A 72,089-nucleotide genomic window follows, 5' to 3' on the forward strand; every position below is an offset into this window, starting at 1 on the left:
AGAAAGTGACCTCTAACTTCCTCCTCTTCAGGTTCATCAATGCTTAGTGCATCTTCCATTGGTATTTTATGAGGCGGTGGATACAAATCATGCACAACAGCATTAACAGCCTGCTGGATCACGGCCTGAAGCGCTCCCCATGAGAGGGAAGCGCCTGAGACACGGGCAAGAGTTTCTGTGTGATTCTGAGGATTCAGCTGGAACCTCTGCATGATTTGTTTCTTGGAACATTTCCTATGGTCCGTCTTGGCAGGTAGAGAAAATAGTAGCCAAACCACAGTGTGGCACGGAAAAGAAACCAAAAACGAACAGGAGTTTCCTGTTGGAAAAGGTTCCCAGGTAACTGAATTTGCCTATCTCGCGAGAGCGAGCCATCACAAAAAAAGGGTTAGGCAGGGCTGTGAGCATAAGAAAAATCTGCAGCCACCGCCACCTGCCCTACAGAGAGACTCTCCGCCATAACAACAATATGTCACAATTGTGTGTGCAACAACAGAGATTATTGAAGCTGGTTCACGCTAAAGGCAATGGAAGCAGGTCCATCCCCATAGCCATGGCCAGGAGGGAAACAAGCTTTCACTATGGGAATCGCTTACCCATGCTGGGCAGTGCACAGTCCCAAGTCACCTTAGCTCCACTTACAAACACTCATTACATTTTTTACTGTGTTTAAATATTGCCTTATCCCATGGCCAGGAGGGAAACTAGCTTTCACTACGGGAATCGCTCCCCACGCTGGGCAGTGCACAGTCCCAAGTCACCTTAGCTCCACTTACAAACACTCATTACATTTTTTACTGTGTTTAAATATTGCCTTATCCCATGGCCAGGAGGGAAACTAGCTTTCACTACGGGAATCGCTCCCCACGCTGGGCAGTGCACAGCGCCAAGTCGCCTTAACTCCACTTACAAACACTCATTACATATTTTTCTTTAAATATTGCCTTATCCCATGGCCAGGAGGGAAACAAGCTTTCACTTTGGAAATCGCTCCCCACGCTGGGCAGTGCACAGCGCCAAGTCGGCTTAACTCCACTTACAAACACTCATTACATCTTTTTCTTTAAATATTGCCTTATCCCATGGCCAGGAGGGAAACAAGCTTCCACTACAGAAATTATTCCCCACGCTGGGCAGTGCACAGCGCCAAGTCTCCTTGGCTCCACTTACAAACACTCATTACATCTTTTTGTTTAAATATTGCCTTATCCATGCTGGTAGAATATGTGAAGGACTAAGAAAGAAAAAGCAGGAGGTGCTATCAGGAGCAATGCCTTTTATGTGCTTGTTAGAGGGGGGATTTTGGTTCGATTCACTTTCATTTTCTTTTAAAAGGTTTGAATGCTGGCAGACTAGTCCTGTCATGGAGTCCGAAGCTTCATTGAGCTAGGAATGAGGCGAGGAGGAAGGACGAGGTGGTAATACGTTCTTATATTCAACATTACATAAAGAAGCACATTTCCAGGCCTAATTGGAGTGAGAGGTTATACTATACCTTGGTGTCCACTGTTTTGAAGATTGGTCTTCTGAATTATTGGTATATTTCAGTGCATACAAGGGGTGGTTGTGTCAGGGGAACCTATGACCTCCAGGGGCCTCTTAGTGCTGGGCGGCCTCCATTTTGGGTGGAGAGCATTGCAAGAGATATACAGCAATCCACCAGATTCATCTGGTGGGCTAGAAAGAGCTGAACACTTGGTGTTGTACCTGAAGTGTCCATGCACCAGGCACCATAAAGGGGAGATGGTTTATTTCTGATAGGAAGCCATTGTGAGGTCTTCAAATCATGGATGGTGTGGTTGTTGCTATTGACATTCCTTTACACTCACTGTCGCCTCTTGTATCGCATGGTAATTCCATTTATATACTATCACTGACAAGGTATTGAAATGCTTGATGGCAGGTAGATCTCTACTCCGGAACCCAATGTTAGTACTTATTCCAGTGGTTCTTAGTTATTGTAGTTCTCAAGAAACGTTCCATGTTTTTCATCGAGTTCCTTCGTGGTAGAATGAGTTAACAAGAGGTGAGATCATTAGTGGGAACTGATGCAAATGGACGCTGGGCTGGGAAGATAGGCTAGAGTGTGTTAGATATTGTTAGATTGCAAAGAATGATTACACATAAAAAGAATTTGTGATTTGCGAGGAGAGGTGTGTCCAGTGTGCAGAAATACAGTAGAGAGTGAAGAAGGCAGGAATACATCAGAGTAGGCAACAATGAGCGACAAAAAGGCGTACAAGCGAAGGAAGATACGGAGAGGATAATTTGGTAGAATGGAAGGAGAGAGAACAATCAATGGACATAATTCAATACTGGTTTTCATGCAAAGGTTTAAGACTATGGTTGAGAGGAGGAGGCGTTCTGAGATAGCATGCAATCTGAGGATGTCGAAAGAGTACAAAGGTTCGGTGGTTATCGACTATGGGCAGGTGCTACATGGCATTGCCTCTTTTGTGTTCCATTTGGTGCTCAATGATATTAAATAGTTTGTCCTTGGATGGGTTACATTGATAGTGAATATTAACTTGATTCTTTTTCAGTTTTGCACAAGGCTCTTTGTAATGTGTAGTACCGTGTTTTGTCGGAATAGCGGGTTCTTTAGGTCTGTCAGGTATGTGCTGAAGAAGTGGGCCATCTTTGTGGTCTATTGTTTGTATATGATTGAGCTGATGTGGTTTCCCCCTAGATCTCAGAGGGGCCAGCAGGGAAATCTGTCTGTAGGCAAAGAGGCCAACATTTGTAATGGCACTCGTGTTTGTGAATGAGATCATGTATGTTATCTGATGTATCACATTGGGAATACCCATGTCTTAACCTTTCTTCTGAACTCTTAATGATTCTCCATAGCTTTTTCCTTTGCGGGTAAGGAATTCCATCATTTTCTTCTTATAAACAGCAATTATTAAGCACAGTCCCAGCCTGGAGCAAACGTTTCTTGGTTGGGAGTATTTGGGGATTTCTGATTGTAAAAATGTTGACACTTTGCCATTTATCGCTGTATGCATGATGAATACAACCTTGAAAGAGAGAGCCAGTGTTGAATTTCAAGTGTTTTCATTGTGTAGAAAGTTGATTGAGATAGCGTGTACATTAAGTATTCACGGAAAGTGCAGTTTCAAAGATAAATCCAAGATATCATAAGTCTTTAAATATTTTTGACAGAGGTTCCAGTTCATCTGATCCTGCCAGAAATACAAAGGATCAGATTTTCATTCACGACACATCAGCTTTTCTGTTTTTGGAGCATTAAACTTGAGATTAATCCACGTATTCATTGATCGATGGCAGGTGTTAAGTTTGGATTTCCTTTGTCCTCAACTACGGTTTTCCAATTTGAGGATTATCTGTGTGCCATCTGCGTAGCTATTGCAGGTCAGTTAAAAACTATCGAAAAGGTCTAGCAGTGGTTTTGTGTATATGTTGAGAAGTAGGCGCAAGATAGTAGATCGTTGCGTCACTCCTGTTTTTGTGCAATAATGATCCGATGACAAAGGGGTATATGAATTCTGCCTGCCAGTCTGAGAATAGTTGGTTTACTACTACGAATTCTGCGGTTTGGAGAAATGCTGCTGCCTCCATAAGCGTACCAAGGAATGGTCCACTGGATGATGGTTCTCCATCAGCCTACCAAGGAATGGTCCACTGGATGATGGTTCTCCCTAAGCGTACCAAGGAATGGTCCACTGGATGATGGTTCTCCCTAAGCGTACCAAGGAATGGTCCACTGGATAATGGTTCTCCATAAGCGTACCAAGGAATGGTCCACTGGATGATGGTTCTCCATAAGCGTACCTAGGAATGGTCCACTGGATGATGGTTCTCCAGCAGCGTACCAAGGAATGGTCCACTGGATAATGGTTCTCCCTAAGCGTACCAAGGAATGGTCCACTGGATGATGGTTCTCCATCAGCGTACCAAGGAATGGTCCACTGGATGATGGTTCTCCCTAAGCGTACCAAGGAATGGTCCACTGTATGATGGTTCTCCATAAGCGTACCAAGGAATGGTCCACTGGATGATGGTTCTCCATCAGCGTACCAAGGAAAGGTCCACTGGATGATGGTTCTGTGGATTTTAGGGTCTGTCTTGAATTACTGATATTATTTCTGACTGGGACAGCTACAGTCATTGATAGAAGATATTTCTGTAAATATGTGAAGTGCTAGAGTCTAATGGGGAGTCAGTTGGGCTGCTGACCTTCTCCAGGTTTCAAAACTCTGAGGTTGTAATTTATTGGAAGGTGGAGGTTGTTTTACTGCTATGATTGGTTTTGGTTGTATGTTAGGGAAGCAGCTGCTTTTCTCGATTGCTAAATGAGAATCTAGAGGCCACATGCATGTAGGGTTCATTCTGTGATTTTCTAATAGTGAATTTTTGCAATTCACTCTTAGGAAATTGTAAACACTTATGTACTAATGTGTCTTTGATACATTTAGTGATTCCCAATGGTGTCGCAATTGACCTAACTCATTAATATTAATGAGGTAGCTTGCAATTTGCTACCCGTTGGGAAACACTAAAAACACAGGGATGGTGGCTTGCTGGGGACAACAGGCCACCATGTCTGTGTCTGCTTTTAAATAAAGCAACATTTTTTTTTCAATGCAGCCATTTTCCTTAAAGGAATACTGGATGTGTTCCAAAAAGAAAAATGAAATGTCTCTGTTTAATTTCTTAAAAGTAGGCAGTGGTCCGTGTGTCACTGTCTGCTCTTAAAAACTTTTTTTACATGCATACACAAAGGAGAAGGCGTCCCCTGGGGACTCCTTCCAGTTTCGGAATGGGTTACCACCTATTTGAAGTAGGTGCTAAAATGTGAATGGTTCACAACTGCATTTCGTTCGCAAACATTTGTATGTAGCACTGCAAGTCACTATTAGGAAGGGACACCCTTAATGAGTCTCTTCTTAATACAGTATCAATAATCCATTTTGCGATTTGGTAATAGGTTACCGAATCACAAGATTAGATAGGCACATAGGAAAATGCATTCTGTGAATTGGGCCATTTGCAACATGTAAATGTAAATTGATACTTGTATAGCGCACTACTCACCCGCAAGGGTCTCAAGGCACTTGTACGAATACCGCTGTGGAGCCCATCCTGGCTTTCACTGTGAGGTGTCCACTCCTGGGCACCCCCAAGGTGGAGGCCAGGCATCCTTAGTGTTGTGGGGGCTGTTGTGGAGATTAAGCAAGCTATTGCCCAGAATGGGACTCCATGATTGGAATAGGCACCGAGGCGAGAATTGTCAGGTCCGTGGAATTTTGAGCCCAAAGACCCGCCGAGGCGGGAATTGAACCCTGGTCTCAGGCCAGACCTCTGCATCAGGGTCTGCCGCTCTAACCATTGAGCCACACTTCTCCATGCGGCCCCTCGTGTTGCTTTGGCTAAATAATGTATCACTTGTTAATAGCCAAAGTGTTGTGACGATAGAGTAGATGATTAACAATTTTCTGGCTTTCAAATTTCTGGTAGAATTTTATGGAGTTCCTTGGATGAGTAGTTGTCGTTGTTTATCTCCTTGACCAGTAGATGTTTTGACCTTCTTCTTGTATGATTTGTACATTTTATTATGTCTGTGTAGACACAATTTATCTTCAGGGCTCTTGGATTTGAGGCATTGCAGTTGAAGTGTTAACATTTGTCCTTTATCTTTTTCTACCCTTCATTCATCAAAGGTACCAGATTGCTTTTTTTGCCTTAAATTGTAATTTTTTTTTGGATTAGTATGTCAAAGGCCGCGATTATCGAGTCATATAGTTTTTCTACTGAATTATTGTCTCAGCTTGATTGTTCATGGTTAGGTGAGATTGCGACTGTGGCATGTTTAATGTGTTCCATTGTGTGTTTGTTGTCGTGGTGTGATGGGATTTAGTCAATGTTTTATTTGGGACCTTGATCCAGAAGGTGCGGATGGAATGATCCTTCTATATGACTGGTGAACTTTATTGAATAGAGATTGCTTCCAGGTCGGTGAAGAAGAATCTGATGTGTGGCTGAGCCCCGAGACCAACTATTATAAGTTGTTTGTTTGTATTATAAGTCTGATATGATTGCTTTTGGACAGCTTTACTGATAGAGATGATACCGTGTCCATTAAATCTCTAAAGGCTCCATTGTTGGGTGTGGGTCTGTAGAGCAAGTGGAAGATGCAGTCTTGGTAGTGAAGCCAATGTAGACGTCTAGCCGGTGTAGGCGTGTAGCCAATGTAGACGTCTAGCCAGTGTAGACGTGTAGCAAATGTAGACGTGTAACCAATGCAGGCTTGACAGCGGAGAGTAGTAGGTAGGTGTCAAATGACCTGTTGTCATGAGTGTGACGTTCCGCCACTATTGATTCCTCTGATCACAGCACTAGCATAATGAGAGTTGTAGTTTTCCTATTCATTTTACATGAAGGGTCCTACAAGTCCCAGCATGCTTTGTTCTGTTAGGTTAAAAACCAGACCTAGAGTCACCATCCTGAGAGGGCGTCTGAAGCCCAAACCCTACCTACCTCTGCGCTTCAACAACTCACCGTTTCAGCTGAACGGCCTCAGTGCTGACCAGGTTGGTGGTATTAATTTTAAATGTGCCCCATGTAGCACAGCTGCTCAACCTGAATCCCTGAGCTTAACACAGAAGGATGAAGCATGCACATTAGACCGCAGTTTTGTTTCACATGAAAGCCAGGCAAGGATGAAGGCACGTGGGGCCATATGTATCAACACATTTCCTCATAGGCACAGAATGGGCAAAACATTTTGATACATCTGGCCCTTGGTACGTAACCAGCACCTCAGATATCATGGTGCCAGTGCATCCCCAGTTTAACTCCAGAATATGCCAGGTACGGGGTGTGAAGGACGTTCCGATATGTCCTCTGCAATTCATGTCTGCCAGTGAGCTGAGGCGTCATTCCACGTTTGATGAGTTAGTTGACGTCCTTCTTCAGTTTCTACACATTTAGTGCCACACCACGTGCACGCTCAAAAATAAGTTATGGCTCGTTTGAATTGCACTGCACGTATTCTCGTTTCATTACTTTTCAGCCCAAAGCTGACGAGTCGTTAGCCCGTTGCCCGTTTGACTGTATAATCTCCGCTGCTTTACATATGTGCAGAGGTGCCGGGGGTTCACACAGGAAGCCGATAGGCAAATGTCTGTCTGCCTTGCTTTACATATTTAAGGGAACACGTTTTTCCAGGTGCACTTCCGCGTCGTCACCGCTGCATTTGCACCTTTTTCGGTATCCTTTATATGCCATTCATCTGGAGAGCCGTCTGTGGCAGGCCATTAACCCTTGATGAGCGCATTAGCGACCTTTCAATCTATTCAGTAAAAAATATTTTGTTATGACTCAGGCCCTCCTGGTCCTGCAGTGGACCCGCCTCGCAGTAGTTTTCCATGGTGTTTAGTTTTCTAAGTTTAACTAAAGCCACGGTTTGGTGTGTTTCGATGGTTTGCTTCGATGTATGGTTTTGTCACAATACACAGCTGGTTGTGGAGCACAGTCTCCTAACATGCAGGGTTAGCATGGTCTGTGGTTTGATACGAAGCACAGTTTGCAATAATGTGTCGTTTATTAAGGTGCACAATTTATTTACAAATAAAAGTATTCATTAATTTGGCTGTTTTATGGCACATTTCATCCACTGCAGAGAACCATTCCTACAATAGCATCTACTAAATGAAGCTCTATTTTGTTGTTATAAACAAAGATGCACACAAGGAGGGGCAAGGTTACTGCTTGGACCTAAACCAGTAATCAGACATGGCATTGAGTTTTTAAATGGAGTATTTTTATTGGTGGAAGACTGGGGGTTAGAGCAGCGGTTTAAGGCAAAAGGTTGATATAGGTATATTTGTTGAGACCGGCAGGCCGCAACTTCAAATCCCTGCGGGGCTGACTCCATGATCCCACAGGGGAGTAGCCAGAAAATTAAAATAGCCTCCACTCTGAAATAAAGCGCTGATGTCTGCAAGCAAGGGGAATCCGGTGAACCGAACCCTCCCTAGAACAGATTCCTTGTCTCTTCCGTCCTATTCATTCTTTGTTTCACCCTTCCATCCACCTACTGATATCCACAACTTCACCTTTACAATCTGTCATCCATTCATTCTTCTATCCGTCATTCAATCTTTTCCCATTCCATCCATTTATTCATCCATCCACCCAGTTTGCCATCCATGCACCCATCCACTCTGCCATCCATCCACCAATCAATCCACTCTGTTCTCCATACATCCATTTATCCACTCTGCCATGCATCAATCCACTGTGCCATCCAGCCATCCACACTTGCAGTCTGCTATCCATCCATCCACTCTGCCATCCATCCCCTCTGCTATCCATCATCCATTCATGAACTCTTCAATCCATCCACCCACTCTGCAATTCATTCCTCAGTCCATCCACTTTGCTCTCCAATCATCTATTCATGTTCTTAGCCATCCATCCATTCATTCTGCCATCCATCCATTCACTCTCCATCCATCCATTCATTCACTTTGCCATTGAAAGCACATTTGTTAAAGATATGCTGTCTTGTTCACAAAGCGCTACTAGGAAACCCTCCTCAGTATTTGAAGGAGAAATTATGTTCTTACCATCCTGTACCTGCTCTGAGCTCTTGTGATAAGGCTCTGCTAGTCACTGCTCGGATTCCTGCCTCTAGACATGGAGGCAACGCGTTGTCTTATTTGGATCCAGGGGCTTCCGGTCTATCTGCGCAGCTGTGTGGATTTCATCCAGCTTAAAATACTTCTAAAAACGGGGCTATTTGAATGATTGGAGGCAGTGCTTGAGCAGGCCGAGCGCCCTACACCTTCGGGTGTGATTCGTAGCGCCTTATAAATAGATGTAACATAACATAATATAACATAACATCCATTGATTTGAGGAAATATGAATTTTATGATCAGTTATGTCCCCTATCTTAGACCCCAACGACTCCATGTACATGCTACAAGTACATGTATGTTCCCTCCAGTTCCAGCTATGAAGACGCAAATACATGTGCGTCCAACGCCAACATGTCCTCTTTCAGATCCGCCATGAATGGGTCAAATAGTCCATTCCTAAGTATGATTGGCCACCGACTTTATATGGTTCACTTTTCACGTTTTACAGTTCAGGCGAGTAGGCCCTGAATTCTGTCATCAAGCCTTTTCCTGCTTCTGCCTCTGAAATGCTCCAGCCTGGACCTGCATCCGTATCCATGAACTTTGTCCTACTCCCTGCGCGGCTAACGGTGCCTGACGCGGCCTGTTGCCTGCCAAAAACTGTATTCAGCCTTCAAGTTATCTGCTCCGCTCCTCACCCAATGCATTCCTGTCTAGTAGTTTAGGTAAACATCCTTCCAGCTACCGAGCAAAGGGCTCGGCCTCGCTGTCTTTATGCAAGTAATTCATAGCCCCTGTTACCATGGAAGATTCCTGCCCCCTCGCATCTCATGTAGACACATAGACGCTTGCACATGCACTAACAGTCAGTATAGAATAGATTCCGTCCGAGAGACCTTTCCTTTTGGATAAAACAGTTCCTTAAACAAAGATATTAGATACGATTTGGGATTAGGTTGACCTGACCCCCCAGACTTCTGTCTCCATATGTAGAGCTAAATGTCAATTCCCCTTCACCCTCTAGTTGCACGTCAATCACACGTCAATCACACGTCATGCGGCTGCGCGCGCATCTCTGCCAAATATTTCTGCTGACACTGCAGGATTCTCTTATGGATCCACCCACTTGTGACATCATTTTAAATGACGTTTCTAGTATACGCCTGTATTTACGCCTATTTTCATTACGTATGTGTAGTCTTATCTGTATTATCAGCTGTTACGCCTCCTGCATCTGTCTTAATGCAATGCTTTTCATATATATATTGTTACTTGTCAATAATGTATTGCCTATCCCTTCCTGAACCTTCGTGGTGATGGAATAAGATTGCCTAGTTCGAACTATAATTCCTTTGTAAGGAATAAAGCCCTTTTCAGAACCTCTAATACCACGGATTCTGCCTCTTATTTTGACTGAGTTATTCTTACTAGACTTTACCGCATAAAAAATAGTACAGGTAATTCAAATATTTACCACATAAATTGGCGCCCGAATAGGGACACTTTCTCATCTCACGCGCCGGAGGTGCGTTGCAGGCCCGGTCTCCTGCCACAGCCGGACGGACAACAACGCGTACCCGCAGGATTTCCTGTATCTCCCTCCGGCCAAGCGGGGGTGACTGAGGCTGCGATCAACACCCAGACGAGGCGGTGAGAAGTGCGAAGTATCCCGACCAGAGCCTAGCTGAGAGAGCAAGATCCGAGGTACACAGAGGCCCACCAGGTTCCGAAGTTCCGAGTCGAGTCGAGTCCGGTCCAGTTCAGTTCAGTTCCGAGGCCTTCCGTTCCGTGCTACCCGGTGAGTACCGTTGCTGGGGAGGCAGTTAGACGTGCACATTAATTTGTGCCGGTCCTGACGGGTTTGGGTACACAGATCCGGTCTGCACTGTTTTAGCAGTGTATCTGTACTGTTTAGCAGTATATCCAGTATGTTCATGTATATAATTCAATATTATCTAGTATTAGTATTATGTCAGTAACTAGTTTTCTTCTAATTATCATTGTTCGTTAAAAGTTAAATGTTAAATGTTAAATGTTTTACTGTGTTCAAAAATTGTGGTATGAATGAGTGTTCATTATTGTGTTTATTGTATTAATTGTGTTCAAGTTCGGTTCAAGTAAGAATCAAGTAGGAAGGTTTAAAGATGCCGTTCTTTTCAAAATTAAGACAGATCAAAACTAGAAAAGGAGTACTCGAAGAAGCTGTTCCCATTCCACCTAGGGACACTCCAGGGTATTTTATGTATCATAAACATGGCCTAGATGCCGTATTATATCTTGACTTATGGGTGGACTACACCAAGGATCTAGCAGAAAGTCAGAGGTGGCCCGCAGCTGGGACATGGGATGCAGATTGCATCATGAGAGTAGAAGAAGAATTATGGAAAAAGAAAGCCAGACAGTCACAGAAAGATGCCATTGAGTTATGGCGTAAAGAATCGCATAGGCGCACAGAGAAAGCGCTCAGACTGGAAGAGAAAAGTAGGGAGAACTCAAATAGAGCCCGAGAAAACGTATTAGTTGAGGAAGGTATCCGAGTAAAAACAGAACAAGTAGACAGACAACGAAATGCTCTTATGAATGGTATGTATCCTCTTTTAGCCGAAGGTTTACCTAAAGCCACCCCGGAAATACCGAAAGATTTGCCACCCCCATTACTCCCGATTAAAGCACATCCCAAGACCGCAAAAGATATTTTCCTTTCCTCCTATTTAGACGATGTAGCTCCGGAATATGTTAATGTTCCACCACACACGCCACCTGTCGATGGTGCTCAACGCCGAGAACATCCGCCCCCAACTCCGCAACCACAAACTCCTCCGCACAATCCCACAGGTCCATCTGTTTCCGCCGCTTTTCCTGCATCCACAGTCTCTACCTTACATCCCACGAATCCTTTCGTGCCTAGCACCTCAGAAGGTGCGACAGCAATTTTTGCCACGCCACCATCACGAAGTAAATCGTCTCTTAGAGATTTAGCAAACCAACGTACACCCCAAATAGCAACGTCCGACATGTTTAAAGAACATCTTGTAGATTGTAGATATGATCCAGTGCCCGGTAAAAATGACAGAATGCTGCTATCATCACTACGTATACGACGAGCTTCAATATATTTAACGACGCTACCAGGAATGATTAAACATTTAGACAATATATATCGCTTTGTCCAAACAGGGCAAGGCCCTGAAAGTATTGACGAAGCCATGGAATACCAGAAAGCGGATATACAGAGACAACTGTTACGTTTCTTCATAAACTGCTTGATCAGAGACAGAGATAGGTCCGAGGTAGACCAGGATGAAATGCAAGTACTTACCCGATGGGGTCAGAATATATCAGAGGGAAAACATGATAAACAGACATGTATAGTAGCTATGTGCCGAAAGATCCGCAAAGAAGTAGAACGAATACATAAAGCCAGATTGGAGGCAGACAAAACTGAATCAGAGGGAGAGGAGGAGGAAGAATCAGAAATGCCCACAGGACAATTAGAAACGATAGCCTATGTAGGTAGGGGAAGACCTTGTAACAATACCAGATACTTTAATGACCCGATACGTCCGATACGTCCAGAATGTAACAGACATTTTCAAGCCCCTATGTTAAATACGAAGTCCCCTGAACACTTATTCCAGGCTGCTGATAAATTACTCCGAGACCGAAGGGGGTATCATATGCTCGATTCTATGGATGAACAAGAATTATCCAGGTCAGCAGTACAATGGGCTGACAGTTCTGAAAAATACAGTGATGATGCGTTAGCACACACGTTTTTGAATCTCACCCCAGACGAACAGCGTTTAGCTGGTATATACATGATACAACACCTCGTTATATTATATAGAAGCCAACACTCCGATCCTGGTCCCCTACCTGATATACTGATAGAATTACTCACGAATAAATGGAGAGGTTCAGGTACTGATTTAATTAAAGAAGTTCTAGAATATCGACACCAGTACATTGTCTTCGTATGCCCAGAACATGTTTCAGTTCCCCCCAAGTTGGAAAGAAAAACGTACCACATAGACAGACAGAATCCCTTACGCGAAGTACACCCAATAAGAGGTGAAGACAATAATTTTAAACGCGTGTTTGTGTACGCGCCCATAACTAAAATTGAATTATTAGAGATGAAGAAAGTAGTACCTAGCCATGACAAAGACCCAGCAGGTTTCCACCGTGAGATAAAAGACATGTTACTCATGGGAGAGTATACTTATCCCGACATTATGAAAATATTGAAAGTTTTATTGCCTGCCGGTATTTACGAGAAACTCAAAGAAAAGGAATGGGAGGTGGGAGACCAAAAGATAGATTGGACAGCATTAGAAAACGAAGAAAAGGCCCGAGCTGCAGGTTCAGGGCTTGGGGAAAGGACTACAGCATTACCAGGATTATTAGTGCAGGTACTACCACGTTTATTAACTACGAAAAAGGAAGACTGGGGTGCAATTTCAGCCTGTAAACAAAAACAAGATGAAGACACTAGTGATTTCTATTCCCGATTTGAAAAATGTTTTGGTATTAATAGTGGCATAAAAGCAAGTAGTGAGTCATATCCACATCTGTTTGTGACAAAATTAGTTGAAAATTCTCTGCCCCAAGTTAAGAGTAGAGTATTAAAATTCGAGAGTACTTGGCAAGGTAACACACCGTCACAGATGTTACAAATGTTACAATATCATCACAATAGAATTAGAGAAGAACAAGAACATGAACAAAGACGTATGAAAGACACGAAAATGAAAATGCTTGTTGCTCAGTCAGTTCCAGCTGACGGTCATAAAAAGGGTACGACACAGTCAAATGATACAGTAGGCCCTGTTAGAGGGACATGCAACTATTGTAAACAGCCAGGTCATTATATACACGATTGCGCAGTTCTGAAACATAATATCTCTACGGGTATAACGAAAGAGAGACCACGTCCGCCTAGACAGGATCAGATCCAACAACAAGTACCTCAGAATATACAGCCTATGCCAGCTGTACAACAGACCGCACCACAACCATAACAACAACTACAACAACAGCCACAGCCTATTGCTGCAACACAAAACACGACACAACAGATGTACCAGTATGCACAAAATGACTATCCAGAGTATCAGCGCTACACATGAAATAGCCTAGAGAGGGAAGTTGGCTTACCCCTTATTGAGGTTCCAGTAGATCAAGAGGGTCCTTATGTACAGAGTCAGGTATTAGGGAAAGACAGAAAGTTTCTACTCGATACAGGGGCAAGCAGAACCACTATCCGTCACAGCGAAGTCCCAGGGGTACCCCTCTCAGGCTCACAAAATATTTCCCTTGGTTTTTCAGGAAAGCCTACTGTTAACGAAGTATCGCAACCACTTGCATTTACAGTCGGTCCATTAACACGGACTACAGATCTATTACTTACGAAATCATGTCCAGAAAACTTGTTAGGTATAAAAACATTGAAGGCTCTAGGAGCTGTAATATGTTGTTCTCCGGAAGGAGTACGACTATTTTTGCGTGACTTTAAAGGTCACTACGTGTCTAGAGACATGGATCACCGGTTACAGAATCTACCTGCACATTTATGGGCGCAAGGCCCCACTGATGTAGGTTGTATGCACATTACACCATATCGAGTCACAATCAAAACAGGAGTGGTACTACCACGAATACGACAATACAAGTTACCCCCAGATGCTGTTGTGGCTTTGCTGCAAATCATTGACGAGCTCATTGCACAAGGAGTGGTCGTGGAAACGGACTCCAATGTATGTAATTCCCCGATAATTCCGATTCTTAAACGAACAGATCCAAAAGCACCACCAGTATATCGATTAGTTATTGATCTGCGAGAATTAAATAAATGCATTGTACCACAATACCCCGTGGTCCCAGATATCTCTTCATTGCTAACAGCCATAGATTCAGAAGCAACGTTCTTTACTGTAATTGATCTCAAGAACGCTTTCTTTAGCGTCCCAATCGATCCGGAAAGCCAATATTTGTTCGGATTCAGTTTAAATGGACGAAGTTTTAAATTCGCACGCGCACCTCAAGGATTCACAGAAAGTCCCAGCATCTATAGCCAAGCACTGAAAAGAGAACTTGACAGTATCCACATGCCAGCTAATACTGCCCTGCTTCAATACGTCGATGATCTGCTGATCACCGCCCGAAGCGAACCTGAATGTGAAAAAGCATCACTGACGGTTTTACATTTCTTAGCCGACAAAGGGCACAAAGTGTCCCCTTCAAAGCTGCAATTCTGTGTCCAGCAAGTTGTGTACCTTGGGCACTTGCTGTCCAAGGGGGGAAGACAGCTTACACCCGACCGTATCCAGTTAATTGTTAACATGCCGCCACCCAAGACGCAAAAGGAGGTACGGGTATTCATAGGCCTCACTTCGTATTGTAGGCAGTGGATCCCTCAATATGCATTTCTAGCAAAACCACTCATTCAGTTGACAACACCGGAGGCAGCGACATCGACTGTCCTCCCTTGGACTCAGGAACATACGCAAGCTTTTGAAAGCTTAAAGAAAGCTTTATGTCAAGCACCTGTTTTAGCAACACCTTGTTACAGCAAACGTTTTACACTTTTCGTTACGGAACGTGAAGGTACTGCTTTGTCAGTACTCACGCAGGAACAAGCAGGATCACACAAGCCATGTGCTTATTTTTCTAGTACATTAGACCCCGTAGCTCAGGCTCTTCCTGCGTGCCTGAAATCAGTCGCAGCAACAGCTTTAGCAATCAGACAAAGCGATGCCATAGTGTTAGGACATCAATTGACAGTACAAGTACCACACGCAGTAGAGGTTCTCTTGAACCGGACCCAAACACAACACTTGACTATAGCAAGACTGACGGGTTATGAATTGACATTGTTCCAGCCACACATAGAAATCAGACGTTGTAGTACATTAAATCCTGCCACACTTTTGCCATTAAGTGGAACAGACCCATTGGCACATGATTGTATTGAAGTTATTACTATTACGACGAAACCCAGACAAGACTTGACAGATATTCCATTATCAGATCCAGACCTGACATTGTATGTAGATGGTTCATGCATGAGAACAAGTACAGGAGAGTTAGTGGCCGCTTATGCAGTCACAACAGACACTGAAGTTATTGAAACAAATTGTATAGATACCTTGTTCAAGCAGCAGAGCTCATCGCTCTGACACAAGCCTGTATTCAAGCCAAAAATAAGAAAGTCAACATATACACAGATTCACGTTATGCATTCGGAGTCGTCCATGACTTCGGCGTGCTTTGGCGAGAGAGAGGTTATTTAACTTCTCACGGTGCCCACATCCAGCACGGTCCCCTTATTCAAGCTCTGTTAGATGCAATACATCTGCCGACTGCAATATCGATTATGAAGTGTAAAGCCCATACAAAAGTGACTGACATTATTTCCCAGGGTAACGACCTAGCTGACAGAACAGCTAAACAGACTGCTCAGAATCAGACTCATCCAACTGACACGACAAAGACAATAGTTCCGACACCAACACACTGCATGACAGTTAAGGATCCCGCCCTTGATGTAATTGACATACAGACACATGCTACACCAGAAGAAATAAAGAGATGGACTGAATTAGGAGGGATCCAAACGGATCAAGGATGGATGACGAAGGGAAAATCTATATGGTTTCTCCCCGACTCAATGGTTCAGGTCATCATTAACACTATACATAGTCCAGCGCACCTAGGAGAGAAAGCTATGCTAGACAGCATTCAACACATTTGGTTCAATAAACACTTGCGAGCAGCAGCTAAACAGAAAGTACGTACCTGCATGATTTGTTGTCAGTTCAATCCAGGAAAAGGCGTACCTGTAGAACAGGGTGGATTTCAACCCCCCGATCACCCTTTTGAAGTCCTCCAGATGGATTATATCCAGATGGAACGATGTCGAGGATTCAAATATGTCCTCGTAGTTGTATGCGCTCTTTCCCGGTGGACAGAGGCGTATCCCGTCTCAGATTACACTGCCCCGACTACTGCCAAACAGTTAGTTCGAGAATTCTTCCCACGATATGGTTTGCCCCGTGTCGTGTACTCAGATAATGGCCAACCGTTCTCATCCGAGCTAATGAAACATGTTTCACTTCTGTTAGGCTACCAATGGAAATTCCACTGTGTCCGACATCCCGAGGCAGCAGGTCTCGTGGAGCGACATAATCAAACTCTGAAAATTAGACTGTCCAAAGTATGTATAGAAAAAGGTGTCGACTGGATAGTAGCTTTACCGGTTGCGCTCTTTTACATGAGAATGGTAGCACACTCTCGAACAGGGCTATCCCCATATGAGGTGATCTTCGGTAGACCACCAAATATGTGGGGGACGCCTATACCTCGTAAAATAACTGATGTTGATTGTAATATGCTGACAGATTACCTGGCTTCCTTGATGTCTGCACTACAATCTTGTCGTTCACAGGTAGCTGCAGCTTTTCCCGATAACACTGAGGTGAAGCCCCATGACGTGGTTCCGGGAGATATCGTACTTGTAAGGAACTTCGACAGAAGGAACCCGCTGGAGCCTCGCTGGCAGTCGCCTAAACTCGTCTTATTGACCACAAGGACAGCTGTGAAGATTGAGGGACGTAAAGGGTGGTTGCACTCGAGCCATATCAAAAAATTTCATGGACTATCATCCGACTTGAATTATCAGCCCTGCATTCCCTCACAGACTGACTCAAAACTCCCCCTGGTTGACAAAACTGAAAAAGAAAACTATAAACTGAAACTAAGGTCTAGCAAGTCAGACAATTTGATTGTTTAAGTCCTCTCCAAGGTGAATCGGTTGAATTTGTCTCTGACATGTATCCTCTAGACCGAAATAGAGAGAGAAATAGACAGAAACAGCTCAAGAAACATGCGTACTGTAAATCACTTCGTAGTCACTGCATAGTGACATTGTTAATTATGTTTTTTCTCAGTCTTCTGATTATTACTGTTAGTATATTTTTACACATGTATTACCCTATTTCCAAGCGTGCTTCCAATGCTACTGCCGAACATTCTTTTAGCGAATTACCCCCGCATGAGTTGTCCTATAGATTTGCGCTGCGCAACAACACATTCATTAGTATGTTACATCATTCTCATCAGACCAGCAATGCTACAAATTGTTGGATATGTGGCCGACTCCCTCCCTATCAGAAATACAAGGGAGTTCTGCCTCTCTTTCCGTATCCATTCACACACAATGGCTCCTGTGGAGCATGGTTTAGTTTGATTAATTCCCTAGATTCAAATTCCGTAGTTTATCAAGACAACTGGGTTTGGGGAAACCTGAACCTAGTTTTACTTAAAGTCTGCTACCCTAACAAGGAGGGATTTCCCAAAAGAACAGGAACTGATCTAGAAAATGAAGTATATGGATTAGGTAACTTTACACTTAATCTCATGATCCTGAATGTTGAATCCGAAGCTACACCAATCTTGCCCGCTATGTCAGTATTTCCAGTTAAAGGCGAATTATGTGTAAGAAAGAATGGTTCAATACACATGGGCCATAGTAAATGTACCACTGTAATAGAATTCAGTGATAAAGGCAAATCTACATTTAGAGCTTCTCGTCACTCCTACTTCATCTGTGGTCACACCGCATACATACGCCTACCCCTAGATTGGGATGGTACCTGTTACATTGCATTCCTTCTGCCACCTGTTTTCCTAGCCCCGCCTGATTACCATAGGAATACCCATTTAGTACACAATAGACAGCAGAGAGATGTTCCGATTGTCGACTACACTGAAACAGCATGGGAGCAATATACAGATTTCAATAAAGGTTTCTTTCCCTACATAGGTACAGTCACTAATAGTAAGCTGATACGTAGATTAACTAGAACCCTTGAAGCAATAGTGAATGAAACTACTTCCGCCTTAGGCAACTTAACAGAGGAGCAGTCTGCGATGCGGATTGTTGTTCTTCAAAATCGTCTTGTCCTTGACGTCATTCTGGCCGATAGGGGCGGAGCTTGTAGGGTCATCGGATCAAGTTGCTGTGTTTTCATACCAGAAAACGCGCCGTCAGTATATAAAGCCATAACTCGACTTCATAAAATCGTAAGCCAGATACACCAGAATCCAGGCACCTGGACTTGGTCCGGTTGGTTCTGGAGCGTGTTGTCAGCCTGGGGATGGAGGATCCTATCCTTCCTAGGTATTGGCTTTCTCATACTATTCAGTTGCTGCTTGTGTCTACAATGTGGGCCAGCGATTTGTGGTCTGTGTGCCACATCGTGTATCCCGCCTTCAAATTATCATTCGAGATCCCGGAAGAAGAAAGAAGAACAAATGATGCTATATGAACAGATTGATGGATTGATGAAAATGGATATTTCATAAGGGTCCGTAGGGGACAAGGAGGGAATGAGGAAATATGAATTTTATGATCAGTTATGTCCCCTATCTTAGACCCCAACGACTCCATGTACATGCTACAAGTACATGTATGTTCCCTCCAGTTCCAGCTATGAAGACGCAAATACATGTGTGTCCAACGCCAACATGTCCTCTTTCAGATCCGCCATGAATGGGTCAAATAGTCCATTCCTAAGTATGATTGGCCACCGACTTTATATGGTTCACTTTTCACGTTTTACAGTTCAGGCGAGTAGGCCCTGAATTCTGTCATCAAGCCTTTTCCTGCTTCTGCCTCTGAAATGCTCCAGCCTGGACCTGCATCCGTATCCATGAACTTTGTCCTACTCCCTGCGCGGCTAACGGTGCCTGACGCGGCCTGTTGCCTGCCAAAAACTGTATTCAGCCTTCAAGTTATCTGCTCCGCTCCTCACCCAATGCATTCCTGTCTAGTAGTTTAGGTAAACATCCTTCCAGCTACCGAGCAAAGGGCCCGGCCTCGTGTCTTTATGCAAGTAATTCATAGCCCCTGTTACCATGGAAGATGCCTGCCCCCTCGCATCTCATGTAGACACATAGACGCTTGCACATGCACTAACAGTCAGTATAGAATAGATTCCGTCCGAGAGACCTTTCCTTTTGGATAAAACAGTTCCTTAAACAAAGATATTAGATACGATTTGGGATTAGGTTGACCTGACCCCCCAGACTTCTGTCTCCATATGTAGAGCTAAATGTCAATTCCCCTTCACCCTCTAGTTGCACGTCAATCACACGTCAATCACACGTCATGCGGCTGCGCGCGCATCTCTGCCAAATATTTCTGCTGACACTGCAGGATTCTCTTATGGATCCACCCACTTGTGACATCATTTTAAATGACGTTTCTAGTATACGCCTGTATTTACGCCTATTTTCATTACGTATGTGTATTCTTATCTGTATTATCAGCTGTTACGCCTCCTGCATCTGTCTTAATGCAATGCTTTTCATATATATATTGTTACTTGTCAATAATGTATTGCCTATCCCTTCCTGAACCTTTGTGGTGATGGAATAAGATTGCCTAGTTCGAACTATAATTCCTTTGTAAGGAATAAAGCCCTTTTCAGAACCTCTAATACCACAGATTCTGCCTCCTATTTTGACTGAGTTATTCTTACTAGACTTTACCGCATAAAAAATAGTACAGGTAATTCAAATATTTACCACAGATTCCCTATGCTATCCTTCCATTCACTCTGCCATCCACTCATCCAGCCATCCATTCCTCAACTGTGCCATCCGTCCACCCTGCCATCCATCCATCATTTATCCATTCTGCCATCCATTCACTCATCCTTTCAACCACTCAACCATCCACCCCTTTACTCTGCCATCCTTTCACCTGTCCCTCCACCTATCCATTCACTCATCCATCCATCCCTTTCTTCTCCCATCCTTTTACCTGATCATCCACCTATGCAGTCACTCACACATCCACCCACAAATCCCTCCTTACCTTTGGCATCCTTTCATCTTTCCCATCCACCTATCATTTACTCATCCTTTCACCCACTCATCCATACACATTCATTCATTTACTCATTCACCCACACTTCCTTATTTCCACCCTTCCTTCCAATATTCCTTCTTTCTTTCCCTGTTCTGTATACTCAGCTGTTGTTGTTCCTTGCTCTTCTATTGACACTGTATTCCAGCGTTGATGGTTAATGATGAGCTTGTGCCTGCAGAGGTGCAGACAGGGGAGGCCCATCAAGAACCCGCCCCCGCTGTAGCTGCTAAAGCGGGGTGGGGGAGGGGGCGGCATCCGTCATCCCGAAGTCATCAAATAGGAGAATAAATAAGGTTAATATGAACTCCTGTAACTTACAGCACTTAGAAGTGGCAGATGTGCAGTCCGAAGCACTATATGCAAATAAATAATTATTATAAGAATAACAATAGGATTATTGCTATCATTAATCTTAATATTACTGCTATCTTAATAATAATAAAATATACACCACTCAGTATACTTATATTAACACATATATATTATGTGAGCTTCTTGTCATAAATATGGCTGCTCTACAATCAAAGTCATAACAACAAACATTGAAAAGGACTTTTTAGACAAAATCAAAACATTGTGACATAAATGACAAACATGTGCATGCTACTTCCCATCTGTAGTCACTTCCCCATCTAAAATAATTGTGAAGTCACTATAGGTTGGGAGTTGACCCACATGATAATCTAAAAAGACAAAACACCATGATTTGTGTGTAACTCTTTATGTTATTTGATAATGGGATCATTTTGCACATGTTTGTCATTTATGTCACACTTTTTTAGTTTTTTTGTCTAAAAAGTCCTTTTCAATGTTTGTTGTTATGACTTTGATTGTAGAGCAGCCATATTTATGAGAAAAAGCTCACATGATATATATGTGTTAATATAAGTATACTGTGTGGTGATTCTTTTACTCTCATTTTTGTCGGATAAAATTTAATATGAATTACTGTGGTGACAAAGTAATTGTGAAACCCGACAGAACCAATTGTAGCACAAATCTGCTTTACCCAGGCTCTGAGGGACACAGGGCCGGCCCGTTATATGTCATGATCATAATAATAATAGTAGTATCAATAAAAAAGAATCATAATAATAACAATTAACAATAACATTATGATTATATATGTTGTTAATATTAATACTAATACTAATATAAAATAATAATGGTAAATATTATTTTACAAACATAATAATAACATCACTACTACTATTACTACTACTACTATATAGATAGTCGTATCAAGATTAACAGCAGAAATACTGTTATTAATAAGACATATACATACATATATATCTATACAGGCACACACACATATATATACACAAATGTCCTATTATTAGCAGTATTTCTGCTGCTAATCTTAATACGAGTCCAAGCTCAATAATAATTACAATAAAGATGATATCTAATATTAGCAGAGGTACTAGTATTACTGTTCTGTGATTGGTATTGAGATGATCAAGATTAGTAGTAGCAGTATTATTATGAATGATATAATTATTATGTTTGTAAAATAATAGTTGCCATTATTTTATTTTATTCGTTTTAGTATTAAGGGTAATAACAACATTAATAATATTAATAGTAATAACCACAATAAAAACAATAATAATGTTAATAATATAAGAATAGTAATAATAACAATAATAATAATAACAGTAATAGTAATAACAACAGCAATAATAATAATACATATTATGATTACTGTTATTATTAGTACTATTATTATTGTTGTTGTTGTGAGAAGTTGGCCTGGTATATGCTGTCCGCTAGTTATAGTGGGCACCTTGCACCAGTCCAAACGACCCCACATTGGTGGCAGCGGTTGGATTCAAGCTTGCTATTGCTTTACCAGATAATCTCATTGAGTGACTAACTGAAAACCACTAAAGGTATTAGGTACATATAATCAAGACTAGAATAAAGTAAGTTCTACTGAACTTAGAGTTGGGTAAGTCAAGGGTCTAGCACACCCTTTCTCCAACTCAAGAGAGTTTAGTAGTGCTCACTAGGTTAGGTAGGTGCCATACCACATAACACTAGTATGTCTTCTAGGCCAGAAGCCAGTGGCTCCTTGCTAACTAAGTATGATCCTCTCTCATTTCAGGAAATTAGAAATATGTGTGCATCTAGAAAACTGAAGACAGGGAAAAATCCTAGAACTCAACGCCTCATAGAGGCTTTGCTTTTAGATGACTTCAGAAAGACCCCAGGGTCTGATGAGGCAGACAAGTTGGGTGGGACAGCAGAAGATGACAGGCCAGGAAGTGAAAACATCCAGGACCTCAACTCTGATGCTGACCAGGAGGATCAAGATGATTCTAACCTGGACAATCCAATTCTTCCTGAAGGTGAGGGAGAATACCTCAGTGGTCCTCTCTTTACCCCACCTGGAAGGGTTAACAGTTTACCAAGAAGATCAAGATCTCCTTTTCAGGAATCTAATCATTCTAGTACTTCTGTAGGGACCTCTGCTTCTCATTAAAGAGAGTCCTCTTATGAGAAGAGGTTCCAACTGCTTGATTTTAAGAGAGAGATAAGCTCAGGATAAAGAGAGAGCAATTGCCCTTAGATAGGGAATCCCTGGAGCTTCAGAGAGCTTATAATAAGTTGGGGCTAGAGCCCCATGGTGGCAGCAACAGTATCCGCAGAGGTAGAGAACATGCTCATGACCATAGGAACCTGAACAAGATTGTCCCTGTCTACCAGAGTGGGGATGACATCCACAAATGGATAACTGCGCTGGAGAGGGCCTGTAAAGTACAGAGGGTCCCTCAAGAGCAGTGGGCAGCAATCTTGTGGCTCTCCTTTGCAGACAAAGGTAGAGATAAGCTCCTCACTGTTAGAGAAGAGGATGCTGATAATTACAAAGACATGAAGAGTAAGTAGACTGATTGATGGGTTTGGCTTAACAACTGAGCAATACAGGATTAAGTTCAGAGATACCCATAAGGCACAGACTCAAGACTGCGTTGACTTTGTAGAATGCGCTACTAAGGCTCTGTTAGGCTGGCTACTCGGCAGTAAAGTGTGTGATTTTAAAGGACTGTACAATTTAATTATGAGGGAGCAGATCGTTAATAATTGTCAAAATCAGTTGTTGCATCAGTACTTGGTGGACTCTGATCTGACCTCTCCCCAAGAATTGGGCCAGAAGGCAGACAAATGGGTCAGAACCAGGGTGAGGCAGAAGGTTCAGAACCAAGGTGGTGACTCAAAGAAGCAAGATTCTAAAAACTCTGATAAGGGTGGGGAGAAAGGTAAAGACCAAAAGTCTTCTCAAGGGCCCGAAAAATCTGCCTCTGGTGGGGAGTCCCAATCTAACAAGGGAAAAGGCAAGAAGAAACCATGGTGTCAAATCTGTAAACAGAAGACCCATTGGACAAGTGATTGTAACAAGTCCAAGGACTCAACTCCAGCCACCATTGCCCCTAAGGCAACTGTTCCCCCTAGTTCAGCTCCAAGTGGTGGTACACAGAATAAGGGTGTAGTTGGGTTAACCATGGGATCTGAGATGGACTTTGGCCTAGTCAGAGTTCTTACTCAGGCCAACTCCAGCCACCATTGCCCCTAAGGCAACTGTTCCCCCTAGTTCAGCTCCAAGTGGTGGTACACAGAATAAGGGTGTAGTTGGGTTAACCATGGGATCTGAGATGGACTTTGGCCTAGTCAGAGTTCTTACTCAGGCTGTACTGATCTTTGATGGAGGCATGGATATTGCCTCCCTATTTGTCAGTCCCAGTAATCTGGGCAAATACAGACAACAGCCTTTGATAAATGGAAAAGATGCCTTGGCGTTCAGGGACACAGGAGCAAGTGTCACAATGGTGACAAAAGATCTTGTGGCTCCTGAGCAAATCTTACTTGGTGAGATGTACCAAGTGACCAATGCTAGCAATGTCAGGACAGACCATTCCTTGGCAATTGTTCATTTCTCCTGGGGAGGGGTAACTGGCCCTAAGAAGGTTGTGGTAAGTGCAGACCTCCCTGTTAAATGCTTGTTGGGCAATGATTTAGAAACTTCAGCTTAGGCTGAAGTGGAACTCAGGACTCATGCAGAAATGTTGGGAATCCCTGCAGATGTGTTTGATATGACTAGGTCACAGACAGTGCCTAATTTGTAAAATATGAAGTGCAGGTGCTAAAATGTTTTTCGTTGGCCACACCTACTTTTTACTGGCTTCACCCGTTTCCTCCACAGGCTCCACCCATTTACACTATTAGCTCCGAGTCTTGCTCTGTCATCTCTCTCTCGGTATCTGACCTCGTCCTCACCCCTCTTTACCTCTGTCTCTCTCTGCTTCATTCCTACCCTTCCTCCCTACCCTCTTGAAAGTTATTCTTCACCTCACCTCCCGCTTGCTGCTATATTTCTGTACATCCAACATGTCAGTTGACTCACCCAGCCACACCGCCGGTTTCTGCACATTAATAATGAACCCAACAAAGTGTGTGCATCGGATCTACAGTCTAAATATTTGATAGAATCAATCATAGCTTGTATTTGAGAAGTATTAAAATTATCAAGCCGCAGTGCAGAGAAAAAATAAAAAAAGATTAAAAGTTTGTTTTCCTCAGGGGAATCTCCTTTCCACATAGCTTCATTGAAACACTTGCAGCTCACAAGTTAGTGACTTCTGCAAATGTAATCATTTTAGGTCATTGTCTGCCTAATATACATTCTCTCCTGGTAACTTTGACACATTTTTACATTGATTACCTGTCTTGAATGCCACTGTGTTCACATCACAGGTCGATTTGAGCTGCCACTATGCAGATCTAAGTAACTGCTGCAGTAGAAGTAGTGGTGCAACACAAAAAGTTGGGGTTTCCATCCAGATTTACCAAGTAGCCTCTAAAATTTAAATGTTGTTATCAGCCACCTCTCAGACATACCAACGCCTTGGGCTCAGAGGGGGCTCCAGGATGGATGGCACTTGCCCTGAACACCAGGTGCTGAAGTGGCCTGGATTGTCCTAGCTCTATACATAAATATCATGGTTGACAGTTAAAACTCTACACCTAATTTTTGTGCTAGGTAGCCACGGTCTATGATTTATATCAGAGCTGTCTGAAGTACAAGGATGACCAATGGACTCTACAGCGCCTGTTTATCCACACACAGCACTAGACAGGGTTGATCAGCATCACCCTCCATTTCAAAATCATATATCAGGTCTATAATGTGGCCAGCCTGTATAATAGAGATGTAGGCTGTATAATGACACAGCTATCTCACAGGACTCAAGTTGCACCTCAATGATAAGCCCCAACAAGGCTTAAAACCGTCCAGGCCAGTTTCTATTTTGGACCATTGACACACTGGTATGACATTTTTAACCATTATTATTTTCCTTAACAGGGTGATGCAGAACTCAGACACATAACTGTTGTGGCCATCCACAGCAGAGCCAGTCCTTGGGCCAGTACAAGCAGTCAATAAGAAGCCAATACGAAATAGACGATTTGCAACACATATGAAGTTAATTTTTTCGTAGCGTTCTTTGCCACTTCAGCTATTTTTTGTTCTCGTGTTTCCCTTCTTCAGTATTCACTGCAGACCTTCCTTCATGATAGTGTGCACCTCGATCTGTCCTATTGACTCTTAGGTCGTTCAGTGCCTTGGTCCAGAGCCCTAAACATAAAACTTCTTACTCCGAATGATAAAGGATCTACTGAAATATATGCATCATTAAAACCAGTCCAAATAAGATTTCATTTTATCAAGCATTATCTAAACGTGGGTGCCCTTGGCATATCAATGTCCTGTGAAAGAAGACTTTGTCACCCAATTTGAGGATTTTGAGATAAATAACACTTTCTCCCCTCTTTGCTGGGCTTACTTGAATGATGCTCCAACTCCATTTTTGAAATGGCTTCATTTATAACAAGCATTTACAATGCAATGGTCTCGGCAATATTATAGGTAGAGCTTTTGGTATTGCTCATTAATTTGGAATCATTATTGTATCCCTAAGTAAATGGCATTCTCCTTTTTCTTCCCATGATTTTTTGTATATGTGATATATATTGCATTAGCAGAGAGAGAGTGAGGTATTGAAAGTGATTGAGGTAGTGAGAGAGAGCGAGGTAGATAGAGTGAGGTAGTGATAGAGAGCGAGGTAGATAGACTGAGGGAGTGAGATAGATAGTGAGGTAGTAGAGTGAGGTAGTGAGAGAGTGAGTTAGTGAAAGAGTGAGGTAGAGGGAGAGAGACGTTGTGTGGTAGTGATATATAAGCATGCAGTGATGTTGTGATGTAGTGAGATAGTGATTGAGGTAGTGATATAAATAGGTAAAGTGACTTAGTGAGATAGAAAGAGTGATGTAGTGAGTGAGAGAGATTGAACTTGTGATATAGAGATTGAGAGAGTGATGTTTTTTTTTGGGAGAGCAAAGTACTAAGATAGTGATGTAGTTAAATCGAGGGGAGTAGTGAAGTATAGAGTTATGTAGTGTGAGAGAGTGAGGTTGTGATAGAGTGATTTAGTAATAGTGAGAGCTATTTTCTGACGTAGTGAGATAGAAACAGTGAGTGTTGTTGTGAGCTTGAGAAAGTTTGAGGTAGTGAAAGATTTAGAGGTAGTGATGAATGTTGTGACGTATTAATATAGAAACTGAGTGTGATGTAGTGAAGCAGTGAGATAGTGATGTATTAAAAGAGTCAGTGTAATGTAGTTGGTGTATTTGAGAGAGAGAGAGTGAGGTAGTGAGATAGAGAGTGAATTATTAAATTATAGAGAGAAGTATATGAGGTAGTGAGAGAGTGATGTAATGAATTTGAGAGTGTGTTATTATATAGTGAGGTAGTGAGATATAAATAGATAGTGATGTAGTGACAGAGTGAGTTAGTGAGCTACAGAGAGTGATTTGTTTAAGTAGTGTTTCCCAATTAAGCAATATACTTGTACACAAAGATGTATATACATTAACATAGCGCAATATAGTGACAAATCTATAGCTAAAATTGTACACACACACAGAGCTATCGACTCACATACTGATGTATTCATACATCCATAGCTTAGAAGTAGATACTTAGCAGTAGTGTGTGTAATATTTATTTGAGTGTTGCGAAGGGCAGTTTATTGCACGTAATACATACATATATGGTAATATGTATGTCTACATCTTCAATGTATGCCTATTTATGTATATATGCATGTATAGTTTACCCCAAATTTATTTGTTTCTTGTAATCCATGAGTAACGAAGCCTGTTTATCTGCTTTTATTATAGAAATTTTTGTATATACATTGTTAACAAATTATTCAAATTTTACATTAGTGTTATGTTTAAAAGATTCGTTAGCAAGATTATTCGACAATTTCTAGAATGCATCCATTTCTAAATATAACATTTAAAGTTGTTGGTAAATGATGCATGAGAGTTTCTGAAAAATCTTCTACATCTGTTGGAATATTGAGGTAGTCCATTAAAATAGTATTTTCGATGTCCATGGATTTGAAAAGTTCATTGTCTTGTATTTGTACCGTTATAGTACTTTTTTCTTGTGTAGTATTTTCAATTCCATATATAGTAATGGTAATTTTTTCCAAAGGTGGTTCTATTATCTGCAAAGTAAAACAGAATTATTAATAGAGGCATATAGTGTGCATTAAGTTTATATTTATTTTTTGGAGTAGTATAGATGTTAAGTGATATAGAAAGCGATAGATATAAAGAGAGAGAGTGAGGTAGTGAGTTTGAGAGTGAGTGAGTTAATTTTTTGGATGGATATATAGAATTTGTGATGAATTGAGATAGAGAGTGAGTTAGTAATAGAGTGATGTAGTGATGTTTGGAGAGAGAAATCTTGTAAGATAGTGAGGTAGTGAGTTAGAGTGCAGTATTGAGATAGCACTAGATATTGAGTGAGAGATTGAGTTATAGAGAGTGAGTAGTGTATATTTTGAGTGAGGCATTGAAAGTGAGAGTGTGAAGGAGTGAGATAGAAAGTAATGGAGCGATGTAGTGATATAGAGTGAGAGTGAAGTTATGATGTAGTGACCTGGAGGCATTGATATATACATAGATAGTTATCCATACATATAGACAGACACCTAAAAACATACACTGATGCACATACACTGAGCTACACACATAATGACCCACACAGGTATACAATGTAAAAAAGATTTTGCACTTACTTCTATATGTGTATTGTGAGTAGTATTTAACATTTTTTCATTATTAAATTCGTGGACGGTCAAGTGTGTCATTCTCACATAATTTCCAAGTGTAATTGGGAATTCCGTTGCATTTCTCCACAATGTTATTTTAACAGAGTCTGTCGTGTCAATAAGTGTAATGGATTTTAATTTTGTTTCTTGTCCTGCGATAAAAATGTTTTTAGTTTCTTCTTCCTGTGAAATAAAGCAAATTTAATTATTCCTTTTTGTATATGTAGTTTTAGTATAACAGAGTGCGGTGCAGATAGAGTGCGGTGCAGACAGAGTGCGGTGCAGATAGAGTGCGGTGCAGATAGAGTGCGGTGCAGATAGAGTGCGGTGCAGATAGAGTGCGGTGCAGATAGAGTGCGGTGCAGATAGAGTGCGGTGCAGATAGAGTGCGGTGCAGATAGAGTGCGTTGTAAAGAGAATGTGTTGAAGACAGTGTGGTGTATAGAGAGTGTGTGGAATAGAGATTTGTGCCGAAAGAGGGTGGTGCAGATAGTGTATGAAGAGAGTGTGTTTACGAGAGTTTTGTGATGCGAGTGTGGTTAATAGAGTGTGTTTGTAAGATTGTTTTGGAGAGCGGGTGTGGGGAAGAGAGCGGGTGTGGGGAAGAGAGCGGGTGTGGGGAAGAGAGCGTGTGTGGGGAAGAGAGCGTGTGTGGGGAAGAGAGCATGTGTGGGGAAGAGAGCGTGTGTGGGGAAGAGAGCGTGTGTGGGGAAGAGAGCGTGTGTGGGGAAGAGAGCGTGTGTGGGGAAGAGAGCGGGTGTGGGGAAGAGAGCGGGTGTGGGGAAGAGAGCGGGTGTGGGGAAGCGAGCGGGTGTGGGGAAGCGAGCGGGTGTGGGGAAGAGAGCGGGTGTGGGGAAGAGAGCGGGTGTGGGGAAGAGAGCGGGTGTGGGGAAGAGAGCGGGTGTGGGGAGGAGAGCAGTTGTGGGGAAGAGAGCGGGTGTGGGGAAGAGAGCGGGTGTGGGGAAGAGAGCGGGTGTGGGGAAGAGAGCGGGTGTGGGGAAGAGAGCGGGTGTGGGGAAGAGAGCGGGTGTGGGGAAGAGAGCGGGTGTGGGAAAGAGAGCAGGTCTGGGGAAGAGAGCAGGTCTGGGGAAGAGAGCAGGTCTGGGGAAGAGAGCGTGTGTGGGGAAGAGAGCGTGTGTGGGGAAGAGAGTGGGTGTGAGGGAAGAGAGCGGGTGTGAGGGAAGAGAGCGGGTGTGAGGGAAGAGAGCGGGTGTGAGGGAAGAGAGCGGGTGTGGGGAAGAGAGCGGGTATGGGGAAGCGAGCGGGTACGTGGAAGAGAGCGGGTATGGGGAAGAGAGCAGGTGTGTGGAAGAGAGCAGGACTGGGGAAGCGAGCATTTTTTGGGAAGAGTGGTTGTGGGGTATAGTTTTGGAAGAGAGTGTTGTGCATAGAGAGGTTTTTTTTTTTTGGCTCAGTGTGTGTTCTGTTGACTGTGCGAGTCTAGAATATTGTAACAACAAGTTTACTGTTTTTCTAAATTTATATTTTACTTATAAACTTACCTCTGATATAGTCCCCGATATGGTCATTAATGTCCGTAACTTTGCTTCTCGGATTGTTTTAATAGGTGATATTGGTGGAGCTGGTGGCTCTAGTATGTTTTGCGCTTCGTGTAGGATTTCACTTGGAAGCGTTAAAGGCAGCATCCTCGATATTTTGGTATGTTTCGTTAATAGAATAACATTGTTTTTGGCTAGGAAATTCCTTATAATAATTCCATTCCCTTTTTTTGTTTGATTGAAAAAATTGTCGTTATAGCATGTGGCTTTAATAGAACCACTTTCATCTGCTAGTGCTAGGTGGTACAAGATTTTGTTTTCTTGCTTTGCATTGCGGTAGTGTGTTTTCTGCGAACATGTTACAATATTTGCTCTTATAGCCTTTTGAAAAGGTTTGCTCTCTTGTTGTTTCCCCATCTTAATTTCTTGGATCGAAATCATCTGAAAGGAGAATAAATTGTGAGTATATATTTCCGAATGAACTGTTTAAATTGTTACGGTATTACAAACTAAGTAATTCAATTTTAAAGCCTGCTTACTAAATAGAGAGAGTTATTTAATAAGAAAGAGTGAAGTAGATACGAGAGTGAGGTAGTAATAGAAATCGAGATTGATGTATTGAAAGCCTGATGTCGTGAGGGTGAGTAATGTTGTGAGATTGTGAAATAGAAACAGAGAGTGATGTTGTGAGGTAGTAAGAGAGTGAGTTATTGAAAGTGCGATTGTAATTTTTTCAATGCGCTAGAAATATTGAGATAGTGAGATAGTGAGATATTGAGAGAGTGATGTAGTGTGTTAGAGAGAGTGAAGTTGTAAGGTAGCGAGATAGATAGTGTATTCGAGAGTAAGTGATGTAGTGTATGTTTGCGAGAGTGACTTTTGATATAGTGAGGTAGTGAGAGGGAAATTGTGAAATATAAATGGCTATAGTGATGTTGTGAGATAGTGACTTATTGAGTGAGAAAGTTAAGTTGTGAGATATTATGTTAGAGAGTGTCGTAGTGAGAGAGTGATGTTTTGTGATATATTGAGGTATTGAGTGATATAGTTAGTGTATGTAGAGTTATTGTGATGCTGTGCTATATAGAGAGTTGAGCAGTGAGGTAGAGAGTGGAGGTAGAGAGAGTGATTTAGCTCGTGAAAGAGAGTGAAGTAGTGTGAGAGAGAGAGTGAGGTGGTGAGGGAGTCAGGTAGTGAGAATTTTTTGGCGAGAGAGTGAAGTAGTGATAGAGAGAGAGCCAATTACACATATATATATAGACCCATAGAGACAGAGCCACACACAGACACAAAGTCTATCATTCAGACACACATACAGAGCAGGGCATAATGACACAGCTATATACACAGAGAGCTACCAATACATATACAGAGCTACAGACATACACATACAGAGCCACAGACGTACACACATACAAACTCACGTAACACACATAGTAAGCCAGCCACATAAAGATACTGAGCCGATAAAACACACATATATACACAACATGCTTTTTAAATTGCTACCCATAAGGCTTTGTGATCACTATAATATGACTCTAATATGCCATAGTTTCTTATGTGTACATTAGTATAGATATGATCTAATGTTGATTTGTAGTCAGTTGTATATTGTGTGATTATTTGCTGACATTGAAATTCGTCTAGCATATATTGTAATAGTAGTTCTGTGTTTTGTGTTTCTTGTGTTACATCTATGTTGAAGTCACCCATTATTATGTAGTTATATTCAGGGTAAAAGTTTAATATGCTACTTAAAACTTTTAAAAGTGTTTGTATATGTACATGTGGAGGCTTGTATAGCATTACAAATAAGTAGTTGCAATTGTTAAGATGTTGAGTAAAATGTAGAATATCAATTTCGTGTTGTGTTTCATATATTGGCAGTAAGTTAATATTTTTTCGGTAGTAAATTGCTATTCCATGCTTAGTTTGGTGATGGTGGAATTTATCAAATATTAAAAGATGGTACTGTTCTATCAAGAAAGTATTGCTATCCGATGTTCTAGTTGTGTTTATTTCAGTAAAGCATAGAATATCAGCATTCATTATATTGGTGTCTGATTTTAGTGCTGTGTAATTTTTTTGCAGTGATCGTATATTATGTACAATGATATTACACATTTCGTTATAGGTAAATAATTGAGGAACAGACATTTGCAATTGCATATTTGTCCTTAATCTGCCCATTTCTTCATGTACTTTAGAATGGACACCAATTTTCTCCTGCTGAAAGTTTTTAATATAGATGTTACCTAAGGATCTGGCTCTGCTTAAAGCTACATAATGCATATGATGGATTTTGCTATTGTTAAAATGTATGTAAAGTGGTTCGATTGTTTCTCCTTGTGTTCTGTGTATAGTACGTGCAGAGGATTGGAGTAGGGGAAATTGTTTGCGTATAATTGTGATAAATTTCTGTGTGAATTGAAAGTGCCGTGTTATAGCATGTATTGGTGTCCAATGAGGCGCAATGTTAGTTGTATACATGTGTTTATTTTCTAGCCTTGTACTTTTACCAACATTTTCTTTATCAAAATTAATCCATACTACAGTAGGGCTGTTATTTATTGCTTCTACAAATTCAACTATACCTGTCGCACCATTTGTCAAACCATCATTTACATTAATATTGGAAGTTATATCATATCGTAATTTTAAGGCAATGTGTACTATAAATGGCAGTCCCATGGTTTTAGTTGCATTTGTAGGTAACTGAGCTAATATTTTCTTTTTCACAATTTCACTTAAGTCTGCTGCTACTGTATCTATGGCTGTTGCCGTGTAGACAGGATAGTTTAATATGTGTTGTAATAAAACTTCACTATTAATGTTATCAACCTCTTTGTTTGTTGGCATAATATAAGGAATAGTTTTGCTAATGGTTATTGGTGGTTCTAATTCTCGTGTTTGTATCTGTATTATATCTGCATCATTGTGTTTCCCTTCTCTTAATCTGTTTAGTAGTTCTGCAAATGGCAAGTCATTTAGCTGCCGCATAATTTTTGTTAATTCAAATAACTTAAAATGTTCTTGCCATAGATTAGTACTTACTGGTCTGTATGAATGCCTGGGGTTTTCAAAAATGTACGTGTCAAAAACTGGTTTCAATTGATAAAAATCTCCAATTGCTAATATAGATATCCCACCAAAAGGGAGATTGGACATTTTTATTTCTTGTAATCTATTATGTATGAAATTAAATAAATTAGCCCCTACCATTGATATCTCATCAATTATTAGCAATTTAAGATGCATTAACTCGTTTTGTAGTGTACTCCTGCTCTCATGAGTTAGTGGTTTATGAGTTAGTGTTTGTGAAACTGGTATTTTAAACGTACTATGTAGTGTTTTTCCATGAATATTATGTGCTGCTTTGCCTGTAGGAGCTGTAAGCAGTACATATATGTTGTCTGGATTTTCCCCTGCTCTAGTATTGTAGTATCGTAGTAATGTTTGGTAAAGCGCTGTAATAAGGAAACTTTTACCTACTCCTGCACCACCGGTACAAAATGTGTAGCAGGGTTCTTCTTTTGTTTTTATCCAATTTAAGTGATGGTATATAAAGTTAAGTTGCTCATTTGTCAGATTTTGCATTATGTTGTTATACTGTTCATTTGGCATTAAATTATTGGTTATTGCTTCTTCAATACTTGTACTTCTAATGCCTAAATCGAATGATAAGTCATATAGTAATTGTTCATTAACTGGAATTTGAGGATATATGGTGTCATCTGTATTCATATCTGTTTGGGGTACAATCAATGGTTCTACTGTAATGTTTTCAGTCTCAAAGTTTTTTAGTGTTTTATTATATCTATTATGGTGAAAGTCAACAGTGCTTTTAATTTCTAAATAGCGTTCATAATATGTTTTTTTGTGGCCAATTATTAGATGTTCTACTCTCCATGGATAATAAAGCATTATCAATTCGCGATAGTAATTTTCAGAGTCATTTTTTTCGTTAAATCTACAATAGCGAATTATTTTAGGGTTTTTCCGTTTTATATATTCATTTTCTATTATTTCTTCTTGTATATTAATTGTAAGTTCTTCCTCATCTGAGCTATAAAAGTTATTTTCTGCTAGAAAATTGTCATGGTCTGTTTCTTGTTGCCCTTTTTTTTTTTTTTCTTCTCATCATACGTAGATGCAAAGTCAGCTAATGTACAGGTTTCTAAATTTTCTGGCCGTTTGCTGTACTTTACTATAATATTTTCAAATTGTATTTTATGAGAAGTATCTGGCAATAAATTAATAGTCTCCATATCTTTTAATAAGTATGTACGCTTTTCTGGTGGGCTTGTATTAATGAATACAAAAGAGCGCAAACTTTTCCGTAATGGAATTTGAAGTATAAGATAAGCTGCCTCTTGTGCACTTATTTCAGTACAGTTTAAGAATTTGTTACCTATATGCTTAAGTTGATCTTTTATGCTAGGATTGTGATATACTTCTTTTGCAGCTTGTGCAATTATTCTGCTCATCCCACGTTGAGATTTACTAATATATGAAACAATATATACAGCACATGCATATGCATCTAAGATGTATTGGATATCAATATTTGCTTGCCATGCTTGTAAAATGGTAGTATTGTAGTTATTTATAAAGCATTCAGATGGTGCTCTTTTTAGAAAAATTGTTTTTTTCCCTATTATTGACTGTATACACAATAGATACTGTTTTAAATTTAGTTGCATTGTATTTAAGAACTCATCAAAAGTATAACTTTGAAAGTCTTGTGTGTTCATAGTTAGATGTATTAGATCAATTTGTTGAAGGAGTTCTTGATTAGTTTTGTCTAGTTCTAATTGCTCTAATATATAAGTTTCAGGCATGGGATATTTTGGGTATTGGTATTTGCATGTTCTTTTATGCTTGATCCTGCAATTTTTTGTATGCCCATGCCTTTGGAGGGGTATTAAAGGCTCTATGTTTGGATCTTGTGTCTTTGCACATGTTATATACTTATTTATAAAAGTAATAACTTCATTGAGCTCAGAATTTTCATATTGTGGTGCATTTTCTATCCATATTATAGCATGTATATGTGGTGATCCCCGTTGTTGGAATTCTACTCTATAAAAGAAATCTAAAATTTTGCCAATTGGGTTACTTTCATGTAATAAAATACAATTAAATAGCTTTCTAACCTGAAAATCAAAATGCCTTGCACATGTAATGGGATTTTGTTGGATTAATGTGCATTTTGTTTCCCATGACATACTTGCAAATTCTTCTTGTGTACATTCTTTTTTTTTCTCTGTGCGTAATAAGATATTGATTAAATGATACCATTTTGTTTCTGCAGCTGACAAAGTTAAAAAAAAAGTTGGTATTCCCAATTGTCTTATCATAGCAAATAGGTCTTTTTTGCATTGCTCCCAATATGGTGGTGAACTACGTATAGTCTTTAGTATTTTGTACCCCTCATTATATTGGAGAATACAGTTTAATTTTTCTTTTATGTCTTTTGCAGTTATCACTTTACCATTATTAAAGTATTTCCTAAGTGAGATGTATATTTTGCTATGTATTTGTTTTATACGTAATTTAGCCAATTTAAAGAAAACATTTGTTATACACTTTGCTACTCTTTGATCATGACTTCTTAATTCCCATTGACATATAGTGCTATAATGTATTGGTACATGCCTTTCTTTATTAGTTGGTCTTCGCTTTCCGCAAAATATTGTAGGGAAAGCTAAATATTCTGAATCTATATCTTCATATAGACCTCTTGGTGTGTTATGTTCTGCAGGTGCTAAATTTAAAATATTTATGTTTTCTGTAGTTATTGTTTCATTAGTTAGCATAGTATCTAAATTTCCTGTGCCAATGTTGTCTTCAGAATCTGATGTATTATTTGTATCTGAAGTGTCATTACAAGGTGGTATATTTGGCGCTGTATATTCCCAATCAGGATTAAGGGTAACTCCATATTCTTTGAACATACTGCTATTAGTTGCTAGATATAGAGCTGCATGTTTTACTTTATTTGGGCGAACATTTTCAAAATGGGTAAAAGATTTATAACTTAATTTTCTTTTCAATTTAATGGGAATGGTCATGTTATCATTGATTTGCCTTGGTAAAACAGTAACAGTTCTCATAACATCTGCAGGTACATTAACTACTGCACCTGAGAGACATTTTTGGAATCCGCGTGGTAGTGTTCTAATTTGTACAAAAGGGATTCTGGGTGCTACTAATCTTTCTTCTAAATTATGCAAGTGTAAGGCTGCTGGGATATCCGGAAATGACATTTTATTATAAATAGAACAAGGCGGTATTTTTTTTTTAGTAATATAGCTATAACATGTTTTACATATCTCATCTGTTTGTAGTTTACTAATGTTACATGTTATGAATTTTTCGTTAGTTCTAATATTGTTTGTTTTTTGCAAGTTTTGCTTATGCCACAATTGATTGCAAATAGTGCAAGCATACTCTGGACCATAGGTTATTTGGGCATGAAAGTCATTAATTATGCTGTTTGTTCTTTGTAACCTTTGATTAATATCTGTGCTATGTGTATTATCTGTTTTTGGCGTACGTTTTGTTTTTCTTGTATTTAGCTGAACTTCTATTGTACTACTTTGTACAGCATCACTATGTGTAAATGTGTCTGTTCCCACATTAGTATTGCGATTTTGTACATTAGAATGTACAATTTTTTTGGGGGGGGGGTGTTAACTGTGTTCAAATTTGCATCTTCTACTTGTATGTTTGTTGTTGGCATATGGGTTAACCCCTTCAGTGCCCGCCCCTTTCCCCGCCCAGTGCCGGCCGTTGCATTAGCGGGCGGGGTCTATGACGAGCTGGACTCGTCATGGGCACAGCGCCACCGCGGCCCATGACGAGTCCAGCTCGTCATGGGCAATGAAGGGGTTAATGCATTAGAAGCTATCTTTGTTTTATGAACATATAAATTTTTTGAAACTTCATTTTACCTTTCCTGTGGTTTTTTTGCGTTGCCTTAAGTGAAGCTTGCATAATTGTGTTTATTTTCACTGGTGTTAGTTGTAAAGTAACAGTTTGTGAATGGGTTAGTATTTCTTTATCAACTACCTTTCTAATGTAATCTATCAGTCCATCAATAGTTTCAATTCGTATAGCAAAACATGTTCCATTTGGATGTGGTATAGCATTTTTATCTTGGCTATGCGAATGAAATGTAAAATATGCATCAAGAGTTTTAAATACAGAAATTGCATAGTTTCCTATACCTATTAATCCACCAGTGTCATCATTAATAGTTGAAGCTATTGTTGTTAAAAATTTGTCATTCCTAAGTAGTTCTTTTTCCGGGATTTTGCTTTGAAATTCTTTTTTAAGCTTTATAGAATATATTATGCTATTGTGGCATATGTAATTTGGTAAATTATGTTGCTCACAATCTTCTGTATTTAGCGCGTGCATTTCTGTATTTAAAGCATCTGCAAGATCCATAATGTTACGCAAATCTAAAGTATTCCAAGTAGATGCTGGTTTACATTGGTTATAGATAATAGCAAATACAGTATTTGTTAGATTTTTCGAATTTGGTGATATCTTATTAATATTGATCTCTTCTGGCTTTTTTTCTGTTATATTGAAAGTATGTGTTTGTTGTGTTGCTTGTGTTAAAATAGTAGCATTGATGTTGATATTGCCAGTGTTTTGTACTGTTTTTGGCAATATGCTATTGGGTATACTTTCTGAGACTAATAATGTATTACTTTCAGTAATACAGATATCTGTACGATGGCTATTATCTTCATATGTGTTTCTATGTAAATTTGTATCTGATGTATGTTGTTTGGGATGTATGTTTATATGTGTGAGTGTTTTCTTAACGATATCTGCATATGTGTTTGCAGTAGTACTCTTCTGTGGTATACTATTACATTGTGGTATACTTATGTTACTGCTATTAGTTGTAGACAGTGTTTTAGGTGTTTCAGTAAGAGTACTTGGATATGTTGTCGTACTAATCTTATTTAATGATGTGGATGGCTGTTCTATATTTTGCAAATGGCTATTAAGTATTTTAATGTTGTTTTTGGCTGCTTGTATACGTGTTTGAAATGCGTGTGTAAAAAAATTACTACATGCCTCAGTCGAATGCACATAAATATTTTTAACTGGGACTGTAGTCATATTTCTTTCATTAGTGAGTATGTGTTTTTGTAGCGATTCTTTTTTAATTGTACTTATATGTATAGGAGTTAATTCATATGCTACACAATTACAATTGGGGGACTTAAGACTTTGTGCAAGTTTTGTAATGTAGTCTATAAGTTCATAAAATGCCATTTGTATAGTAATACATGTGCCATTTGGGTGAGGCATCCCTGTGTTGTCACGGCTATGTGAGTCAAATACATAATATGTATTGTTATTATTTACAATGGATATAACATAAATATCCATGCAAAGTAAAACACCAGAATGCAAATCTAGCGCTGCTTTTAATACTGTTTGCATATTTGGGGAAGATGGCTCAAAATGGGTCAATATGTCTCCATAAGAAGGTTCTTTAAGTTTAAGTGCATATATTAATGTATTGTGTTGTATAAAATTAGGTAAATCGTCAGGGTGCATAAGCTGTTGTTTATTAATGGAATGCATATCTTTATATAAAGCATCACCTAAGTCCATAATGTAATGTAAATCTTCTATGGTCCATGTATTTGCATTTTTGCAATAGTTGTGTATAATTGCAATTGTGCTATTTGGCAAACATTGTTTGCCTCTTGAATTACCAGAAAATCGAACATTGCCCTGATGATAATCAGCCTGCAGTACCCTTTTCATATTTATTATTACAGTAAGTTTCCTATAATATGGTTGGACAAAAACGATAGTGTGCAGGTTAGAATTGTACACTATGTATTCCCTCAGTGTGTAGAGAAACCAAATATTAAGTAACTGGTTTTAATATGGTACCTTGAATAGGAATTAACGATCTATGCTGTTATGCTAAAATATGTGCCTGTGTTACGCTACAGTTTTTGAAAGCGAATAAATGTATATTCCATGTATGTATTTTGTCTTTGTTTATCTCTACTTCGATCTTATATATCTCTCTCTATATATATATATAGATATATCGACCTATCTGTATAAATATATATCTCTATACCTATATATATATCTATATATATTAATATACATATATAGATAGATAGATAGGGATAGATATAGATTGAGACCGACTAAGATATTGTAGATAAAGTTTTAACCAAATTCAATTCTTACGTAAATCAACTTTTTTTACAAAAAGTCTACATAATATTTACTTAACTAGTACAACACTTTTCCTATTGTGTTTGATTGTGTATGTTTTTAGCGTAATTATGAAAAAGTTTTCACTTTATAAGATTATTATATATATATATATATATTCACTGAAAAAACCATGGGTTTCACACACGTTATAGTTAGGAATTAGCATTTAAAAAACCTTAGAAATTCAGTGAAAAAACCATAGGTTTCACACACGTTATAGTTAGGAATTAGCATATAAAAAACCTTAGAAATTCAGTGAAAAAACCATAGGTTTCACACATGTTATAGTTAGCTGGACATTTTACTCGTAAAAAACCAATGAAATTCCCCCGTTATAGTTAGTTCAGCTAACTATAACTCGCGCGCCCGCAATGAACTGCTGATGACGTCACATATTACATCACTCATGACATGGTCAGTGACATCACTCATGACATCACTGATGACATCTCAAATGACATCACTGATGACCTCACTGATGACATCATCCAGTGAATGTGTGTTTTTCTGAAAATTAAATATGTTTTATATATGTATATCTCAAGGTTGATGGAAGAATAAATGGGTATATTACTGTCTAAATGGATGATTTCTTTTTGAAAAATTGATTATGTAACTGACTGATTAAGTGTATCATAGTGAATACATGGCTTAGTGAGTAATGTTTAAATATATAAATATCTGTATCATTTTTTCACTTTGTGTATAAGTGGCTGCATGGGTTGGTGAGTAGCTACATGGGTGTCTATATAGGTTATTAGTTGGTTTTTTGAGTATCAGTCTGAGTGTCTGCATGGTTCGGTGGGGGTATGACGTAGTGCATAGGTGCATGAATGAGTGACTCACTGTTTGTATGTGTTGAACAAAGCATGTGTGCAGGACTGCATGGGTGGATGAGTGTATGTATGGGTGTGTTAGTGAGTGAATGACTGTCTCAATAGTGTCTTTATGAGTAACTACATATGTTTAAAACTAGTATATGTGACTATTGGTTTATATATGTGAGTATATGTGAGAGTGAGAGATTGAAAGAGTTCCTGTATGAATAAGTATGTATTTCCATAAGTGATTGTTTAAAAGACTAAGTATGTGTAAGTTTCCGTAGAAGTAAGTGTGGTGGTGTGTGTATAACTGTATATGCAAGTAAATGTATGTTTGATTCTTTATTAGCATGAGTGACTATGTGTGTGAGTAGCTCTATGGATGAGTGGCATTGTGTTACAGGATGTATAGGTGTATGAGTACATATGAAAAGTGAGTACATGTATGAGTGACTGTATTGGACTGTTGGTGAATGAGTGGATGTGTATGTGGATCTTAGAATTACTGAAGAGGTTGTTGTAACTGTTATTGGTATGTCCATTGTTTTGTAAATTTTAGTCTCTATTTTTGAATGTGTGTATCAAAGGTTTTATTAGGGGAAGAGGAGGTCTGCCACTCTATCACAAGGATGATGTCATCAGTGAGGTCATCAGTGATGTCATTTGAGATGTCATCAGTGATGTCATGAGTGATGTCACTGACCATGTCATGAGTGATGTAATATGTGACGTCATCAGCAGTTCATTGCGGGCGCGCGAGTTATAGTTAGCTGAACTAACTATAACGGGGGAATTTCATTGGTTTTTTACGAGTAAAATGTCCAGCTAACTATAACATGTGTGAAACCTATGGTTTTTTCACTGAATTTCTAAGGTTTTTTATATGCTAATTCCTAACTATAACGTGTGTGAAACCTATGGTTTTTTCACTGAATTTCTAAGGTTTTTTAAATGCTAATTCCTAACTATAACGTGTGTGAAACCCATGGTTTTTTCAGTGAATTTGCAAGGTTTTTTAAATGCTATTTTTTTTTTTCTTCTATTTTTTCTAACATATTTTTATTTTAATTTTCTTACCTTTTATAAAGACTATGATTAAATTTTTAAAATTCTTAAATATGTTTTTTTTAATATATTTTTTAAAATAAACATGTAAAATTTATTTGCAGTACTTTTTTTCTAATTTTTTTTAAATTTTTTTAGTACGCGTACCGTAAGCTCACGGTAAGCGTACGGTTTACGCAACGTCCGTAATTTTCCTACGCTGCTTGCGTATAGTTACGCAATTTGCGTAGCCGCGCGTACTCCGCGTGGGACGCGTACGCGTGTACGCTACACGCGCACGTTACGCGGAAGTGCCGGGAGTCACTGTTATGCGCATGCGCGCAAGCGCGTGTCTTTTTTACGCGCATGCGCACTTTTGCCGTAAGCGTACCGTAAGCGTACCGTAAGCGTACGGTAGGTCATGTGATCATGAAACACAACTTTTGATTGGTTGAAACTACTTTCAGTTCTAGAACTCTCCTACACCACACCCATTCCCCTCATTTCTCCTTGTGATCCCTTGGGAGAAGGAGCTGGTTTGTCTTTGGGATACGATGGCAGAACAGCAGAGCTCTTCTGAGAGTGAGGCTAGCACTAGCAGCACTGTCTTGAGGCAGAGATCGAGGAAACAAAAGCCCTCTTATGTATGGGATTATTTTACTTTTCCTGAAGGCCAGCAAAAGGTAAATGCACCCTTAGTGACTTGTAAGCTGTGTAAGCGTGTACTTTCTAGAGGTAATCCTAACAGGAAGTATTCCTTTGGGAATCACACCATGAAGAGACACCTCCAGGATGTACACAGAAGGACACATGGTCATCTTTTTGGAGGTAACTCTTCAGAAAGACAAGCCAGTACATCCACAGCAGCTCAGCCTGAACCATCATCTGCAGGGCTGACTCCTTCTTCTGCAGGTCAGGTGAGCCCTTCATCTGTGGGGGGAGAATCTCCTTTTGCTGGCCCTCTGGAAATCAACCCTCGATTTCGGAAGGTTGATATTCGATGCACATTTTGTCAAGATCTAATTTGCTATAGGGAGACCAGTGTTTCCCTAGTGAACAACAAAATAGATCAACACATTTGTCGCTTTGAATAATTTTCCCATGCTTCCTTTCCTCTGTCCCTGCATGAACACAACGGTTCTTTTAAGAGCCAACCTTATCTTTCATCTTTTTTTTACATATGTTTTTAAAAACTTTTTTTTATTTTTTTTTTACCGTACGCGTACGGTGCGCGTACTTTTTTTTTTTTTTTTTTTAAAAACACAAAAAATCAATAAACACATTACAAGGTCCTTGAGAGACTACAATTATTATTATTGACTTACCATACTCACTGAAAAAATTTATTCATTTGTTTTTTTTAAAAATAGTTTTAAAAATGTTTGTAGTTTTCGAAAATTTTCTATATCTATCTGGAAAAAAAGAAAAAAGTATTAATATTTTTAAAACATTTTATAATACAGTACACATATTTACATTTTTTTCCATAAAATATTTTTGCCTTATTTTTGCTGTTTTCAGAATATATTGCATTTCACTATAAATTGTGAAAGCAATTGCATTCATCATTTTACAGCGGGCAAAAAAAAATAACAATCACAAAGATTGTATTAAAAAAGCCCTGATTCTTTTTTTACTTAAACTTAACATTATAGAAATGCATAATATTCTAAAAAAATATCATCTAATACCAATACTTATTTCTTTAAAATACCGTCTGATATGTTTGTTTCAGAAGTATAATCACAATATTATATCTCAAATAACTCCAAAATACATCTGATTTCATTTCCTTTAGACCAAATAGTAATTTTAAAATTCTTTTTTGATTAAATTTCCAATGGTAATCCAATAAAATTCTAAAGTTTTATTTGTACAGATCTCACCGATTCTCTGTAACAATTCCTTTATTGTATTTAAATATATTACTACATTTCTTTTCACAATAGTCACAAAACGAAATTTCTATGCCAATTTGAATGCACACTAACTGCTCTTTTTTTTGGGCAAGTGAAAATCACTTTTACAAACTGTCACATTATGAAACCACTTTTCAGATTTTTTAAAAAGCCCATGTCCAGACTGCTACACTACAGCAAGGGCAACCAGCCTTAGTGATGCTGAATGTATTTGCATTACAGACTGAAACCTGAAAACCCCACTCGCTTGTAAATACTGTGCATGACTATACATGGCAAGCACATGGGTGTGTGCTAAGACTCTGCTTCTTCCCCCAAAAATTCGCTCCCCCTTTCCATCTAATGCAACTGTGAAATCACCAGAGCAAGACGCAATAAATCTCTGCCTATAATTCCTCTCTGCACACAGAGTCATGTTTTCACATTAGTCCCAAAACGAAATTTCTTTGCCAATTTGAAAGCACACTTACTGCTCTTTTTTTTTCGGGGCAAGTGAAAATCACTTTTACAGACTGACACATTATGAAACCACCATGTGTAACTACAACAAAAACAATTTCCATTTCTATTATTCATTTCTTAAGTTACCACATACATCCCCTCTCAAACTGTAAACTCACCTTTAAAATTAGTTAGTTGTGAAAGAAATGTGACACTCAAACAGCAGATTATCAGAGCCAGGATCTCTGTTGTGTTCACCTCTCTCCTCTCAGCAGAACCAGATAATGGCAAACTTTCCCTCTATTTTTCCACACATATACTTGTAAGTTTCAAATCTCAGTGCTTCCCCCTTTTTTTCAAATGTAATCACACATTTCTATTGGTTGAAAACCAACCCTTTTCCAAAAGTACCCTTCCCCCAACTTGACTTCTGCCTAGTACCCTTCCCCCAACTTGACTTCTGCCTGCTACCATAGCAACAGCTCATGGAACACTGCTGTGTTGAGTTAGGTCAGAAGTTCGCCAAACAATGTTTCAATTCCACAGAGCAAGAGTGCTTGACTTTTCAAACCTAACAGCAAATCCATAGTACTGTTCTTTGGTTACACATTTTTTTTTACCAATACAAAACATGCTTCTATTAATTTACACATACAGCCTAGTTTTTATTCTAGAATGGTATGAAACAGCCAATCAGTTCTTTTTGTTTTGTAAAAAATATGTATGCCTCCATTTCCAAACTGTCTTTCTTTTCATATTGCCATTCTACTGAAAGACACCTCCTGAGTGCATCCAGTTCTCCTTTGAAGATGTTCACAGTGTGGATTGTAGGGCACAGCTATGTCTTCTGGAGTGAAAAGTTTGCAGAGAAAACAGGTATGGTGAGAGACCTTGCTTTGCCAAATGTAGACATTAAATGGATTGGTCAGAGAGGGTTAAAGTGGCACCAATTGATGCCATTGGTGAAATCCTTCATTCAAATCCAACACCCTGACCTCATAATAGTGCACTGTGGTGGCAATGACCTAGGCACTTTGACTGGGGTAGGTCTGGAAATGCTTATGAAGGACACCTTTGCACAACTGTTTACACTTTTCCCTAAAACTGCCTTTGTGTTTTCCAACATATGCCAAAGGCAAAAATGGAACTGGTCCAATCATTTCTGTCCACAGATTGACAAAGCAAGAAAGCACGTCAACAAATCTGTTTCTGCTTTCCTCCGTGACTATGGTATGGGTGCCATTTACCACAACAACTTGCGTTATGACATGCAAGACATTTATAGAGGAGATGGTGTGCACTTCAATGATGAAGGGAACAGAGTCTTCCTCTTGAACCTTAGACTCTGCATCGGTACTTACTTGTAGGTACCACTTAAAAAATGACTTCATAAACACAACAGCTCTTTTTAGAGCTCCCTAATATCTAAACTCTTAAATCTGCTTTTCATGTATTTTTTTTTTTTTTTTTTTACCGTACGCTTACCGTAAGCTTACCGTACGCGTACCCCGTGATTTTTTTTAAAATCAATAAATGTTTTTTTTGTACTTTTCTGTCCTTCTTTGACCCCCTTACAAATGTTAGGGGGTCTGTAACTCTCCTCATTGCCCCCTTTCCTTGTTTTCACTCTTTTTTTTCAGAGTGAAATACACAAAATGGCGGCCGCCGCTTCCTGGTTTCGACCGATTCGAATGTTTACTAAGATCTAAGAGCCAATCAGAATCGCGCTCGCGCACGCCACCGTACGCTTACCGTAAGCGTACGGTAAGCGTACCGTAAGCGGGCTCAGATATATATATTGATTTAAAGGCTATTTTCTCAGAATCTACTGAACAGATTTACACCAAACCTACAAAAGGCACTTCCTTGACCTAGGGACTACCTCTCTGCCAAATTTTGAGTAATTCTGTTCAGCCGTTCGGGCTGTAGCTCGTTCTAAAGGTCCTATGGAAAAATGCATGGGAAAAACGCGTTTTGGGACCCCCCTTTTATCTCAGCCCCCGCTTGACGGATCCCCCCGAGACTTTCAGGGTAGGAGCGGAGCGTAGCGCCCCACCTATTTTGAGAAATTCGCGAGGATTCGTCGACCGGCGCCAAAGTTATTCAAAATAGAATGTTGAGGTTTTCCTATGGAAACGTGGTCCTAACTATAACTACCTACTGGCGACCGCCAGTAGGTAATATATATATATATATATATATATATATATATATATATATATATATATATATATATATATATATATATATAAACGTTATCTATAATTATGTATGTGGTTTTTTTTCTGTGTCAGACTGATTGAGAAACTACTTCCTATATGTATACTAGACGGTGAAAACAAATGTTTAGTATTGTTAGTGATAAGCTATTGGTAAAATTGTCTTTTGGTTTTTAGTAACTGTTTTAGCAGATGGCTTGTTTATGAATTGTAAACAAATATGGTTTAGTGTTAAAAGATGTATTTTTCCTATTACCCCACAATTTTTGTTTGTTGCTATAGTTTTTGAGATATATAGCTATATGTTTCTTGATATAGATCTATCTATCTATATGTATATATATATATATATATAGATATATAAAACAATATCTAGAGAGTGGAAGTGAGTTCAAACGTGTATTTCCTATGTATCCTATACAGATCTTTTGCAACCACTGTTATTACAAGTACTTAGCTAAACATAATAGTTATGTACTTTTACCTCGATGTTGTTAAGTCAAGGAGTTAGCAGCGTGCGAGTTTGAGGGCAAGAATAGAAAATCTAGGAAAAAAGAAAACAAACATTAATAATAGCGTTAAATAATTGCACAATTTAAAATTTAGTCTTATTCAAAACATTAAAAGTATTGAATTCAAGTGTTTAATAGAGAAGGTGTATTGTTGAGCAAGTAGTAATACTGTACTACAGTATTAATATAGAATGTAGATAAGCTTCTATTAAAGATTGTGTATTACGGAGTATTAAAGTGTTGTGTGCATTAATGTGTAAGGACAGTTTTTGTGAATACAGAGTGCACCATGCTCTCTGCACCATGCGCTCTGCACCATGCTCTCTGCACTACGCTATCTGCACTATGCTCTGTGCACCATGCTCATAAGTGTGGTAGAGAGAGTGTGGTACAGAGAGTGTGGTACAGAGAGCGTCATACAGAGAGCGTCATACAGAGAGCTCATACAGAGAGCGTCATACAGAGAGCGTCATAAAGAGAGCGTCATACAGAGAGCGTCATACAGAGAGCGTCATACAGAGAGCGTCATACAGAGAGCGCCATACAGAGAGCGCCATACAGAATAGAGAGTAATTGAGAGATTAATAGAGAGCATAATCCAGCGAGGTTATTAGAGAAATACAGAGAGGGTAATACAGAGAGGGTAATACAGAGAGGGCAATACGGAGAGGGCAATACAGAGAGGGCAATACAGAGAGGGCAAAGCGGAGAGGGCTAGGCGTAAAGGGCTACGTGGAGAGGGCTACGTGGAGAGGGCTACGTGGAGAGGGCTACGTGGAGAGGGCTACGTGGAGAAGGCTACGTGGAGAGGGCTAGGTTGAGAAGGCTAGGTGTAGATGGCTAGGTGTAGATGGCTATCAAACATAGTTACGTCTGAACGTAGTGTGTTTTATTAACAACGTTTAAAGATGTATAGTCCATGTTGTGGTTGTAGCACATGGTGGTAATTCTTGTCCCTGTGTGCAAGAAAATTCTACTGTTATTAAAAGAGTAACAAAAAGCAATGGCAATGTACTAAAATGTAAAAATGTCTTTCCCTTGCTATGTATTAGCGTCAATTTTGTTAAAATGCATTGTATATGTGTAAGCGAAATTATGAACTGCTCAGCTTGCTATAACCCTCTATTGTATCACAAATTTCCCCAGATTAAATTGAAAATCAGTCTTACATTTAAAGTGAACGTGAACAAAGCATTTTTAAACGGATTTTATCTGATTGCACCATATACTGAGATATACTTTGCTTCGGCTATGGATTTGGTAAAGCACTTTAAAATATTACGTTATTTCAATCCCAAAAAAACCCAGCATTGGCTGCCATTAAACTGCATTATGTGTCAGTTATGTGAAAATTTCTAGCGGACATTATTGCAGTGGATTGAGGGGGGAGGTGTGCTGTGCAATGAAATGGCACTAACATTAATGGCTGCTGCACAATTGAAAATTAAAATGTACGTAAGTCGCTAAATTTTCCATGCAGTACATTTTAAATTTAAATTCTTCGTACTGTTCATGTTTTTGTCTGTGCGAATGACATGTCACTAACATTATTGGCGGGAAGTAATTCCACAGTAATGTGTAAAGAGAGTTTGTGTGAAGACAGCGTGTAGTGTGTGTGTGTATATACTGTGTGTGTTCAAGGCTCATTAACACCCACCTATGTATTGGTAAGCAGGGGACAGTAAGAGGCATGCATGTGGATCGGTGAGATCAGACCCTTTGATAACAGCCCATGGACCGAAGCATGTTAGGGGCTATGCGATTCCTGTCAATGAAACGGAGGACAAGGGAAGCCGCATGATGCCTGCCACTGGACAGAGTACCGCGAACACTGTATAATACCGCGTGTGGACCAGGGGGCAGGACGAAAGACTGCCTATAGACAGAAGCACAGCATATTATGCAGTATTCAGCCATGAGCCACAAAGCAGGGGGTCTGCAATGCCTGCCCTCTGCTATTTTATCTGCCCAGGGACACGAACACGGTAGGGACCCTGCCATTACATGTGCTAGGACTAGAAGAAAGATGATGCCCTGCACCACCTGTCTTTGGACTGATTAGCAGGGAACCCATTACAGCAGGGAATCCAGCACAGCGAGGTCTTACCTGCCACTGGCTCTGCTGACAGCAGCATGGAGGGACGCAGAGGAGACCAGCTTCCCCAGCCAAGAAAGGCAGAGCGAAGACTGCAGTGTAGGAGCCTCACGGCAGCCGGGCCCTCACCAGCTGCCCATCGCAGGAATTAACCCCTCTCCAGGACAAGCTCTTTGGTGAGCAGATCTGGATTATCAGCTCGAGTGTGGAAGTATCTAAAACTGTAGCCTGAAGGCACAAGAGACAGGAAGAGCCGAATACCAAATAATGCAAAAACACGTTGCAGCACCGAGACCCACGTAAAGGGATGCAGCAGTACCCAGTCCCACATTCCATAGGATCCATAGGCCTGTCAGAGCACGTCCAGTCCCACAGAATCGGGTCTTTGGCCTCCTCGAACGCTGTGACACGCCCGGGCAGAAGAACTGATGCATAAGATTGTATAACAACCGCATCCCAAACCCACAAACCACACCAAAAAAGCACGAATGCCTTTAAGTCAACCTCACAAATAGGTGTGAAGTCCTAAACTCAAGTCATGTACAGCTCCTCCAACTCATGGTTTAAGGACAACACGTTTGTATCCCAGCCTCACAAACTACAGCGACAGTATGAGGTGTGTGTCGCACAAACCTGCAATGAAAAATTTTAAATCATACTTATGATTCACTGTAAACTATACAGCGTGTCCCCAAACTAATTCCAAAGTGACAATAAGTTAAAAGAAGCAATTCCCCAAGGCCTGATTATTAATTACCGAATAGAACGACTAGGTACTGTCTGTTGATAAAGATAACACATTTTCTGTGAGTAGTGCACGCCAATAAACCCAATGTGTACTGAATAATCTGTAAATTAAACTCCTATAAAAAAGGTGTGAAATGACGCGTTGTGAACGGACCAAAAATTGCAAAAGTAGACTGATATAGCTGTATTTGCGCAGGAAACAATAGGCATACATGCTTTTCATTCAATTAGAATGCTAATCCTGTGAATCATGGTTGAACGTATTTTTGCGGTAATAGCAACGGAGACAATAGCACTAAAAACTTTAAGGCGGCATCCCTTTGAATCGATAATTCTGACATGCAGCACAATAAAAGTTATGTGAACGTAGTGGCCCTGTTTAATAGTTACGTTTAAATGCCTCGAAAACCGTGAACATAAGCAGGGCTTCGGCGCAACGTAAAAAAAAACTGATTTATCCGCTAAAGTTCATATGCAGCCTAATTAAAATTTACACTGTTTGCAATGTTCAATATGTGTGTGAAGCGTTCCGAAACAACTGATTAAAAATACAGGCTAGGCTGCTATTACTCCGCATTATGGCAGTGGGTTGAGGGGGGAGGTGTGCTCTCAAATGAATTGGTGCTAACATTTTTGGCGGCAGCACAATCAGAATATAAACGCAACGTAAGGTGCTCTAAATGTTAAGCAGCAAACAGTCCACGTGAAAGTCTTCGTACTGTTTCTATCTGGTATGTGCGTATACTAACCTATAAATCAGTGCACGTTAACAGAGCTTCTCAAATGAAATTAAAGTCTGAGAATAGTACACACTAATCGATATATCACAAATCCCGCCTAGCCTGCCATTACTCTGCATTATGGAAGTGGGTGAAAGAAGGAAGTGTTCTGTACAAAGACATGTCGCTAAGATTAATGGCGGCAAGTAAGTTGAAATTTAAGACTGTAAATTGTTGAGGTACTTTACCAAACCTATTCACTGTATGGAAGCGAAACACCACTAAGGCACATTGTAACTTGCGAAAACGTACATGCAACACGATATCTCCAATCTTTTATCATACTGTTAGATATGTGCTTATTCAAAAGATGATAAATGGGCCCGTAAGAATTGCTACTAACAATAACCAATTCTCTGTTGTAAATAGAAAAATAGTCACAGCATTTATACTCAATGGGCTGCAAAGTACTACAGTATGCTATTAATACATTAGCTCATTCTTGTAATTGACATACAATATCTCCCAAATATTTTTACCAATTAAAAGTATGCAAGGCTGCTAGTAATTAGCAATAACAGTACAGCGTGTCCCCAAAGTAATAGCAACCAATTTTCAGTAAGGTAAGAGAAGCAATTTCAGAAGGCATTATTATTATTTGCAAAATATAACGTCTACGTACTGTTTGTGTGTCCCCCCCAAAAAATTCCCTGTGAAAAGTGCATGGCAATAAACCAAATATGTACAGAATGATCTGTATTTTAAACTTAATAAACCAAGTGCTGAAATGAAGCTTTGTAAATGTTTCAACTCACTATGTTGCGTTGTAGCAAGGTACTAAACGTCAAAGAATCACCGTACAAAAGGCATAAGAGCACTATGAAGGCATATTTTTACGCGTGAAAATTGGCATGTAACACTTATAAAAAAGTTTTCACCATACTGTTAGACCTATGCATATAAAATAGATGAAAAAAGGGCCCGTAAAAAAGCGCTACTAAAAAAAACGAATTTAGCGTTGCAAATGGAAATATAAGTACAACATATATACACAATGGGCTGGAAGTTAAGCATGAGCGATAAATGTGTAGAAGGAATGATAGTAAATGTGCAAACTTTCCCACTACAGTCTTTTACTTCGAAATATTTACCCAAGTTTACAAAAACAATGTAAGTACAGAAAGCACATAAAATTCACAAAATCGAGGAAAGCCTGATATTGCAAGTGGCTCTTTAATTCCGCTCGGGATTAAGTGACTTACTTGTTTTCCAACGATCGTATCGGTCCGCTCTCTCGAAGTGTACCTGCTGGTTTGTCTTCAAGAAATGTTTCTAACTGTTGCTTGACTCCTTTAAATACTGTAAATGAAAAAAAACGCTGGTTACTTAATTAAATCACAAAAGAGAGACCGCTTTGTAGTTTAAAAGAGCATGTAGGTGAGATGTTGTTAAGGATGTTGATGTCTGGCAGTATGTAAATTGTAGATAGGAGTCTGTCCCTACGAATGAAAGGATAGTGGAGGTTGTGACGTGTTATAATCGTTAGTGCTGATGTGCGAGTTGGGCCTATTTAGAATAACAAAGCATGGTGTTCGTCGTCTGCGAGCGAGATGGCTCCAAGTGGTCTGGCTGTAAAGAAAAAAAAAAAAGAAAAAAGGGTTAGTTAAACAGAATCTTAGAAACGTAAAAATAATACCCAATTTTACTTACCTTGAAACTTTCGCCTATTTGTACAAATAAAAAAAAACATTTATTTACAGCATGAATATACACAAGATGTTTAACTGACTTTAACAAACAGCAGCCGTTGAACACAGGAAACACGAGATGGGCACGAGGCTGTAAGAGGTGACTAACGCAACACTATCTGATCACGAGCATGAGAAGTGCGGCCAAAGATAGACAATGTTCACAATAAGACTAAGACGCGACCCCTAATCAAATGTCAAACAACCAAAATTAATAAGTTAGGGCTACCTGTAATCACAAACCCATCCCTCGTCGACGGCCAAAGCTGATCATTGAGGAACGAAGACGCCAAAGCACGGGGCACACATTGAAAGTAAAGAAAAAGACAGATTAGTTCAAAAATTGCAAATAAGTTAACTCCAAAGGCAAAGCTGTCGATTCACGGCTGGCAAAGCACTCCATGCAAGAAAGAAGACGCCAAGACACGGAGCACAGGACGGGACCAGCAAACAAATAGGCAACAGAAATCAAAGCCAAAATGGGTTACCTTGAAACGCATAGTTGACCATTAGCGCCTGGCAAAGGTGTGCATGCCGGAACAAAAACGTGAAATTACGGGCAACAGCTAAAAATATAAAAAACAGACAATTTAGTAAAACCATTCAAAAACGCAAAACAATTAAAATAAAGAAATGCAGCACTTACTTCTATACCTTCCGTGAAGATAACCCCCAACGCCCGCATACTTTAATTTAAATACGTGCCACACCCTGAGGTATCAAAGGCAGCGAAAAGCACATGCGACAAAATTATAAAAAAATTTGCCAACTTTAACGGATATTTGTCTTGCAACCTCTAAATCAATTGTATGAGCCTCAAAAAACTAAGAAACGCAATGACACCACAAACCTGGTTTAAAAAAAGAATTTAAAATCGTTTTCGCATAAGAGCCAGACAATCCTTACAATAATATGTGTCACTGCTCTGTTTTCGGTAACTGCATAATATTCCCAACGAGCATAAAAAACATAGAAAAATGTAACCAACCCCAAACTATATTTAGTAATATATTTTGAAACAAACGAACTTACCTGAATGTCGCAGTAAACATTGTAAATGGCACTCAAAAATGGGACATCCCAACGATAGTAATAGATTTTTACGCACGCACAACAGCAAGAGAATGCTGACCATCAAAGGCGACCCCAAAACAAATGGCGGTCACCAATAAAATTACAAATGGGCAAACTGTAATCGCAAAGCGATCCATCCAAGACGGGGAAAGCTGGCCATGCAGAAAGGAAGACGTTAAGACACGGGCCACAAGAGGAGAACACCAAATAAATGGCGGACACAATTGAAAGGCAAAATGGCTTACCTTGAAACGCACAGCTGTCCATTGCCGCCTGGCCAAGGTGTCCATGCCGTAACGAAATCCGAAAAATACGGGCCGCAGCTACAAAGATAACAAACACAAGTTACTAAAACACTCCAAAACGCATTTAAAATAAAATATGGAAATGAAGGACTTACGTTTATACCTTCCGTGAAGATCTCCCCAACGGCCGTATACTTTAATTTAAGTACGTGCCACACCCTGCTTGAAAAAAAAAGCAGCGAAAAGCACATTCTACAATTCCCAAAAGAAATAGTCTATTTTCAAATGTTAATTGTCTTGCAACCTCAAATGTACTTACCTGAATGTCGCAGGACACAAATACAAGGCAAAATGGCTTACGTGGAAACGCACAGCTGTCCATTGACGCCTGGCAAAGGTGTCCATGCCGGAACTAAATCCCACAAATCTGGGCCACAGCTACAAAGATAAACAAAATACAATTTAGTAAAACAAAACAAAACTCTTTGCAAAACTGCAAAACTGTAATCGCAAAGCGATCCATCCAAGACGGGGAAAGCTGGCCATGCAGAAAGGAAGACGCTAAGACACGGGCCACAAGAGGGTAACACCAAATAAATGGCGGACACAAATGAAAGGCAAAATGGCTTACCTGGAAACGCACAGCTGTCCATTGCCGCCTGGCCAAGGTGTCCATGCCGTAAAGAAATCCTAAAGATACGGGCCACAGCTACAAAAATAACAAACACAAGTTAGTAAAACACTCCAAAACGCATTGAAAATAAAATAAGGAAATGCATCACGTACTCCTATACCTTTTGTGAAGATCTCCCCAACGGCCGTGTACTTTAATTCCCTGACGTTTAAAAGGCAGCGAAAAGCACATTCGACAAAATTATAAAAGAATTGGCGGACTTGTACGTATATTTGTCTTGCAACCTTTAAATCGATTGTATGAGCCTCAGAAAAGTAATAAACGCAATTACACCACAAACATGGAAAAAAAAGAATTTAAAAACGCTTTTGCATAAGAGCCAGACAATCCTTACAATAATATGTGTCACTGCTCTGTTTTCGGTAACTGCATAATATTTCCAACGAGCATCAAAACATAGAAAAAATCTAACCAACCCCAAACTATATTTAGTAGTATTTTTCGAAACAAACGAACTTACCTGAATGTCGCAGTAAACATTGTAAATGGCACTCAAAAATGGAACATCCCAACGAGAGTAATAGAATTTTACGCACGCACAACAGCAAGAGAATGCTGACCATCAAACGCGACCCCAAAACAAATGGCGGTCACCAATAAAATTACAAATGGGCAAACTGTAATCGCAAAGCGATCCATCCAAGACGGGGAAAGCTGGCCATGCAGAAAGGAAGACGTTAAGACACGGGCCACAAGAGGGGAACACCAAATAAATGGCGGACACAATTGAAAGGCAAAATGGCTTACCTTGAAACGCACAGCTGTCCATTGCCGCCTGGCCAAGGTGTCCATGCCGTAACGAAATCCGAAAAATACGGGCCGCAGCTACAAAGATAACAAACACAAGTTACTAAAACACTCCAAAACGCATTTAAAATAAAATATGGAAATGAAGGACTTACGTTTATACCTTCCGTGAAGATCTCCCCAACGGCCGTATACTTTAATTTAAGTACGTGCCACACCCTGCTTGAAAAAAAAAGCAGCGAAAAGCACATTCTACAATTCCCAAAAGAAATAGTCTATTTTCAAATGTTAATTGTCTTGCAACCTCAAATGTACTTACCTGAATGTCGCAGGACACAAATACAAGGCAAAATGGCTTACGTGGAAACGCACAGCTGTCCATTGACGCCTGGCAAAGGTGTCCATGCCGGAACTAAATCCCACAAATCTGGGCCACAGCTACAAAGATAAACAAAAAACAATTTAGTAAAACAAAACAAAACTCTTTGCAAAACTGCAAAACTGTAATCGCAAAGCGATCCATCCAAGACGGGGAAAGCTGGCCATGCAGAAAGGAAGACGCTAAGACACGGGCCACAAGAGGGTAACACCAAATAAATGGCGGACACAAATGAAAGGCAAAATGGCTTACCTGGAAACGCACAGCTGTCCATTGCCGCCTGGCCAAGGTGTCCATGCCGTAAAGAAATCCTAAAGATACGGGCCACAGCTACAAAAATAACAAACACAAGTTAGTAAAACACTCCAAAACGCATTGAAAATAAAATAAGGAAATGCATCACGTACTCCTATACCTTTTGTGAAGATCTCCCCAACGGCCGTGTACTTTAATTCCCTGACGTTTAAAAGGCAGCGAAAAGCACATTCGACAAAATTATAAAAGAATTGGCGGACTTGTACGTATATTTGTCTTGCAACCTTTAAATCGATTGTATGAGCCTCAGAAAAGTAATAAACGCAATTACACCACAAACATGGAAAAAAAAGAATTTAAAAACGCTTTTGCATAAGAGCCAGACAATCCTTACAATAATATGTGTCACTGCACTGTTTTCGGTAACTGCATAATATTTCCAACGAGCATCAAAACATAGAAAAAATCTAACCAACCCCAAACTATATTTAGTAGTATTTTTCGAAACAAACGAACTTACCTGAATGTCGCAGTAAACATTGTAAATGGCACTCAAAAATGGAACATCCCAACGAGAGTAATAGAATTTTACGCACGCACAACAGCAAGAGAATGCTGACCATCAAACGCGACCCCAAAACAAATGGCGGTCACCAATAAAATTACAAATGGGCAAACTGTAATCGCAAAGCGATCCATCCAAGACGGGGAAAGCTGGCCATGCAGAAAGGAAGACGTTAAGACACGGGCCACAAGAGGGGAACACCAAATAAATGGCGGACACAATTGAAAGGCAAAATGGCTTACCTTGAAACGCACAGCTGTCCATTGCCGCCTGGCCAAGGTGTCCATGCCGTAACGAAATCCGAAAAATACGGGCCGCAGCTACAAAGATAACAAACACAAGTTACTAAAACACTCCAAAACGCATTTAAAATAAAATATGGAAATGAAGGACTTACGTTTATACCTTCCGTGAAGATCTCCCCAACGGCCGTATACTTTAATTTAAGTACGTGCCACACCCTGCTTGAAAAAAAAAGCAGCGAAAAGCACATTCTACAATTCCCAAAAGAAATAGTCTATTTTCAAATGTTAATTGTCTTGCAACCTCAAATGTACTTACCTGAATGTCGCAGGACACAAATACAAGGCAAAATGGCTTACGTGGAAACGCACAGCTGTCCATTGACGCCTGGCAAAGGTGTCCATGCCGGAACTAAATCCCACAAATCTGGGCCACAGCTACAAAGATAAACAAAATACAATTTAGTAAAACAAAACAAAACTCTTTGCAAAACTGCAAAACTGTAATCGCAAAGCGATCCATCCAAGACGGGGAAAGCTGGCCATGCAGAAAGGAAGACGCTAAGACACGGGCCACAAGAGGGTAACACCAAATAAATGGCGGACACAAATGAAAGGCAAAATGGCTTACCTGGAAACGCACAGCTGTCCATTGCCGCCTGGCCAAGGTGTCCATGCCGTAAAGAAATCCTAAAGATACGGGCCACAGCTACAAAAATAACAAACACAAGTTAGTAAAACACTCCAAAACGCATTGAAAATAAAATAAGGAAATGCATCACGTACTCCTATACCTTTTGTGAAGATCTCTCCAACGGCCGTGTACTTTAATTCCCTGACGTTTAAAAGGCAGCGAAAAGCACATTCGACAAAATTATAAAAGAATTGGCGGACTTGTACGTATATTTGTCTTGCAACCTTTAAATCGATTGTATGAGCCTCAGAAAAGTAATAAACGCAATTACACCACAAACATGGAAAAAAAAGAATTTAAAAACGCTTTCGCATAAGAGCCAGACAATCCTTACAATAATATGTGTCACTGCTCTGTTTTCGGTAACTGCATAATATTTCCAACGAGCATCAAAAACATAGAAAAAATCTAACCAACCCCAAACTATATTTAGTAGTATTTTTCTAAACAAACGAACTTACCTGAATGTCGCAGTAAACATTGTAAATGGCACTCAAAAATGGAACATCCCAACGAGAGTAATAGAATTTTACGCACGCACAACAGCAAGAGAATGCTGACCATCAAACGCGACCCCAAAACAAATGGCGGTCACCAATAAAATTACAAATGGGCAAACTGTAATCGCAAAGCGATCCATCCAAGACGGGGAAAGCTGGCCATGCAGAAAGGAAGACGTTAAGACACGGGCCACAAGAGGGGAACACCAAATAAATGGCGGACACAATTGAAAGGCAAAATGGCTTACCTTGAAACGCACAGCTGTCCATTGACGCCTGGCCAAGGTGTCCATGCCGTAACGAAATCCGATAAATACGGGCCGCAGCTACAAAGATAACAAACACAAGTTACTAAAACCCTCCAAAACGCATTTAAAATAAAATAAGGAAATGCAGCACTTACGTTTATACCTTCCGTGAAGATCTCCCCAACGGCCGTATACTTTAATTTAAGTACGTGCCACACCCTGCTTGAAAAAAAAATCAGCGAAAAGCACATTCTACAATTCCCAAAAGAAATAGTCTATTTGCAAATGTTAATTGTCTTGCAACCTCCAAGTTAATTGTATCAGGCTCAAAAACCTCTAAAATGCAATCAAACCAAAAACACGAAAAGAATACTCATAGAAAATCGCTTACACCTAAGATCCATACCACCCTCTCAATAATATATGTAACAGCTATGTTTTCGGTATCTGCTAAAGATTGCCTAGTAGCATAAAAAACATAGAAAAAGATAACAAACCGCAAACTATATCTAGTCGTTTTTTTGTAAACAAATGTACTTACCTGAATGTCGCAGGACACAAATACAAGGCAAAATGGCTTACGTGGAAACGCACAGCTGTCCATTGACGCCTGGCAAAGGTGTCCATGCCGGAACTAAATCCCAAAAATCTGGGCCACAGCTACAAAGATAAACAAAATACAATTTAGTAAAACAAAACAAAACTCATTGCAAAACTGCAAAACTGTAATCGCAAAGCGATCCATCCAAGACGGGGAAAGCTGGCCATGCAGAAAGGAAGACGCTAAGACACGGGCCACTAGAGGGGAACACCAAATAAATGGCGGACACAAATGAAAGGCAAAATGGCTTACCTGGAAACGCACAGCTGTCCATTGCCGCCTGGCCAAGGTGTCCATGCCGTAAAAAAATCCTAAAGATACGGCCCACAGCTACAAAAATAACAAACACAAGTTAGTAAAACACTCCAAAACGCATTGCAAATAAAATAAGGAAATGCATCACGTACTCCTATACCTTTTGTGAAGATCTCCCCAACGGCCGTGTACTTTAATTCCCTGACGTTTAAAAGGCAGCGAAAAGCACATTCGACAAAATTATAAAGGAATTGGCCGACTTGTACGTATATTTGTCTTGCAACCTTTAAATCGATTGTATGAGCCTCAGAAAAGTAATAAACGCAATTACACCACAAACATGGAAAAAAAAGAATTTAAAAACGCTTTCGCATAAGGGCCAGACAATCCTTACAATAATATGTGTCACTGCTCTGTTATCGGTAACTGCATAATATTTCCAACGAGCATCAAAAACATAGAAAAATCTAACCAACCCCAAACTATATTTAGTAGTATTTTTCGAAACAAACGAACTTACCTGAATGTCGCAGTAAACATTGTAAATGGCACTCAAAAATGGAACATCCCAACGAGAGTAATAGAATTTTACGCATGCACAACAGCAAGAGAATGCTGACCATCAAAGGCGACCCCAAAACAAATGGCGGTCACCAATAAAATTACAAATGGGCAAACTGTAATCGCAAAGCGATCCATCCAAGACGGGGAAAGCTGGCCATGCAGAAAGGAAGACGCTAAGACACGGGCCACAAGAGGGGAACACCAAATAAATGGCGGACACAAATGAAAGGCAAAATGGCTTACCTGGAAACGCACAGCTGTCGATTGCCGCCTGGCCAAGGTGTCCATGCTCTGACGTTTAAAAGGCAGCGAAAAGCACATTCGACAAAATTATAAAGGAATTGGCCGACTTTTACGTATATTTGTCTTGCAACCTTTAAATCGATTGTATGAGCCTCAGAAAAGTAATAAACGCAATTACACCACAAACATGGAAAAAAAAGAATTTAAAAACGCTTTCGCATAAGAGCCAGACAATCCTTACAATAATATGTGTCACTGCTCTGTTTTCGGTAACTGCATAATATTTCCAACGAGCATCAAAAACATAGAAAAATCTAACCAACCCCAAACTATATTTAGTAGTATTTTTCGAAACAAACGAACTTACCTGAATGTCGCAGTAAACATTGTAAATGGCACTCAAAAATGGAACATCCCAACGAGGGTAATAGAATTTTACGCACGCACAACAACAAGAGAATGCTGACCATCAAACGCGACCCCAAAACAAATGGCGGTCACCAATAAAATTACAAATGGGCAAACTGCAATCGCAAAGCGATCCATCCAAGACGGGGAAAGCTGGCCATGCAGAAAGGAAGACGCTAAGACACGGGCCACAAGAGGGGAACACCAAATAAATGGCGGACACAAATGAAAGACAAAATGGCTTACCTTGAAACGCACAGCTGTCGATTGCCGCCTGGCCAAGGTGTCCATGCTCTGACGTTTAAAAGGCAGCGAAAAGCACATTCGACAAAATTATAAAGGAATTGGCCGACTTGTACGTATATTTGTCTTGCAACCTTTAAATCGATTGTATGAGCCTCAGAAAAGTAATAAACGCAAGTACACCACAAACATGGAAAAAAAAGAATTTAAAAACGCTTTCGCATAAGAGCCAGACAATCCTCACAATAATATGTGTCACTGCTCTGTTATCGGTAACTGCATAATATTTCCAACGAGCATCAAAAACATAGAAAAATCTAACCAACCCCAAACTATATTTAGTAGTATTTTTCGAAAAAAAAGGAACTTACCTGAATGTCGCAGTAAACATTGTAAATGGCACTCAAAAATGGAACATCCCAACGAGAGTAATAGAATTTTACGCACGCACAACAGCAAGAGAATGCTGACCATCAAAGGCGACCCCAAAACAAATGGCGGTCACCAATAAAATTACAAATGGGCAAACTGTAATCGCAAAGCGATCCATCCAAGACGGGGAAAGCTGGCCATGCAGAAAGGAAGACGCTAAGACACGGGCCACAAGAGGGGAACACCAAATAAATGGCGGACACAAATGAAAGGCAAAATGGCTTACCTGGAAACGCACAGCTGTCGATTGCCGCCTGGCCAAGGTGTCCATGCTCTGACGTTTAAAAGGCAGCGAAAAGCACATTCGACAAAATTATAAAGGAATTGGCCGACTTTTACGTATATTTGTCTTGCAACCTTTAAATCGATTGTATGAGCCTCAGAAAAGTAATAAACGCAATTACACCACAAACATGGAAAAAAAAGAATTTAAAAACGCTTTCGCATAAGAGCCAGACAATCCTTACAATAATATGTGTCACTGCTCTGTTTTCGGTAACTGCATAATATTTCCAACGAGCATCAAAAACATAGAAAAATCTAACCAACCCCAAACTATATTTAGTAGTATTTTTCGAAACAAACGAACTTACCTGAATGTCGCAGTAAACATTGTAAATGGCACTCAAAAATGGAACATCCCAACGAGAGTAATAGAATTTTACGCACGCACAACAGCAAGAGAATGCTGACCATCAAAGGCGACCCCAAAACAAATGGCGGTCACCAATAAAATTACAAATGGGCAAACTGTAATCGCAAAGCGATCCATCCAAGACGGGGAAAGCTGGCCATGCAGAAAGGAAGACGCTAAGACACGGGCCACAAGAGGGGAACACCAAATAAATGGCGGACACAATTGAAAGGCAAAATGGCTTACCTTGAAACGCACAGCTGTCCATTGACGCCTGGCCAAGGTGTCCATGCCGTAACGAAATCCGAAAAATACGGGCCGCAGCTACAAAGATAACAAACACAAGTTACTAAAACCCTCCAAAACGCATTTAAAATAAAATAAGGAAATGCAGCACTTACGTTTATACCTTCCGTGAAGATCTCCCCAACGGCCGTATACTTTAATTTAAGTACGTGCCACACCCTGCTTGAAAAAAAAATCAGCGAAAAGCACATTCTACAATTCCCAAAAGAAATAGTCTATTTGCAAATGTTAATTGTCTTGCAACCTCCAAGTTAATTGTATCAGCCTCAAAAACCTCTAAAACGCAATCAAACCAAAAACACGAAAAGAATACTCATAGAAAATCGCTTACACCTAAGATCCATACCACCCTCTCAATAATATATGTAACAGCTATGTTTTCGGTATCTGCTAAAGATTGCCTAGTAGCATAAAAAACATAGAAAAAGATAACAAACCGCAAACTATATCTAGTCGTTTTTTTGTAAACAAATGTACTTACCTGAATGTCGCAGGACACAAATACAAGGCAAAATGGCTTACGTGGAAACGCACAGCTGTCCATTGACGCCTGGCAAAGGTGTCCATGCCGGAACTAAATCCCAAAAATCTGGGCCACAGCTACAAAGATAAACAAAATACAATTTAGTAAAACAAAACAAAACTCATTGCAAAACTGTAATCGCAAAGCGATCCATCCAAGAAGGGGAAAGCTGGCCATGCAGAAAGGAAGACGCTAAGACACGGGCCACTAGAGGGGAACACCAAATAAATGGCGGACACAAATGAAAGGCAAAATGGCTTACCTGGAAACGCACAGCTGTCCATTGCCGCCTGGCCAAGGTGTCCATGCCGTAAAAAAATCCTAAAGATACGGCCCACAGCTACAAAAATAACAAACACAAGTTAGTAAAACACTCCAAAACGCATTGCAAATAAAATAAGGAAATGCATCACGTACTCCTATACCTTTTGTGAAGATCTCCCCAACGGCCGTGTACTTTAATTCCCTGACGTTTAAAAGGCAGCGAAAAGCACATTCGACAAAATTATAAAGGAATTGGCCGACTTGTACGTATATTTGTCTTGCAACCTTTAAATCGATTGTATGAGCCTCAGAAAAGTAATAAACGCAATTACACCACAAACATGGAAAAAAAAGAATTTAAAAACGCTTTCGCATAAGAGCCAGACAATCCTTACAATAATATGTGTCACTGCTCTGTTATCGGTAACTGCATAATATTTCCAACGAGCATCAAAAACATAGAAAAATCTAACCAACCCCAAACTATATTTAGTAGTATTTTTCGAAACAAACGAACTTACCTGACTGTCGCAGTAAACATTGTAAATGGCACTCAAAAATGGAACATCCCAACGAGAGTAATAGAATTTTACGCACGCACAACAGCAAGAGAATGCTGACCATCAAAGGCGACCCCAAAACAAATGGCGGTCACCAATAAAATTACAAATGGGCAAACTGTAATCGCAAAGCGATCCATCCAAGACGGGGAAAGCTGGCCATGCAGAAAGGAAGACGCTAAGACACGGGCCACAAGAGGGGAACACCAAATAAATGGCGGACACAAATGAAAGGCAAAATGGCTTACCTGGAAACGCACAGCTGTCGATTGCCGCCTGGCCAAGGTGTCCATGCTCTGACGTTTAAAAGGCAGCGAAAAGCACATTCGACAAAATTATAAAGGAATTGGCCGACTTTTACGTATATTTGTCTTGCAACCTTTAAATCGATTGTATGAGCCTCAGAAAAGTAATAAACGCAATTACACCACAAACATGGAAAAAAAAGAATTTAAAAACGCTTTCGCATAAGAGCCAGACAATCCTTACAATAATATGTGTCACTGCTCTGTTTTCGGTAACTGCATAATATTTCCAACGAGCATCAAAAACATAGAAAAATCTAACCAACCCCAAACTATATTTAGTAGTATTTTTCGAAACAAACGAACTTACCTGAATGTCGCAGTAAACATTGTAAATGGCACTCAAAAATGGAACATCCCAACGAGGGTAATAGAATTTTACGCACGCACAACAACAAGAGAATGCTGACCATCAAACGCGACCCCAAAACAAATGGCGGTCACCAATAAAATTACAAATGGCCAAACTGTAATCGCAAAGCGATCCATCCAAGACGGGGAAAGCTGGCCATGCAGAAAGGAAGACGCTAAGACACGGGCCACAAGAGGGGAACACCAAATAAATGGCGGACACAAATGAAAGACAAAATGGCTTACCTTGAAACGCACAGCTGTCGATTGCCGCCTGGCCAAGGTGTCCATGCTCTGACGTTTAAAAGGCAGCGAAAAGCACATTCGACAAAATTATAAAGGAATTGGCCGACTTGTACGTATATTTGTCTTGCAACCTTTAAATCGATTGTATGAGCCTCAGAAAAGTAATAAACGCAAGTACACCACAAACATGGAAAAAAAAGAATTTAAAAACGCTTTCGCATAAGAGCCAGACAATCCTCACAATAATATGTGTCACTGCTCTGTTATCGGTAACTGCATAATATTTCCAACGAGCATCAAAAACATAGAAAAATCTAACCAACCCCAAACTATATTTAGTAGTATTTTTCGAAAAAAAAGGAACTTACCTGAATGTCGCAGTAAACATTGTAAATGGCACTCAAAAATGGAACATCCCAACGAGAGTAATAGAATTTTACGCACGCACAACAGCAAGAGAATGCTGACCATCAAAGGCGACCCCAAAACAAATGGCGGTCACCAATAAAATTACAAATGGGCAAACTGTAATCGCAAAGCGATCCATCCAAGACGGGGAAAGCTGGCCATGCAGAAAGGAAGACGCTAAGACACGGGCCACAAGAGGGGAACACCAAATAAATGGCGGACACAAATGAAAGGCAAAATGGCTTACCTGGAAACGCACAGCTGTCGATTGCCGCCTGGCCAAGGTGTCCATGCTCTGACGTTTAAAAGGCAGCGAAAAGCACATTCGACAAAATTATAAAGGAATTGGCCGACTTTTACGTATATTTGTCTTGCAACCTTTAAATCGATTGTATGAGCCTCAGAAAAATAATAAACGCAATTACACCACAAACATCGAAAAAAAAGAATTTAAAAACGCTTTCGCATAAGAGCCAGACAATCCTTACAATAATATGTGTCACTGCTCTGTTTTCGGTAACTGCATAATATTTCCAACGAGCATCAAAAACATAGAAAAATCTAACCAAACCCAAACTATATTTAGTAGTATTTTTCGAAACAAACGAACTTACCTGAATGTCGCAGTAAACATTGTAAATGGCACTCAAAAATGGAACATCCCAACGAGGGTAATAGAATTTTACGCACGCACAACAGCAAGAGAATGCTGACCATCAAACGCGACCCCAAAACAAATGGCGGTCACCAATAAAATTACAAATGGGCAAACTGTAATCGCAAAGCGATCCATCCAATACGGGGAAAGCTGGCCATGCAGAAAGGAAGACGCTAAGACACGGGCCACAAGAGGGGAACACCAAATAAATGGCGGACACAAATGAAAGGCAAAATGGCTTACCTTGAAACGCACAGCTGTCGATTGCCGCCTGGCCAAGGTGTCCATGCTCTGACGTTTAAAAGGCAGCGAAAAGCACATTCGACAAAATTATAAAGGAATTGGCCGACTTGTACGTATATTTGTCTTGCAACCTTTAAATCGATTGTATGAGCCTCAGAAAAGTAATAAACGCAAGTACACCACAAACATGGAAAAAAAAGAATTTAAAAACGCTTTCGCATAAGAGCCAGACAATCCTTACAATAATATGTGTCACTGCTCTGTTATCGGTAACTGCATAATATTTCCAAAGAGCATCAAAAACATAGAAAAATCTAACCAACCCCAAACTATATTTAGTAGTATTTTTCGAAACAAACGAACTTACCTGAATGTCGCAGTAAACATTGTAAATGGCACTCAAAAATGGAACATCCCAACGAGAGTAATAGAATTTTACGCACGCACAACAGCAAGGGAATGCTGACCATCAAACGCGACCCCAAAACAAATGGCGGTCACCAATAAAATTACAAATGGGCAAACTGTAATCGCAAAGCGATCCATCCAAGACGGGGAAAGCTGGCCATGCAGAAAGGAAGACGCTAAGACACGGGCCACAAGAGGGGAACACCAAATAAATGGCGGACACAAATGAAAGGCAAAATGGCTTACCTGAAAACGCACAGCTGTCCATTGCCGCCTGGCCAAGGTGTCCATGCCGTAAAGAAATCCTAAAGATACGGGCCACAGCTACAAAAATAACAAACACAAGTTAGTAAAACACTCCAAAACGCATTGAAAATAAAATAAGGAAATGCATCACGTACTCCTATACCTTTTGTGAAGATCTCCCCAATGGCCGTGTACTTTAATTCCCTGACGTTTAAAAGGCAGCGAAAAGCACATTCGACAAAATTATAAAGGAATTGGCCGACTTGTACGTATATTTGTCTTGCAACCTTTAAATCGATTGTATGAGCCTCAGAAAAGTAATAAACGCAAGTACACCACAAACATGGAAAAAAAAGAATTTAAAAACGCTTTCGCATAAGAGCCAGACAATCCTTACAATAATATGTGTCACTGCTCTGTTTTCGGTAACTGCATAATATTTCCAACGAGCATCAAAAACATAGAAAAATCTAACCAACCCCAAACTATATTTAGTAGTATTTTTCGAAACAAACGAACTTACCTGAATGTCGCAGTAAACATTGTAAATGGCACTCAAAAATGGAACATCCCAACGAGAGTAATAGAATTTTACGCACGCACAACAGCAAGAGAATGCTGACCATCAAACGCGACCCCAAAACAAATGGCGGTCACCAATAAAATTATAAATGGGCAAACTGTAATCGCAAAGCGATCCATCCAAGACGGGGAAAGCTGGCCATGCAGAAAGGAAGACGTTAAGACACGGGCCACAAGAGGGGAACACCAAATAAATGGCGGACACAAATGAAAGGCAAAATGGCTTACCTGGAAACGCACAGCTGTCGATTGCCGCCTGGCCAAGGTGTCCATGCCGTAAAGAAATCCGAAAGATACGGGCCACAGCTTCAAAAATAACAAACACAAGTTAGTAAAACACTGCAAAACGCATTGAAAATAAAATAAGGAAATGCAGCACTTACTTTTATACCTTTTGGGAAGATCTCCCCAAGGGCCGTGTACTTTAATTCCCTGACGTTTAAAAGGCAGCGAAAAGCACATTCGACAAAATTATAAAGGAATTGGCCGACTTTTACGTATATTTGTCTTGCAACCTTTAAATCGATTGTATAAGCCTCAGAAAAGTAATATACCCAAGTACAAGCTCTAAATCAATTCGTCAACACACGGGGCAACGCAACACCATTATCAATGACAAGTCAGAGCAACACGCATCGCGCAAAAGTGAAACCGCAATGCAAAAGTATACAGACGGCTCAGTTTGTTGAAATCGAATGGAAAGAGAAAAGCAAATCAATGACCGGTGGCAGACGAGACAAACAAACAAGGAAAATACCTTAAAAATAACGCACAACTGCAAAACAAGATCCTCACAGCCAGAGAACAATCGTCACAGCTAGAGAACAGCAAAACAATGGCGGCTGGAAGAATCGTATCTTTTTCGGATTCGGGGGCGTGTTCATGCTGTTTTAAAAGGGCGTGGCTAAAAAGTGGAAAGAACAGCAAGGAACACGCCCCCGAATCTGAAAAAGACGGAGCCTATTTGGAGGGACGGCTCTCTCCTCCAATGCCTGGCCTCCGTTTAGGAAGCCAGCCAATGGAGGAGAGGCAAAAAGAGAGGCGGGCTAAGGAGCCACTCTAGGAAACATTAAATCTCGACTTCCGGTTCTGCCTTCGGCAGACCGGTAGTCCTCGACCTAAAAACGGCCTCAATTAAAAACAAATCAAGGCCATTAAGGGAATTGTACTTGCACGCGGTACACCGCGCCAGGGGCTGCGAGGCAAACGAGGGAGAGCAAAGTGGAGCACGGAATGTGGGGGGAGGAAAGCAAACAGGTGAGAAAGAGAGACATATGGAACTGGGATGGGTGAGAGGCATACAGGCGAGAGAGCAATGCGGGCTGTGAGGCGTGATGGCTCAGGGCAGGCCTTCGCCTTGAACGCGTCACTCCGTGGTTCACTTTACAGTTCACTTCACTTCGTTCATATACGTATGAACAGAAGTGAACTGTAAAGTGAACCACAGAGTGATGATCCAAGCCAGGTCACCCCTTTACCCTTGTGTGCGCTCCATGTTACTTCTATGCCCACCACCTGCTTTCCCCCCAAAGCACCCTATCACTGTGTGCACTGCAAGTACAATGCCACTGACTGCTTGGGCTAGGAGAAGGCTGGAACTTAAGAAGCGCAGGGGCTGGGCAGGGCCTTAACCCCGGCCCTATCATGATAAATGTTCTAGAAGAGGACTACAAGCTATTTTTCTTTTATTACTGGTTTGGCACATTTTTAAGTACATGATTGAACCCTTGCCAGACTAGGCTGCGGTTCACTACACTGGGGTAATTTAACCCTGTGCTAACGCCGACACCGGCTGCTCCCAACCACCCTGAGTAAATTCAGTTAAATTAATCGATGTGTCTATGCTGTGCTGCACACCAGTACTGCTGCGCACACACACACTTTACTCTGAGTCACTCTGCCACACTTGTCAGCGGCTAAGGTCAGCAGCGCCTTTTCTACTGCACATAGATATACCAGAGGCTTGGATCCTGTGCAATCATCGATTCTTCACCTAGAGCAGGAGCCGGAAATACCATGGTGACCGTGACCATCACGTCACACAACACACCACCCACCACGGCCACGCTCAAGGAGAAAAAAAAACAGCGTTTGTTGCTACACTTACGGTTAGGTGGTGGTGGGCAGTGGCTGTCTGCCTTTATTAATTTTAATTGATAACTGCGATGGGCCTGCTGCCTGGCCTGCACTGAGTCGACATCTTCACTCTTCAGGCTAACCACCAGTTACCGCTTGCTGATGTCTCGTGGCGGGGTGCGGGTGCTCCAGAGGCGTGGCATTTAAAAAAAGATCTACGCACACTGCCTGCCACGCCGCTCTACCCCCTCTGAACCAAATCAAGCACAAATTGAGCCTAATCAGTGTCCCACCCACAAGGAAACGGAAGAATAAATAAATTATGGTTCGAGTCGTACGGTCTGATGAATCATATAATAGCATTATAGTGCCGATTGATGTGAATATTTTTAATGGTTCTTGCAGCCACTGCCACAACACACTGACTTCCCCGCTGTACTGCTTCACGGGGACTCAGCCTCAGGAGACGAACGAACACCACCAGTCTGCCAGTGCCAACACAACACTGTTTGTGCCAAGAGAGTCAGTGAGGTAATTTTATATACTTCCTACGAGCACCACAATGCCATATGATGTCCAGAGTTGCAGAGTGGGGTAGACCCTGCCCTGATCAATAAGTGCCGGTGCTAAGCTCCGGAAAGCACCGGCACAAATTAAGCACTGGTCATAGGCAAAAATTTCTCACACTCAACAGGCCCTAGATCCTGGAAGAATGGACCAGGTGCCTTCCAAGAGGAGGAGCAGTAGGGGTAAGGCAGTGTCTTCCCCACTGACTCAGAATCCAGACCAGTCTCTTGAGGGAGATGATCTTAGTCCTAAAGATGGAGCTGTCCCAGATGAGCTTGAACCTGATCAGGTTGAGGTCTTGGGGACAGCGGGGCCTTCTAGGGCAGATCTGAGCCAGGAGCAGCTTAGCTGCCCCTCTCTTGAACCCCTCAGACAGTAAGCTGCTGCTCAGGCTGCAGGGAGTGGGAGTGGGTCCCATAGGATCTACTGGGATGATGGACTCAGGTATGGCTTGTGAAGATCACGGTTTGCCATATGGCACAGTTTGCTCGGATGCATTGATTGCCATCAGGTATGGCTGGTTAAGATCACGGTTTGCCATATGGCACAGTTTGCTGGGATGCATTATTTGCCATCAGGTATGGATGGTTAAGATCACAGTTTGCCATATGGCACAATTTGCTCGGATGCATTGATTGCCATCAGGTATGGCTGGTTAAGATCACGGTTTGCCATATGACACAGTTTGCTCGGATGCATTGTTTGCCATCAGGTATGGCTGGTTAAGATCACGGTTTGCCATATGGCACAATTTGCTCGGATGCATTGATTGCCATCAGGTACTGCTGGTTAAGATCACGGTTTACCATAAGGCACAGTGTGCTCCGATGCATTATTTGTCATTAGGTGCGGCTTGTCAAGAAGATCACGGTTTGCCCTAGGGCACAGTTTGCTCAGATGCATTATTTGCAATCAGGTAACGCTTGTTAAGATCATGGTTTGCCAAAAGGCACAGTTTGTTCACATGCATTATTTGCAATCAGGAAACGCTTGTAAAGTTTATTGTTTGCCATGGTGCACATTGTGCTAAAAAGCATTGTTAGTCATGATGTGAGGTTTGCTAAGATCCTGGTTTCCCTTGCATCTCAGTCTAAAAACATGTTTAGTTGGCTTCCGCATCCGATTCGCTGAGAGGCATAGTGCACCATTGGGCATGATTAACCAGGATTCTGGTTTGCTGAGGTATAGAGTTTCCTAGGAAGCAATGTTTGCCAGCAGGTAGTGTTTGCTAAGATTTCTATTTTCTCTGCTCCACAGTTTGCTAAGAGGCACCGTTTGCCATCAGGTATTGCTGGATAAAAACACTGCTTGCTATTGTGTAGAGGTTGCTAAGATGATGAATTGCTGTGGTGCAAAGATCATTATTTGGGATTGTGCACGGTTTGTGCAGATCATTATTTGCTGTTATTTATGGTTTGCTAAGAGGCACTGTTTGCATCAAGTAGTGCTTACCATGATCACTGTTTAAGATTGTGTGCACGTTGCTAACATGATGATTTGCTGTGGTGTACGTTTTGTCATCAGGTGGTGCATCAGGTAGTGTTTGCCATCAGGTAATGTTTGCCATTAGATGATTCATCAGGTAGTACATTGAAAATCACTGTTTGGGATTGTGTGCAGGTTGCTAAGATGATGATTTGCTCTGGTGCATGGTTTGCCATCAGGTGGTGCACCAAGTAGTTTTTGCCATCAGGTGGTGCACCAGGTTGTACTTGCGAAGAGCTCTGTTTGGCATTGTGTGCAGAATGCTAAGATGATGATTTGCTGTGGTGTACGGTTTGCCATCAGGTGGTGCCCAGGTTGTACTTGCGATGAGCTCTGTTTGGCATTGTGTGCAGGATGCTAAGATGATGATTTGCTGTGGTGTACGGTTTGCCATCAGGTGGTGCCCAGGTTGTACTTGCGAAGAGCTCTGTTTGGCATTGTGTGCAGGATGCTAAGATGATGATTTGCTGTTGTGTACGGTTTGCCATCAGGTGGTGCCCAGGTTGTACTTACGATGAGCTCTGTTTGGCATTGTGTGCAGGGTGCTACGATGATGATTTGCTATGGTGTACGGTTTGCCATCAGGTGGTGCACCAGGTTGTACTTGCAAAGAGCTCTGTTTGGCATTGTGTGCTGGATGCTACGATGATGATTTGCTGTGGTGTACGGTTTGCCATCAGGTGGTGCACCAGGTTGTACTTGCAAAGAGCTCTGTTTGGCATTGTGTGCAGGATGCCACGATGATGATTTGCTGTGGTGTACGGTTTGCCATCAGGTGGTGCCCAGGTTGTACTTGCGATGAGCTCTGTTTGGCATTGTGTGCAGGATGCTACGATGAGGATTTGCTGTGGTGTACAGTTTGCCATCAGGTGGTGCATCAGGTACTACTTGCGAAGATCACTGTTTGGAATTGTGCAAAGTGTGTCAAGATCATGATTTGCTGTGGTTTATCATTTGCTAAGAGGCACTGTTTGCATGAGGCAGTGCTTACCATGATCACTGTTTGGGATTGTGAGAAGGTTGCTAAAATGATTATTTGCTGTGGTGTACGGTTTGCCATCAGGTGGTGCATCAGATTGTTTTTACCATCAGGTGGTCCATCAAGTAGTGTTTGCCATCGGGTGGTGCATCAGGGAGTGTTTGCCAACAGGTGGTGCATCGTAGTGTTTGCCATAAGGTGGTGCATCAGGTAGTATTTCCCATCAGGTTGTACATCGTAGTTTTAGCCATCAGGTGGTGCATCAGGTAGTGTTTGCCATCAGGTGGTGCATCATAGTGTTTGCTATCAGGTAGTGTTTACCAACAGGTGGTGTATCAGGTAATGTTTGCGGAGATCACTGTTCGCCTGTGGACACAGGTTGCTAAGATGATGATTTGCTGTGGTTATGGTTTGCGTTCAGGTGGTGCATCAGGTAGTGTTTGCCATGAGGTGGTTCATCAGGTAGTGTTTGCCATCAGATAGTGCATCAGGTAGTGTTTGCCATCAGGTGGTGTTTGCCATCGGGTGGTGCATCAGGTAGTGTTTGCCATGAGATGGTTTATCAGGTAGTGTTTGCCATCAGGTGGTGCATCAGGTAGTGTTTGCCATGAGGTGGTGCATCAGGTAGTGTTTGCCATGAGGTGGTTCATCAGGTAGTGTTTGCCGTCAGATAGTGCATCAGGTAGTGTTTGCCATCAGGTGGTGTTTGCCATCGGGTGGTGCATCAGGTAGGGTTTGCCATGAGATGGTTTATCAGGTAGTGTTTGCCATCAGGTGGTGCATCAGGTAGTATTTGCCATGAGGTGGTTCATCAGGTAGTTTTTGCCATCAACTGGTGCATCGTAGTGTTTGGCATCAGGTGGTTTATCAAGTAGTGTTTGCCATCAGGTGGTGTTTGCCATTGGGTGGTACATCAGGTACTTTTTCCATGAGGTGGCTCATCAGGTAGTGTTTACGAGCAGGTGGTGCATCGTTGTGTTTGGCATCAGGTGGTTTATCAGGTAGTGCTTGCCATCAGGTGGTGTTTGCCCTCGGGTGGTGCATCAGGTAGCGTTTGCCATGAGGTGGTTCATCAGGTAGTTTTTG

At 40.6% G+C, this 72,089-nt stretch overlaps 1 protein-coding gene across 1 annotated transcript; it reads right to left on the reverse strand.

Annotated features, from left to right (window-relative positions):
* Positions 1-27,761: 27,761 nt before the first annotated feature.
* On the reverse strand, positions 27,762-52,339 carry LOC146859384 (uncharacterized). The gene is made up of 5 exons (XM_085650061.1): positions 51,288-52,339; positions 46,437-46,496; positions 30,233-30,670; positions 28,698-28,913; positions 27,762-28,121 (listed from the first exon to the last, which is right to left on the reverse strand). The coding sequence occupies exons 3-5, from the start codon at positions 30,668-30,670 to the stop codon at positions 27,864-27,866; spliced, it is 912 nt and encodes a 303-aa protein (XP_085506187.1). The 5' UTR covers positions 46,437-46,496; positions 51,288-52,339; the 3' UTR covers positions 27,762-27,863.
* Between the last annotated feature and the right edge of the window lie 19,750 nt (positions 52,340-72,089).

Source organism: Triturus cristatus, chromosome 3_2, assembly GCF_964204655.1.
Source record: "Triturus cristatus chromosome 3_2, aTriCri1.1, whole genome shotgun sequence".
NCBI classification, from domain to species: domain Eukaryota; kingdom Metazoa; phylum Chordata; class Amphibia; order Caudata; family Salamandridae; genus Triturus; species Triturus cristatus.

Excerpts from the sequence above, each read along its gene's own strand:
- LOC146859384 (XM_085650061.1), bottom strand. The coding sequence starts at position 30,670 with ATGATTTCGATCCAAGAAATTAAGATGGGGAAACAACAAGAGAGCAAA. Across the intron at positions 28,914-30,232 it reads TATCGGGGACTATATCAGAG|GAAGAAGAAACTAAAAACAT; the intron begins GTAAGTTTATAA and ends TTTATTTCACAG. Across the intron at positions 28,122-28,697 it reads CTCACAATACACATATAGAA|ATAATAGAACCACCTTTGGA; the intron begins GTAAGTGCAAAA and ends TTTACTTTGCAG.